At 40.3% G+C, this 71,306-nt stretch overlaps 5 protein-coding genes and 1 long non-coding RNA gene across 7 annotated transcripts in view; all 6 read right to left on the minus strand.

The window, feature by feature from the left end:
• Window positions 1-3,894: 3,894 nt before the first annotated feature.
• On the minus strand, window positions 3,895-9,245 carry LOC120716066 (low affinity immunoglobulin gamma Fc region receptor II-like; the record flags this gene model as incomplete). Its single annotated transcript, XM_040003407.1, has 10 exons — window positions 3,895-4,033; window positions 4,465-4,497; window positions 4,782-4,844; window positions 4,959-5,012; window positions 5,099-5,149; window positions 5,276-5,367; window positions 5,459-5,474; window positions 5,573-5,660; window positions 5,840-6,111; window positions 8,975-9,245. Coding segments are annotated over 9 exons (915 nt in total), but the record flags the coding sequence as incomplete, so codon positions are not given.
• Window positions 9,246-9,345: 100 nt separating this feature from the next.
• On the minus strand, window positions 9,346-14,987 carry LOC120716070 (Fc receptor-like protein 4). Of its 2 annotated transcripts, none has more exons than XM_040003412.1 (3): window positions 14,271-14,987; window positions 12,518-12,784; window positions 9,346-9,642 (listed from the first exon to the last, which is right to left on the minus strand). In XM_040003412.1, exons 1-3 carry the CDS (start codon window positions 14,689-14,691, stop codon window positions 9,353-9,355), a joined length of 978 nt encoding a protein of 325 aa, XP_039859346.1. In that variant the 5' UTR covers window positions 14,692-14,987; the 3' UTR covers window positions 9,346-9,352. The 2 variants fall into 2 exon arrangements, with proteins under 2 accessions (XP_039859346.1, XP_039859347.1); XM_040003413.1 differs by having other exon boundaries at window positions 9,346-9,639; window positions 14,271-14,986.
• A 228-nt stretch (window positions 14,988-15,215) lies between these two features.
• LOC120716071 lies at window positions 15,216-17,038 on the minus strand. The gene is made up of 3 exons (XR_005691795.1): window positions 16,669-17,038; window positions 16,355-16,387; window positions 15,216-15,431 (listed from the first exon to the last, which is right to left on the minus strand). It is a non-coding gene; the product is annotated as an uncharacterized LOC120716071 (long non-coding RNA).
• A 4,553-nt stretch (window positions 17,039-21,591) lies between these two features.
• Window positions 21,592-27,833, minus strand: LOC120716068 (Fc receptor-like protein 5). Its single transcript, XM_040003409.1, has 14 exons — window positions 27,726-27,833; window positions 26,964-27,242; window positions 26,588-26,863; window positions 26,086-26,385; window positions 25,654-25,914; window positions 25,165-25,413; window positions 24,877-24,984; window positions 24,712-24,727; window positions 24,541-24,632; window positions 22,564-22,626; window positions 22,406-22,465; window positions 21,988-22,050; window positions 21,738-21,800; window positions 21,592-21,626 (listed from the first exon to the last, which is right to left on the minus strand). The coding sequence occupies exons 3-14, from the start codon at window positions 26,733-26,735 to the stop codon at window positions 21,619-21,621; spliced, it is 1,431 nt and encodes a 476-aa protein (XP_039859343.1). The 5' UTR covers window positions 26,736-26,863; window positions 26,964-27,242; window positions 27,726-27,833; the 3' UTR covers window positions 21,592-21,618.
• A 76-nt stretch (window positions 27,834-27,909) lies between these two features.
• Window positions 27,910-36,673, minus strand: LOC120716069 (leukocyte immunoglobulin-like receptor subfamily A member 3; the record flags this gene model as incomplete). Its single annotated transcript, XM_040003410.1, has 7 exons — window positions 36,533-36,673; window positions 36,210-36,242; window positions 35,522-35,788; window positions 34,549-34,821; window positions 30,910-31,176; window positions 30,327-30,599; window positions 27,910-27,992 (listed from the first exon to the last, which is right to left on the minus strand). Coding segments are annotated over exons 1-7 (1,233 nt in total), but the record flags the coding sequence as incomplete, so codon positions are not given.
• A 17,470-nt stretch (window positions 36,674-54,143) lies between these two features.
• LOC120716067 (obscurin-like) overlaps window positions 54,144-71,306 on the minus strand; it is a 23,281-nt gene continuing 6,118 nt past the window's right edge. The window contains exons 4-17 of the mRNA XM_040003408.1: window positions 63,710-63,886; window positions 60,283-60,555; window positions 59,887-60,147; window positions 58,539-58,817; window positions 58,148-58,429; window positions 57,646-57,945; window positions 57,217-57,474; window positions 56,718-56,966; window positions 56,435-56,554; window positions 55,060-55,122; window positions 54,893-54,952; window positions 54,501-54,563; window positions 54,290-54,352; window positions 54,144-54,178 (exon numbers count right to left, since the gene is read on the minus strand). Of these exons, the coding sequence (XP_039859342.1) occupies window positions 54,171-54,178; window positions 54,290-54,352; window positions 54,501-54,563; window positions 54,893-54,952; window positions 55,060-55,122; window positions 56,435-56,554; window positions 56,718-56,966; window positions 57,217-57,474; window positions 57,646-57,945; window positions 58,148-58,429; window positions 58,539-58,817; window positions 59,887-60,147; window positions 60,283-60,555; window positions 63,710-63,886 (2,456 nt within the window). The 3' untranslated portion in view covers window positions 54,144-54,170. The remainder of the gene's footprint in view (window positions 54,179-54,289; window positions 54,353-54,500; window positions 54,564-54,892; window positions 54,953-55,059; window positions 55,123-56,434; window positions 56,555-56,717; window positions 56,967-57,216; window positions 57,475-57,645; window positions 57,946-58,147; window positions 58,430-58,538; window positions 58,818-59,886; window positions 60,148-60,282; window positions 60,556-63,709; window positions 63,887-71,306) is intronic.

Consider the following 71,306-nt stretch of genomic DNA (forward strand, 5'->3'; position numbering starts at 1 on the left):
GTCGCCGAGCAACACGGACTTTCAATCCCGCCACAGATTTTAAGAGACTCTTAAAGACATGAGCGTGAGAAACAAGCTTTTCACCGTTTCTCTTGATGCCCACATGCTTTATTTATTCTTTAGTCCAGCATGTGTCATCACCACAATAAAGCTACTTTTAACCTGTTTTCACACATTGTCATACCTGCACATTTCCACTGTGCTGTGTTGAGATTAAAGAAGACAAACGTTAGACTTCAGGCTGAAACCACAGGCTGCATTTCCTCTTTTCTTGGAGGCCCAGACAGAAATTTTGTGGTATCAGATTTTCAGCAGATAAAAATAAACCTACAACAGTCTTTTACACACATGCAGTCATCACAGTCTGCTCAGAGAAACAAAGGGGGGTCAGAAAAGAATTAAAGGGTGACCTGAACCACTAGGTTCACATGTCATATGTACTCTTGTCTACACGCTGAGGCATCTGTCAATTAATATTAATCTGAAACATCATCACCCCTCCTTTTTCTTCTTTGTGTGTGTGTTTGTATTCAGATTTGTGAAGTTGTGCCCTTAATCTTCATAATATCAAAACCCCGGAAACACAAGGAAGGTGCATCATGATGAGACCCAGAACCAAAACATTACAGCAAAGCTGAATACACTAGTGTATATAACACCCAGCAGTGTGGTAAACTGTGCTGAGAGAGTATCTGCACCCCATAAGACCAAGAAGCCAAGAGCACCAGCATGCTGTGTGAGAAACATGCATGAAAGTCAGAACACCTCTGTCAGTGCGTTCACGTGGCTAGTGGGTCCTCTCTGTGGTCGACTGGCTGTTAACCCAGTGGGTGAGAGTTTCTCCCACTGCATCGGGCCGTATCCTTCTGCTGCACTAAAGGACAGTTTTGCAGCCATGTAGCTCTGCTCATGTCACGTGCAGCCTTCCCACATCACATAATTTCTGGGCATGACTGTGGAGTCCATCAGAGCCTCCATGTCCCTCACCCTGAATTGACAGCAGACCTTCGGGGTGTGCCTAGACCCATTTGGGCTTCACTCGTGGGGTCAGCTCCTGAGGCTGAGGGCTCTACAGTCTACAGCTCTTATATCAGTCATTGGGCGTCTCTGACATAAATATGCTGGAGCTGCAAGCTGTCATCCTGGCACTCAAGCAGTTTATGTCGTGACTGTTAGGGTACCATGTTATCATCAAGACAGAAAGCATGGTCACAGTAGCCTACATCAACAGGTAAGGGGGCCGAGGGTCTCCCCTCCTCTGCATGATAGCTACCAGACTGTGGCAGTGGGCTCACCCTGTTCTACTCACTGAAAGCAGTTTATGTGCCAGGACCATTGAACGTGACAGTGGACATTACAATATGTTGAGGGGGAGCCCAATCCAAGAGGAGTGGAGACTCCATCCAGAGGTGGTCCACCAGATCTGGAGTCGCTTCAGAGGGGCAGAAGTAGACCTTTTTTTCCCCCAGAGAATCGACACATTGCCATCTGTTCTTCTCCCTGCAGACAACTTGGTGCACTCCTCACCACAGGCTCTTCTCTGTGCCTTCTCCCATACCCCTCCTCCAGTTATTCCTTCACCAGGTCCAGACCGAGGAGTTGATCCTGGTGACCCCCTTTGGCCACACATGCTAGTTTTCAGCTATCATGCCACTCATGACCAGGACACCCCCGGAGCTCCCTGTTCTGAGGGACCTCCTGTCCAGGTGAGGGGGTCACTGTTCCATCTTTTCCCAGTAGGGCTCAGGGTGACAGCCTGTACCCTGAGAGGGAGAGGCTCCATGCCTGGCCTGATCTAAAAGTGAGAATGCTGCAGGAGTTTTGTGTGCTATCCACCAGGACTGCCTACTGCTTCCTTCGGGGGCTGTTTGCCTCCTGGTGTGCGGCCCACCAGCTGGACCCCCACCAGACCACAGTTAACATGATTCTTTGTGAGCTGCACACTCTGTCGGTCCAAAGGCAATGATGAAGGTGACACAGGGGTTATCCTCCGGCCTATCCCTGGGTTGCTGCTGACGACCCCATCTGAATTCACCTGTCCAAGTCAGTTGAGTTATGAATATTCCTCACAGGGGACCTGCACAAGGAGACAGCTGGGAGCCAGGTTGCCCTGTGCTATCTCCATGCTTTGGCACAGCATGTCTTGCTTACCCGGCCGTTTAGGAAGTCAGACCAGCCATTTTTCAGCTTCCACTCTGGATTTCTGGACAGACCCTTGTCTAAATCTCGATTGTCCCACAGGGTTGTGGAGGCCATTCAGCAGGCGTATGCCTCTTCGGATGTTCCCCTCCCTTCCAGAGTGCGGACCCACTGTGTCACAACATTAAAAAATTTAATCACTTTCAGCCAATAGTCAATACATATATTTTTAATTAAAATTATTAACCTATCACAGAGAGAGCTATGTGTGCATGCAGCTAAATTTGTCCACCACTACAAACAGTCACGTGTTAGAGAGCACAGCTCATGCAGTGAAAACCTTGTGTGCTGTCCATGGTGCTGAAATAATATCAGTTTAATGAATTTAATATCACTTCTTAGTCATGTGCAACTGCAAGATTTGGTATCAATCTGAATACCAAGTAAATACCAGGCCTATATCGCTGATACTGATACCAGTACCAATACTTTTTAATAATTACCATCATCAGTGTTGCTAATTCTGAATGAATTTTCATCACCTTTAAGACAGCCAGGTTGCTTCTTAGATGAAACTGCAGCAGTGCGTACAGGAAAGAAACAGAAAGTAAAGTATCGAGTTCATTACACTCGTAAGGAAAAAGAACGTGTTGGTTGACCAGGAGGACTGGGAGACCATGACAGATAATAAATTATAAATGGATTATGTCTCCCTCTATTGGCCACCAGCTGTAAACACAGTCCAGTGATTGTACTTGGAAGCTGTGTTCAGAGTCTGACATGAGAAATATGGGAGAGGAACTATATCGGTATGTCCACACTTGAAAGCTGAGGATTTTCTGGGGGAAAAAAGGGCAAAAGCTGTCACTTACAGTATGATTTCTGACACTTTTACAGCCAAGATATGATACCTGGTAAAGGGTCTTTTAAAGGACCTTTGAACAATGATATCTGCTGTTTTCTGTCTGTACCGTTCGGCACTGTATTTTTGTCTGATATTTTTCTAAAGGAGAGTTTCCATCAGTTGTCACAGTGTGGTATTTTTCCCAGTACAGGTAGATCATATAAAATGTGCAGTCCACACAGAGAACAAGTGCAGTGCTACAGGGGCACACCTGACACTTTTGTATCCCTTCAACTAAGGAAATACTTTATATTTATATCTGACAATATCAGCATGTAGCTGTCAAGAGAACACCACTGTGCTGTTATTGTCTGCATTTCTTGTTGCCTCTTTGCTAAAACAAGTCATTTACTTTTTCTCTTCAACCACAGGCTGCTTTTCCTCTTTTCTGGGGGCTCAGGCAGAAATCATGAGTCATTTTCAGCTGATTAATAAATAGGATATAGCAGACAGTTAGAAAAGACATTTTTATCCACATATAAGCATCACGGGTCACTCAGAAGAACAAAGACGTTTTGTCGTGATATTATTTGATTATTTTAAAAGCACCACAAATATTTTACACACAAAACTGTAAACAGCATAAAAGACACAAACATCACCTACAGAAAACATTTGATCACACACAAAATGTTCTCTGTCATGGCCTCAGTGATGACATGAATAACATTGTAAAATCTGAACTTTGACAATAAGTTTTTGTTTTCTTATAAATCAGCAGTATAATGCATCATAAGACAGTGTAATATTTCATCCCTGTTTTTTCTCAGAACAAATAATCAACTAATTTTATTACATGTACACGGGGATTTTCACAGTTCAGCATCAATCATCAAAATCTGCTGGGCAGTCCCAACAGCACACAGAGGTCAACAACCTTTGTCTTCTCAAAACTAGGCGCCTGCTAATGTCTCTCTATCTGCTGTCTCCCTTTCTCGTGTCCTTGCTGCCCATTTCTTCGCACACTGTGTTCTCCTTTCTGTCGCCTCTGCTTCTCACCTCTGACTTATTCTCCCAATTCTGTGTGTCTGCTCTATGTGTGAGTGTTTAGCAGCTTGACCTATGGCCTACTTAAATGAATAACGAATATAATGCTTTACTATCGTTAATACAACTAAATCCCTAATACTAAAATAATCTATTCTTACACTTTAAAGATAACATGTAAAATTCAGCAGGAAGTGAGTGAACATCTTATAGAAATAAAACAAAGAGACTGAAACAAACTCACAGAACCAAATCATGAAATTGTGTCTTGATGGAAACAATGTCCCACACCATCCACCCTCCACTTATTACAACAGAAATAAACACAATAGGATTTTAATACAAAGATGAACCTTAATCAGTCTTCCAGTGTTGATATTAAACCAAGAGCATGTCATTGTTTACACTGACGTTGCTGACTGTTGTTCGTGAGTCTTGAGTTTTGTTGAAATAATCTTTTTATGGACCTGAAACAAAATCAGAACAAATACGAGTTCAAAAGTGAAAAACAAAGAAATAATGGTGCCAAAGATGTGATGATGCTTTCTGACACGTCATGCTTTAATCACACAGAACTGATCTCATCTGTTTATTCAGACATCACAACAGCAGCAGAACACAACTAAAGCCAATCGTATAAAAAGTGATTCAGCTCATCAGCTCCACAAACTTTAGCAATGATGTCACACATTTAACTGCACATGTAATCTGATTACTAATGATTCAGTGTGTGTAGAGTTCACATTTGTACCTGAGGCTGATTCAGGATTCACATTATTGTAGTCAGAGCTCTCCTCTGTGCCATCATGTCTGCCTGATTTGATGATGGATTATTGTGTTTAATAACATGGAGACTGTCTTCCTCTAAAATTACACAAGTTACAAAAACAATCGACCAATTATTACATTTCATGTTTCTTGTACTCACTCCTCTTATCAAGACCTTCAAGCTGAAATCCAGATGTGACGTTGTTGTATTCATCTGCTGAAATAATGAAGTTTGATCAGTCAGAATAAATATTTTACATTTCTACAGCTCTGCTATTATCAAGTTTATACTGTTTGTACCACTTCCAGTGTTTCCAGAGCCTCTGATTGATTCATAGACTGAAAGATCACCTACAAGTCATTGAAAATAAGAAAGAAGGAAGAAAAATATTATTTATTTTTGTTTTGTCACTGTTTGCTGGAAAACTGAGTGTTGAAAACTGTATTAAAGAGAAAAGTAATAATTTCTGGTCTCACCATGAAGAAGAGAGGAGTAAACCTGAGCTTCATTCTGGTTGGATCTTTGTTGTGAAGCAGAGCTTTGATTGGTGCTCTGAGACTGAGTGAGACTGAAACAAATTAATGAAAATTTAATGAGGAATAATTCAAAGTTAGCTTCATTTGAAGTTAATATAAATGAAACTTAACTGCTGCACCAACCTGTTACAACAGGGTTCTGTAAAAAGCACAAAGATTATTACATCAGTTTGTTTAAAAGTGTCACAGCATCAAAATAATTATTTTTCCTTAAAAGTCAAACAGAAAGTCTCTCACCCTTTATCTGTTTATAGCAACACATCAGCAGCAGCACGGCAATAATTCCACTAACAAGTCCGACGATGAACGAACGATAAATGAAATTCTTTCACATCCAAAACCTGAAACTAGAAAATGTCAGATTTTGGATCTGAAATCTTAATATAAAGAAACAAAAACTGATGTTTCCATTGAGATTTTACCATGAGATATAATGCTGTTTGACCTTCATAGTAATCCTCAATCATCAATCTATTCAACATTGTTGCTGAATACAAAACTCACCAGTTGTGTTAATCTGAACTTCTTGGCTGTCCTCTGTGTAGTAACTGGGTTTCCTCTTCCTCCTCTGCACCTGTAGAGTCCTTCCTGTGAGACACTGATTTGTCCATTTGAGTGGAAAACTGCATCTTGTGTGGTCAGGGCTTCAGAGGATTTCTCATCTCTGTACCAGTAGTATTTCCATCCAGATGATGATGATGGGTTCACAGAGCAGGTCAGGGTCACACTGCCCCCTACTGGAACAGCTGTGTTATCAGCTCTCAGTTTGGCCTTTGGTTATCTGCAGTTCAGTTTAGAAAAAGAACAAACAAATAAATGACTGAATCTAAATAATTTAAAAATCTAGATGGAAATGGTGAACATGACCAAATCTTGATGACAAGATAAAATAAACTATAAACTCATTTTTATCAACACTGTGAAAGTTTTTATACTTTCTTTGCAGTGTTAAAAAGTAATTTGTCATGGTCTGGTGACTCCGTGTTTATGAATGAACAAATGAATGAAGCCCATATTTGTCACTTCCAGTTGCCTGCAGTGAAAATGGACCCTTCCCACCTTACATATATTATACAAACATCACATTACAGGTCAGAATAGGTAGCATTTAAGAAAGGCAATGAAAATACACAACATCGGGGACAGAAGGAGAAAAAAAGGACTAGACTCAGACTGCGTTCCACTAGGAGAGCAGTTTGTGTGTGTCTGTGTCAGTTACACGCATATGTCAACAATCAAGAATCAAGAAAGCCTTTATTTGTCACATGCAGGTTGCCCTGCAGTGAAATGGACAGCATTATGGAAAAACACTGAAATGTACAACACAATGGGCAAGTCGAGGAGGGGAAAAAAGAGACCTCTACTCATGCTGGGCTCCTATGGGAGGACAGAAAACAAAAAAACCTCCTCTGCACAAAGAGCACATAAATGTCCACATCACGACATCATGAAGCACGTGACAAGCAACAGGGGTGGGTAAGGAGTGAGAAGTAAGCCGATGCAGACACAGCCATCCTGCAGCTATCATCCAGCGCTGGGCCCAGACCCGCCATCCGACTCGGCCTTGGAGATAAGCGTATGAGGGCGTTTGGAACAAAGAGTCTAAACACAGTTTGTCATCAGGGGAGAAATTGTTTGTTATGTTCAGCTCCAGCCTTGAGACCACAACTGGGACCGATGTGGTAGCAGCATGAAATAATGGTGGTGTTCTTGCTTTAGTATGAACCACTGCATGTCAATTTTAACAGTCAATCTAATGTCCATCACTGGTTCCTCACCATTCTCGTTGGAGAGCCGTGAGCCTCTCCACGATGTTATCAAGCTACACCGAGATGTTATCCAGTTTGCTCATAGAGCATAAGTGTTCACCGACAGCTGTGAGCCTCTCCAAGATGTTGTCATATGTTGTCAGAGTCTCAGCACTCACAGCAGCTGCAAGCTTCTCCAAGATGTCATCCGTGCTGCGTCTAATGAGCCCATTCTCGCTCCATCATTCCAATCAACATAGCGGGAAGCCTTGTGGGGATTTGAAACAGCTGTTCCCGCTTTCTTTATTCTTCGATAAGCCAGGGGCCAGGCCAGGGCCAGGCCAGGGCCAGGCCAGGGCCAGGCCAGGGCCAGGCCAGGGCCAGGCCAGGGCCAGGCCAGGGCCAGGCCAGGGCCAGGCCAGGGCCAGGCCAGGGCCAGGCCAGGGCCAGGCCAGGGCCAGGCCAGGGCCAGGCCAGGGCCAGGCCAGGCCAAGCCAGGGCCAGGCCAGGGCCAAGCCAGGGCCAGGCCAGGGCCAAGCCAGGGCCAGGCCAGGGCCAAGCCAGGGCCAGGCCAGGGCCAAGCCAGGGCCGATCAGCAAGAAGGCTGTTATCATGGTTCCAAAAAGATAGATGTCTTCAATGGGCTCTCTGGAACCCAGGCTTATCGTCGAGAAGAGGGTGTCAATTGCATTCAGGGACCAATTGATCAAATCCATAGTTTTAGGTTTTAGAGAACAGACTGTGAGACTCTTCCAGGGTAGAGGGAGAGAATAGACAGAGACATGAGAAAGCCAAGGAGGAAAGATAAGGGAGAAAGTGCGACCGCCTTCGTCAAGAGCCAGAGAACAAGAAAAAAAATGTATATGTGTGTGTGTGTGTGTGTGTGTGTGTGTGTGTGTGTGTGTGTGTGTGTGTGTGTGTGTGTGTGTGTATGCGTGTGTATCTCATGTTCAGCTGAGAGAAAGTGTCACCATGCCCGGTTAAGCTCAGCAGTCTCCAGTGGACCCAGGTGGCCTTGAAGGAGGGACAAAGAGTTCCAACAACAGTGTTGTTATCAGGGAAGAATTTTTGTTGTTCCAGTCAGCTGATGCCACGGGGAAAGCCGCATGAGTGAAGATGGTCAAGATCTTGCCCATATTACGTTCAATAAACACAGTCTGAGTACTCACAGGCCTGCCCATCGTCTATCATCTCGGCTCTCCCGGGCCAAGGCTTCTCATCGAGAATTTTGTCACGAACCGTTGATCAAATCCACAATTCTTTAGGTTGTAGAGAACAAGACTGAGAGACTCTCTGGGGGTGAGAGATAGACGAGACTAGATAAAAGATATGAGAAGCTAAGCAGGAAACATAAGGGAGGGAGAAAAATGTGATCGCCTCCGTCAGAGCCAAACGAGAAATGTTTTTGATTCTTTAAGGTTCTGTTATTTATTGTTTTTTCATGGTTTCACCTTTTGTATTTCTAGTTCCTTTTGTTATTCGTTAGGACTTTTGTATTAAATCCAGTCATGTTTGTGTGTTTTATTTTAACAAATGGCAGTGTTTTAAAAGATGAGAGGCCACAATGACTTATTCTTTCTTATAAAATTGTAGATTTGCTGCTATTTATTATTATTGTTGTTGTTGTTGTTGTTGTTGTTGTTGTTAATAACTCTGATTATTTGTGTCATTATTGTCCTCAGGTGATGGAGCAGCAGGTCAGCATTGGCGTCTCTATACCAGCTGAAGGTTCATGACACAAAGTGGTGACAAACTGTCTACAATGAGGCTACTATCAGCTGCAGCTCTTTGTCTGACTAACAATGTAACATGCTTTGTAGACCATTGAATTCATCCTGTGCTGACCATTATGACATTTGTCAAATGGAGATCACACAACAACATGACTTACTTGATGCTGACAATGTGAAGGCTTCACTCCACTCTGTTGAAGAATATGAGTCATCTCTGCGTCGACTCTTACACATGTAGTCTCCACTGCTGGACTCAGAAACTCTGAATGTCACATCATTATTGTGTGTCCACTGTGTGGCTGTCCTGGGTCCTCTCCATTCATACTCCCACTCAGTGGTTTCACCTCCTTCCTGCACCTCACATGTCAGAGTGATCGTCTCACCTCTGAATATCTGAGGCCAGTTGGGTTGTTGTTTTACAACAACTTTATTGAAAACTGTTTACACATATTAACAGTTGAGATACAAATAGAAACATGAAATCAACACAGAAAACTTCACATTGTATGTTTGATAATCATGAGTGAATGTATATTTCAAACTAAATGACTGAACTCACAGGTTTTCTCAATGGTGACATCATCACTTCTATAAGTGTAGTAAACTGGGTTTCCTCTTGTTCCTCTGCAGCGGTAGATTCCTCCTTCAGATACTCTGATATCTCTGTTTTGTTGATCTCTGATTTGACCTTCAGAGGTTGTTTGGGTTCGTCTGAACCACTCATATTTCCATCCATCAGAGCTCTGCACAGAGCAGGTCAGTGTCACACTGCCCCCTACTGGTATGATTGTTGTTCCTGCTGTCAGTGTGGCCCTGGGTTTATCTGCTGTTATAAAAAAGGAGGAAAATTATATAAATATGCAGATGATTCATTAAAAATGCATAAAAACAATCAATCATACCTAAACAGATCTGAAGATTTTCAGTCAGTGACTCTGGGTAAATGGATTTGCTCTACTTATATTATTGTATTTAGCCACTTAGAGCCTGTTTGTCTGAGGTATCAAACTGTGGCATTGTTTAGACACAACATTGAAGGATGAACCAAACACTGAAGACTGGAGAATGTGATTCATTAGACTCAACATAAAATATTTGTTTTCCGTCCGCCTGAGTGCTTCCTGAGAGGAAAACTTTGTAATGAGAAAGATTACTGTGGTAATGTGTCTGTAATGAACTGAGGCCATTTTCTGCTCTCTGGTTCGGCTTCTATGACCTGCATCCACATGTAAGACGTGCATTAGAAGACATTTATTTATATTTCACAGAGAATCCATCCTCTGTTATTTGGTTTTGTCATTATTTTTATACCCAAGTCATACATATGTATCTAGTTATTTTGTGTATTTATTTATTTTATATTTGAAAGCTTTCATTTTCTTTGTGACCTTCCCACACGTGTCACTTCCTGTAGTTTTGAAGGAGGCCCTGCTGGGGAGAGATGAGATTATGCTACAGGGAGTGCAGAATTATTAGGCAAGTTGTATTTTTGAGGAATAATTTTATTATTGAACAACAACCATGTTCTCAATGAACCCAAAAAACTCATTAATATCAAAGCTGAATGTTTTTGGAAGTAGTTTTTAGTTTGTTTTTAGTTTCAGCTATTTTAGGGGGATATCTGTGTGTGCAGGTGACTATTACTGTGCATAATTATTAGGCAACTTAACAAAAAACAAATATATACCCATTTCAATTATTTATTTTTACCAGTGAAACCAATATAACATCTCCACATTCACAAATATACATTTCTGACATTCAAAAACAAAACAAAAACAAATCAGCGACCAATATAGCCACCTTTCTTTGCAAGGACACTCAAAAGCCTGCCATCCATGGATTCTGTCAGTGTTTTGATCTGTTCACCATCAACATTGCGTGCAGCAGCAACCACAGCCTCCCAGACACTGTTCAGAGAGGTGTACTGTTTTCCCTCCTTGTAAATCTCACATTTGATGATGGACCACAGGTTCTCAATGGGGTTCAGATCAGGTGAACAAGGTGGCCATGTCATTAGTTTTTCTTCTTTTATACCCTTTCTTGCCAGCCACGCTGTGGAGTACTTGGACGCGTGTGATGGAGCATTGTCCTGCATGGAAATCATGTTTTTCTTGAAGGATGCAGACTTCTTCCTGTACCACTGCTTGAAGAAGGTGTCTTCCAGAAACTGGCAGTAGGACTGGGAGTTGAGCTTGACTCCATCCTCAACCCGAAAAGGCCCCACAAGCTCATCTTTGATGATACCAGCCCAAACCAGTACTCCACCTCCACCTTGCTGGCGTCTGAGTCGGACTGGAGCTCTCTGCCCTTTACCAATCCAGCCACGGGCCCATCCATCTGGCCCATCAAGACTCACTCTCATTTCATCAGTCCATAAAACCTTAGAAAAACCAGTCTTGAGATATTTCTTGGCCCAGTCTTGACGTTTCAGCTTGTGTGTCTTGTTCAGTGGTGGTCGTCTTTCAGCCTTTCTTACCTTGGCCATGTCTCTGAGTATTGCACACCTTGTGCTTTTGGGCACTCCAGTGATGTTGCAGCTCTGAAATATGGCCAAACTGGTGGCAAGTGGCATCTTGGCAGCTGCACGCTTGACTTTTCTCAGTTCATGGGCAGTTATTTTGCGCCTTGGTTTTTCCACACGCTTCTTGCGACCCTGTTGACTATTTTGAATGAAACGCTTGATTGTTCGATGATCATGCTTCAGAAGCTTTGCGATTTTGAGACTGCTGCATCCCTCTGCAAGATATCTCACTATTTTTGACTTTTCTGAGCCTGTCAAGTCCTTCTTTTGACCCATTTTGCCAAAGGAAAGGATGTTGCCTAATAATTATGCACACCTGATATAGGGTGTTGATGTCATTAGACCACACCCCTTCTCATTACAGAGATGCACATCACCTAATATGCTTAATTGGTAGTAGGCTTTCGAGCCTATACAGCTTGGAGTAAGACAACATGCATGAAGAGGATGATGTGGACAAAATACTCATTTGCCTAATAATTCTGCACTCCCTGTAATGATCCTGTTACAGAGGTTAAGCACAGTAAAAGTGCTAAAATGGTTCAAATCTTGGTTGCTGTATTCAAAGACACTGCTTCTTTTAAAGCTGTGCGTGTAGAAGCCCAATCACATGAAGTTGCTGAACTGAATTGATTTTTATTTAAACAGTGTTGGAGAATAAACTCAGCAGGCAAAGCAACAGCTGACTCATCTCCTCGTTGACACAACACAGTTTGCAGCAACAGTGTGAGGCCAGACCAGCTACACACAGTGAAATGAAATGGCTTCTTTCTTTGGCTTTGATCCCCCAAATTTCATAAACTGTGTCCTGGTGGTTTTAATGTGACCTCACTGAAAGACAAACAGACTGAAGAACTGCTGGTGTCACTGCTGTGATTGTGCTTTCTGCTCTCAGTGTGGCTCTGACTCTGACTGGCACCAAACACAAGGTTATAATCTCACACAGGCGATCTGTCTTAGCTCAAAACTACACAACAGACGCACCTGATTTGTTATTTTTTCCTTAAAACTATCATCTCTGTACATTCCCCTTTAAATGAATCATTGTGGAGTCACAGTGCACTCAGCTGTGTGTCTGTTTTGCACAGTGAGTTTCTTGGAGGGTCTGAATTGTTTCTTGATGTTGAGTTTAAAACACAAAACAGGAAACTTCAGTTTGAATCGTAAACCAACTCACATGAAACTGTCAGTCTGAAGGCATCACTCCATCCTGTGAAGAGATAGTCACTGCTACCCCGACATCTGTAGTCTCCACTGTGGGACACTGAAACTCTGCTGATCCTGTATTCACTGGATGTTGGAGGGCTGTTTGTGTTGGGTGCTGTCCATTCATATTTCCACACCTTTCCTTCACCTCCCTGAATCTCACATCTGAGAGTGATTGTCTCACCAGTGAATATCTGAGACCAGCTGTGCTGCAGTTTCACATCAGTCCTGTTGGAAACTTTCCACAGCAACATTTCTCAGTTAGGACACAAAAGGAATGAATAAACATTTTATAATCCCTGTGGCTGAAACTCCTCCTGCTGGCTGATCTAAGAAAAGGTTGATTAACCAGAGTGAGAAGTTTGCAGTTCGAAATCCTAACAGAATAAAATCAGATGCAGAAATCTGGAACAAATGTTTTATGTTCACTTTTCTGTTCAGATCAACAATTTTAAAACAGCTGAAGTCATTTCAAACATTTATCCTCTGATTCATATATATATAAAAGGATGGAGTGGTTTCCAGTAACAAGGAAAAAGTGAGCAAGCACTGCATCATCAAAAACATCATTCACTGTTATTTCCATCTACATATAAAATAATGTTGAGCTATGTGTGCACGTGTGGTTTGTGGATCAGCTGGGAGAGAGGAGTCTGGAGGACTGAGGACATTACAAATTGAATGCTTGGGTCAATTATGAAAACTTTTTTTAATGTGTGTGTGTGTGTGTGTGTGTGTGTGTGTGTGTGTGTGTGTGTGTGTGTGTGTGTGTGTGTGTGTGTGTGTGTGTGTGTGTGTGTGTGCATGTTCATATTTAGTATGTTAATCAGAATTTAACACCAAAGGGCCGTAGTCCGTGAGAAACATAACAAAACTCTGTTTGTATTTTTATTCCAGAACCATTATATCATTAAAAATTCAAAAACATTGGTACCAGTTCAGCTCAGTGGGTGAGCAGTCTGGCCAGATTCGAGTCCCAGCACGCACCTCTTTCTTCATTTCTATTCTCTCACTCGGCTTTCCTGTCTACCTACATTGTCTCTATCCAATAAAAGCTAAAAGGCCTGAAAAGATCATCTTTAAAAAGTTAGGAGCATTCATGGTTCACACATTTCATGTGTAATTATTGCTTCACAGGTCATGATGATGTCGATGACTGTAGCCGTGCTTCTAGGTCACACGTATGTCTACAGAGTCACAATGGGAGGTGTTTGGACGCTGCATACATGCATCATCCGTTATTATAGCTTTGATTTGCACAGAGGAGGAGCTCCAGGTCACTGAAAGTCGAGCAGGTGAGAATTTCTGTTCACTCGCTCTGGGCGGTCAGACTCCCACAGAGAAGAATGTCTAAGTCTCAGTTTTTACCATTTAAACATGTATGAATAAAATTAAATGCAGACTTCTGGTGAAGCCTGCATCTCCCAGCCGTCATTGTTACCTTTCTGTTGTAAGGACAAGTCACAAAGTCTGTCCCACTCAGTGTTCAGTTATGATTTTCAAATACAAATAAATATAATATTAAATGGTTTTTTTAGTGACACAAAAACATGCTTAGGAATGACTGAGCCATACATTTATTTTCTAACTGGTTATATACTATTATTATTATTATTATTATTATTATTATTATTATTACATCATAAAATTATAACAGTTTTATTAGCCCTTATCAAATGCTTGACAGGTCCATAATTACTTTCAGATTAAATGTTTAAACTCACCAGTTTCCTGAATGATGACTGGATCACTTTGTGCTATGAGTGAAGTTTTGTCTGTTCTCCATCCTCTGCATTGGTATTTTCCTCCTTTAGAGATCCTGATCACTTTATCTGATCCAACAGCTTCTGTGGACTTCACTGCAGGTGAGGTTTCTCTGACCCACTCATATTTTAAGTCAGCAGAGTGTTTCACATCACAGGTCAGTGTCACACTGCCCCCTGCTGGTATAGTTAATCTGTCTGCTGTCAGAGTGGCCTTCACTCCATGTCCTGTAATTAAGAAATAAAAAGAAATGAAAAAAAAAAAGTGAAAGTATTTCATGTAAATGAAGTAAAAAAAAATATCACAACAAAACTGAAAGTTATTGGAGCTACATATTAGTGAGCTTGTAAATTCAATTTGTTCCATCAAAACATCAAACATGGATGTAGAAATCTGGAGTGTGTCATGATCCCGGGTCTGACTTTGTGTTTCTGAGTTTTTAGAGGTGTAATTCTTTGTTTCTTTGTGTTTGTTCTTTTGTTTATTGATCTAATTTATTCTTGAGTATTTTATGGCACCTTTAGTTCTTCTTATAATTTAGTCTTTAAGTTTAATTTTTTCCTTCAGTGTTGCCAGTCTCACCCTCCTGTGCATTTAGGTCCTCATCTTTCATCACATGACAGGATGAAGAAGTTTGATGTTTTCTTTTCTGCAGTTCAGGTCAATAACTTTAATCAGCTGTATCAGGTTCAATGATTTATCCACTAATTAAATATAAAACACAGAACTAAATTTTTAAAGACAATCAAAGGTCACAAACTCTGCATTAAGAGGTTCCACATATTTAGAAATGGAGAAACTTTGGATAATTCAAGCTGTTTTATTCCAGATTAAAATTTTAAACTCACCAGTTTCCCGAATGGTGACAGAGTCACTTTCTTGTGGGCCTGAATTTGTCCCTTTTATACGTCCTCTGCAGCTGTAGATGCCAGCTTTAGAGGTCACCAGTTCTCTCTTTGATTCACCAGCTACTGCGGTCTTCTGATTAGAGTTAAAACTGGGTTCTCTGAACCAGTCGTATTGAAAGTCAGCAGAGTTCTTCACATCACAGGTCAGTGTCACACTGCCCCCTGCTGGTATAGTTAATCTGTCTGCTGTCAGAGTGGCCTTCACTCCAAGTTCTGTAATTTAGAAAAATATCAAAAGAATAAAATTGTTGCTCTGAATGTTTGATGCAAACTTAAATAATGTGAATCATCTTTTGCAGCCATACAATTCAACACACTGAACATCTACAGAGACTTTGGAGTGACGTGTTAGACAGCTTCTAATCAAAACACCAAATGAGGGATGAAGGAAACAAACTCTATGCTGAGCTCAGAGCAGCATTTGGTTACCATGTTCATGTTGGTTTTTCCTTTAATGTGTCATCTGTGTGGAGCTTTTGATAATTAGCATTTTTATAGCTCCAAGAGGTAATACAATACAATACAATACAGTTTTATTTATATTGTACATTTAAAAACCCGAAGGCACACCAAAGTGCTTCACAGTAATATGGAGAATCAACATAAGTCAATAACAGGGTACAGATTGGGCACCAGCACAGACAGAATAGAGGCACTAACAGACCAGAGGAGTTAGATAAATACAAAATCCACTAAGAAGACAAAAACAGCAACAAAATTAATAATAAATAAATAAAATAAATAAATAATAAATTTAATAAAATTTAATAAAAAATTTATAATCCAAAAATTAATCCAAAAAATCCCACTGTATGAAACAACATACAATCCAACAGCAAAACTCAGTGAGATAAACTGCACTACACACACTGTTGATATATTCTGATCAGATAAACATGAAAATAAAATCCACATGTATGAAACCACAGCTCTTCAGTAAATATACAGTTTGTATCGTGGGTGTGTGTTTGAGTGCTCACACACTTAACATGGTTATATTAACATTTCACCAATAATCTCAATGAAATGTTTGGTTTATGATACAAAATATAACACAGACGAGCAAAACAGGAGAAGCTAAATACTAGTTAAGATCAACACGTATGATATAAATGGAAGAAAAAACAGTTTCTCACCTTCAGTGTTTCCATGTCTGACTGTACTGAGCACTAAAGTAATGAATGAAACATCATCAGACATTATACAACTGACAAAATCACAATAAATATATAAACTGAGGCTTTTTAAATCTTCACATGGCACAGTTATCATCAAATTTATGTTTCTATTAGCTGTGAAACAGGCTGGAAACATGAAAAAAAATCTACTCTGCTGTGTTGAAGCTGTCAGGTAAACAGGTTAAAGCAGTCATACACTGTAACTGTCACCAGTGAGAAACATTTTCCTTCATCACTGCCATTCAAACAGTAAAGGTGTGTATTGTACTCACAGAATAACCCCAGCAAACAGAGCAAAGAGTGCCCCATCCTCACGTCCAGCCCTGCACGCTGATCTGCATCTAATCTCAACGTGTTCGACTTTGCATTGATAATAAATGCAGAACAAAGAGAAGCTGCACTTAATGTAGATAAGATCAGAGTTTATATTCAGCTCCTCCTTCTATCACCTCTCTGTGCTTCCTTCCTTTTACACAAACCTCAAACAGCTCCTGTAGCTTTGACTGCAGCAGTTGTGTGATGTGTTCATGTTCAAACTTTTTCTTGTTTTGTGATACACAAGTGTCTTTCAACCCTATTTAACAAAGTTTTTGCTTTTTTTTCTCAGTTAGTTTCTGTTTAAATTTATTTTATTTACTTTGCTTTACATATCCAAGAAACTCTGTTTTTGGAAAAAAAAAATATGAAAAAAAAGTTTTTAAAAAAGTACTGAAGTACCTTTCTTGTACTTAAAGTGCAAAAACTGAACAAAAACATACAGAAATGTAAGCTTGTTGTTAAAACTTCTTAATTTTTTGTTTTCAGTTATTAGTTTTGAATAATTTAACTTTGGTTTGATTTACAGATCTATTACATTGTTTAATGAAGAGTGATAATATTGATTTTACTGAAAGGCTCAGCTTCTGCATCACAGACCAAACTCATCCTGGATGGAGCAGCTTAATGTAACTGCAGAGTCCAGCAGACAGATAAATATGAGTGAAGTATTAATGTTTGTTTACAAACCCATCATATGTTACAAGTTAAGATTTTGTGGGTAGAAAGAGAGATTATTTTTATTTAATTCACAGATAGATGAACTTTTACAGCACGTCCATACAGAGACTTAAAGGCAGCTGCTTTTCAGCGTGAGCAACAAACTTTTCACATTTTCCCATAAAAATTTTTTTTTCTTTTACTGTCTTATCACCACAAGGATGCTATTTTTGTCTGTTTTCACACACTGCCATGCATACTTTAATGAAGCAGTGGAAATTATTGCTATTATTTCAGTACAGGTAGGTCATATAAACATGTGTCGTCCACACAAAGGTAAAAGGGAAATTTCCACTGTGCTCTTCGTCTGAATTGCTTGTTAACTCTCTGCTGTGAGCTGATAACATAAAACAAGACACCTGCTAAGCTGAAGACTTTAGGCTGAAACCACAGGCTGCATTTCCTCCTTTCATGGTGATAAGGCCACACACCACAAGGTCTGCCAGTAGATAAATATAAGCATGTAGCAGAATAGACGAGGACCAAGGATCACACACACACACACACACACACACACACACACATACAGATGCATCGTAGCTGCACAGGAGGAATAAAATGTTGATCTGTATTGTCACATTTGCAGTTTGATGTGTTATTATTGTTTGGTATTGCTGCTTGAATGAAACAGTCACTTTACTGGTGTGCATTTATTGGAGTTTTATTTCAATGTTTTAAAAGTTTTACATAAATTAAAAACATAAAACATTCCCAATGTGGAAAACCTTTCAAAAGATGAATTCAGAGACACAAACATGGATCAAAAACAACTTGCACTGGTGCTCAACAGCTCAAAATGTTTTCACGTCTTTAACTGAGGGTGTTGATTTTGACTGTACACTGTGTGTCCAGACACATGATGTCTGTGCTGCGAAGTAAAACAGAACGAGGGCTGTAACAGCAGCACAATAATCGCACACTCAGGGTAAACACATAAAAACACTTTCAGCATTAAAAAATCTTTAATGACCTGAATCATTGCTGAGAAAAATTACATAAAAATACACAATAACATTAAGCTGTGAAGAGCTGCATGCCAAAACAATATTGGGCCGTTCACCTCTTCTGCTTCTCCTTCATTAGTGCCTGAAAACCAATATGAAGGTGTTTTATTATCACCTACGCAGCTGAAATGGTAAATAAGACTCCTACACTTTCCTATAAACGTCACAGTTAATGAGACCTTTTCTTAATCTATAAATAAGGTTTCTTTCTTGTTTCCCTGTTGTCTTCACTTGATCCACTTTGCTTCTGTCTGCCTCTGTGTCCCACCTTTACTGACATTTATTTAATAATTTTAGTGCTTTTACTTCAAGTTTATAGTGTCATCTCCACGCCCACCGTGTCTTGTTTAAGTGTCTATTTTGCCAAAGTGTCTGACATTTTATTTCCCTTAATATCCACATGTGCTGGAACACAAATGAGTCTGATTTGATGCCGTGCATGTTTCTCTGTTTTCACACAGGTGAACTCAGCTGAAATGAAAGAAGTGTTGGAAGGTCTTTTCCTTCAGCACAGCTCAGAGCAGGTATAAATAAATACTAATCTATAGGAGGAGTGTTGGTGACCACACTGGCACCCAGTGGGGCATCACTAGTGTTTAGATGCTGTTTTGTTTCTCCTCATCACTTGCTAGAAAGTAGGAGGTGTCTCTGCGCTAGTAGAGCAGTAATGTGCCTGTTGTACAGTGTAAGTACAATGATAAGCTTAAATGAATGTTTTAGGTCTGATGTTTCTGAAATTCTTGAGATCAGTTAATGATCAAAATGGAGTGGAGTGCAAAATTATAATACTGCGACTTCTCTGAGTCGTGCTGACCATGATTGATGCAGAGCTTTAGTACTCTGTGATGTTCTGTCTCCATCTTTCATATGAGATTCATCACATGTACAAGTTATCTTTTCCTTTAACTGCATCCTGTGACAGCAGCACACAGAGAGCTTCTCTCTGTAAATGTTCTACTTCAGTCCTCTGTGTCAGATACATGCAGACTGCTGTCATGCTCTGAACTGTTAGTGACCGCAAATAATACTCACATCTGCTTATTTCAGGTTTGCATGATAACGCAGTTACAACCTGCTTGTGTTGTTAGTCTGTCAATAATCTCATACAGGAAACAAAAATCCAACATAAAATGTTCAAATGTAAAAAGATTTTATTTCTATCTTCTAACTACAGATGCAAAAAAATGATCAGAAACACAACAATATACATGAAATACATTCAAATGTATTCACTGCCTATGATATAATTCTTATTTATATAATGTACGAGATCTTTAGACAAACACAGTTAAAGTATTTGTTGGAGCCCATATCAGTATTTACTTGTGAAACACTGCAAACACTGACTTTAAGTTGTGCTGTCAGATACTAAAGATCACATATTTCACACTTTGTTCTCAGTGGTGTTTAGGGATGGGTATTGATAAGATTTTCACGATTCCGATTCCATTTTCGATTCTGTTTAACGATTTGATTCTTTATCAATTCCTTTTTAAAAAGGAGAACACTAAGGTCGATTAGCTTAGAACTTTGTTTTATATCTTCTCTTTGAACAAGAAAGAAATTTAGGACTAACATGGCCTTGCAAACCCAGCAGTGAGATCTTAAGAGATCCAGCCTACGGCTCATCAATGGGGTGTCACAGGGTCCCCAGGAAAAAAAATGTATATGTAAAATAATAAAATAAATATTCTTCTGTAGCAATAACAAAGTATAACATAAATTATTCTGTAGCAATTACACAAGAATATCCAGTAATGTCCCTGCCTACAATTAAACACATTCACTTACCAAAGTGAAATCGGGGGCATCTGCTGTGGTAAATGGGTGCAAACCTTTGACCACAAACTTAGTCACTGCTCGGTGACATTCGTCTATCCTGACCTGAAAGGAGACGCTAACGGTAGACTGCAGCGAGAACTGCCAGCATCTGAGCCAGCCAGACTCTGTCTCTCTCATCATGGTCGCCTAAATGCACAGTAATGGCAGGTTTTGTAATAAGGCAGATCACGCTAACATATGCACTGTTAGTTGATCATTTACCTGCCGCATTAACAGGTATCACCGCGCAAGCACTAGCTGGTAGTCGGGCCGTACGCGTGTCTTAGTGCAGTTGAACATAATCCACAAAGTCCGCTTGTAGTCGAAAAACAAACAGGCAAACATTTATTTCCACAGTTTTGAAATACAGTGATCCATTTGAATGTTCCAGTACTCTGCAAACACGGTAAGAAACTGTTTTTTTCCACAGCTAGATAAAGCCCCCGTAGCTCCACACTGCCTGTCGCGGACCCTCCCCCCCGTGCACAGTTACCGTGTGTTAAAGGAACAGTACGTACAATTAAATAAGGCAAGAAAAAATACAATTTAACTGTAAATCTTATGCTAAACAAATTATAAAGTAAAAACTGAAATTCCCCATTATCTTACACTTATCCTTAATCCAAAAATGATTCAACTTATTAACAAATACACACTCTGTGCAATCTGAGTAAACTAAGAGATGATTAGACCTTATCCTATACAACAGGAGAGGACGTGCAAACGTTACCGCTGCTGCTGGGTTGAGATTCACGAGTCCGGAGCGGAATTAAAAACACGACATTCATTTAAGGTCATCGTGTGTTTTGTGAGCAAATGCTTTTGCATATTCGTAGTGTTTCCTCCCTTAAATGAAATATCTACTTTGCAAGTACTGCAAGTTGCCCTGTTGTCATCCGTTCTCGTAAAGTATAACCAAACTTTTGAGCGTTTAAGCCGCTTAGGCGCCGTGTTTCCTGCCAGGTAAATGACGCTCCGCAACGTGGTGATGTCATTCGGGGCGACTGGAATCGATAAGGGAATCGTTTGCAAAAATGGCAAACAATTCCAAGGAATTGAAACAGTGGGAACCGGTTTTCAACAAGAACCGGTTTTCAATACCCATCCCTACTGCTGTTGGAACATGTTAGATACATTCAAGGTTTATTACAAAATCTTTAATAAAAAACTGAATATAAAAAGCATGAATATTAAATAGAAATACACCTGCATTTATTTATGCTATAAGAGAGCAATATGTCTGATATTATTACTTAATATTGTAACTGTACATAAAGCTGAGCATGTCTGATATTTGGGCAGCAGAGGAGCAAGAGTGGCTTCATAAAAAGCTTCTTCTTGGCTTTGCTGCTACAGCTCTCCTCACTGACCTGTAAGACAAGCACAAAAAGACAAAGTGATTTCCAACATGTAAAGATATTATGAGCTGAAGACATTTAATAATGTGAAGAATAAATCAGCCTGCATGGCAGCAGAATTACTGAGAGAGCTTCCTGATGTGACTTCAGAATAAACTGCTGCATCAGCTGCAGGACTTGATGTTCCTGTGAATGAAGAGAAGATCATTGAGAACAATAATATCATTAACCAGGAGGAAACTGGATGTCTGCAATAATGCAAAGATAAAAGAGAAGATTTTTAAAAGCTAATGAAGTGTGAATACATAAATATAACCTGTAAAATAAACATGTTGAACAATATTCAGTGGAGATGATGGCAGACTTTGCTCACCTTTGTTTTTCTTGGCTTTTTCTTTTTTGGGCTGTTTGACCTCAGCATACATCAGACTGTCCTCTAAAAGAGACGTCAGAGCTCAGCACACATTTGTTCAGCACAGATATGATGACAAGAACATTACTACAGAGTAAAAACATGAGAGAAACTGTTTAGTTTGGGGACATATAGATGGACAATACCATACTGTACAATAACAATATCATTCTGTATATGAAGCAGACAAACTTACACTAAACTCTGAACGGCCCTCGATGTGTATAAGATTCAGTCTGCTGATGTGTAGTGGTCGTATGTAGTAGCTAAGCTTGGTCAGTGAATAACTAAACTCCATGTTGACCTATAATTACCTGCAATATAATGATGTGATGACACATTCAAGCACAAACACTGAATGAGACTGTTGTGACTGTACCTGCAGCTCCCGTCTTCACCTCAGAGTAAACAGCACTCTGCTCTGGTTTATGATGCTTCTCTGTGAAGATGATCAGATACATGAAAATAATTAAAACATTTTAAACACTTTAAAAACTTCCCAGGCTTTTTTCTGCACTGAGTGTTTTGTGTACTCACTCTTCTTTCTAAGGTTTTGGAGTTTAATAAGAGAGTATGTGACGTCTCGGGGTTCATCTGCACCTGAAATGTAAAAATGTTTGTAAACACATCACATTCAATTTCATTATTTGTTTAAGTCAAATCCAGGACTGTCAGATATTTTCAGAGCATGAACCCATCATGGTGTTACTGTTTGTGTTGTTCTGATATGAAACAACAACATTTGTGGATTCTTTCAGTCGAGTTAAAGATACACAGCAAATTCAAAAGTGTTAAATGTTTTGGTGTTAATAGTCTTCTTGCAAAAGTAGAGTTAATTTTACTCTAAGCAGAGTCACATTCTTTTAATGTAACTCTGAGGTGTAAAATGATAGTAGTTAAAATCGAGTGTTAAAAATGAGTGTTTCTCTGTCAAATCTGGAGGTGTTACAATGGAAACATTAACTCTTGACCTCTTAACTCTGAACTCCTACAGGGGCTATGACACCAACAGAGTAAATTCACAGACTCCGCCCCCAGCACGGCTCCAATCGAAGCTGAAGTGAAGCCGTTTCAGAACATTTTGCTCTACATATTTGAGTTGTTTGCCATGCTTGGTAAGTCATTTTTTCAAAGATTGTTTCAATTATTATTATGAGCTTTTACTTCTGTGGCTCTTTGGAGTTGAGACAAAGCTGTGTGAAAGGCATTAGCCATGTTGCTCGCTGATAGCATAATATTCTGTTTTAGCTAGCTGAAAGGTATTGTTTGCGGGCAAATACCACAGCCTTGAAAAAAAGCTTGCATGTGAATTTTCAGTCAAACTTTTGGTCAAATACACCTAAAACAATGTCTAGAATGTGAAATGTTGGTATAATGGTGCTACTTGAAGCCTGAAAACGATCGCCTATAAAAAAAACAAAACAAAAACGAGCAAACAGCAGTAGCAGGCGTCCTGACTGGGTTCGACATTAGCATAGATCCCTCCAGAGTTTTGTGCACACGGTTTAGGTAACAATTAAAAAGGTTGAGGTTTTACATTTAGTTCAGTATTACCTGTTGCCTGTGTCTTTGTCTTTTGGGAAAATACTTTACACAAGTAATGGCTCAAAGAGGATTCCTTTTTTTTTTTTTTACTGTGCTGCAATTGTTTACTGGATTATTTGTGCCATTAATTAGTGTCAACTAATTTTTATTCAATCTCCGCACAGGATATGCTTGTGAAGATGGAATATGGGGGAGAGCAGAAGTGCGTTGAAGTTCCACAAAGGGATGAATGAAGGACATGCATATTGTATTGAAGAAATAAGTGATGAGAATGCTGTTATTTGCATTTACCATGTCAGACCTTTTGATAAACAAAATTCTAATGAAAGTGAGAACATGTACACTGTTACATCTTTCAGAAAATGTTTTGAAATTGTGGTGCACAGTTCAGAATAAATGTTTTTCAAAAACCATTTCATCTTTTTAGTAAATATTTATTTCCAAAAGAAATTTCTAGAAGTTCAGAACAGTAAAATTCCCGCTTTTTAGAATGAATTAGACTCTTGTGAATGGTTTAGTTTAGTTTAACTCTTACGTAGTTAAACTAAAATACTCTTTGAGAGTTAATATATAAACTCTTAACACCAAGTGTTAAATTATCAACTCCAGACAGATTTGGTGTTTAACACTAAATCAGAGTTAACGTACCAACTCTCCAAAAAGAGTTAAATTAACACTCTCTGGTGTGGACCCATATAGACACTTTAATAGTGTTGAAATCAAATCCGACAGTGTTAATTTGGACATGCTGGATTTGCTGTGTACAATCAGGTTGTAAAATCCTGTTTGTTTCTGATCTTTTGTGCATGTAGTCAGTTGGTTATTTGGATGTTTGTCCAGCTGGATTTTGATAAATGTTCTTTGAAAAGCTGCTGAGCACAAACTGAACCTAAGAAATGTTCCTGTTAATGGAGACTGAATGAAAAGTCAATATTAATAATGATAATAAAGATCGGTTTAAGTGCTGACCAGGATGAAGAGAGTTGTGTTCATGAGTTTCATTCTGGTTGACTCCATGATTTGTGGAGGAGCCCGGACTGTGACTCTCAGACTGGATCGACCTGAAACAGGAAATAAACACAATAAACTCAAAAGTAACTGATGTTTGTTTAAAATTATAATAAAAAGTATTTTACCAACCTGGTGAAGCAGGAATCTGTGAAAGAGACAAATGTTATTACACATGTTTGTGATGTGAATTATTATTTTGTGTCATGAGATCAGAATACATGTATATGTGTGAATAATTAAAGTGTATGTAGTAAATAAACTCTCTAATAGAGCATGACAAGAAGAGGCTCTTACACTTGGACTGTCTGCAGCGATACAACAAGAGCAGGAGAATAATAATGAGAGAGACGCCACAAACCAGTCCAACCATCAACCACACAGGAGATGAAGAGCTGTCAGCTCCTGACATGGTTACAAGAAACAATAATTATTCATTAATGAATTATATGTATTTATATATATATATATAATTTTACAAAATTGAGCCAGGCGAGTTTGAGACTTAAATCAGAAAATCTAATGTTCCTTCTTAGTCATCAAACTCATTTATAAAACTCCATCAGATGTTTTGATCCTGCTCACCTTTAACTGACATCCAGCTCTGTGCTGACTCTCTTCCTGAGTACTGACACTTGTAGAAACCTTCATCAGACTTTGACACTGCAGAGATCTTCAGCTCCCCTCGGGTATCATTTTGAAGAAGTTTGTCATTGTGATAGAAAAACACATTGGAAAGTATTTTTTGTGTTCTCAAACTGCAGCTCAGACTAACAGAAGCTCCCTCAGTCACAGGATGAACAGGACTCACCAGGATAGGACCATTACCATCATCTGTGACACAATCACACACAATTGTTTCAGTCACATCAGCTGGTGCACACTTTTAGAAAAAGCTGACAAACAATAATAAGAACAGATTGTACAAATGCTCATCATCAAGATCTGATCTTCTATGTTTAAAAACTGCTATTTTCCCCACATGAAATGACTTCACATACAGCAAAGCTGGGACAAATGTTCATGTGATGTTTAAATCATACAAATCCAAGTAGTAAATGTATAATAACATACTCTGTACAGTGATGTTGACTGCACTGCTGAACTCTCCTGATCCAGACTCACACCAGTACACTGCAGTATCTGACTTTGATGTGTTGATGTCACATGTGGATCCAGTCATTCTCCTACAGTCAGAGTACAGTCGGCCGTCCTCAGAGAACTTCCTCACTCTCCACTCAGTGAAGTTTCCCTCACAGGTCAGTGAGACAGAGTCAGAGGTGAAGTGTTGCACTCTGTCAGGACTCACTGTGAGAGACGCTGCTGAATGAACATCTGGAAACAACATGCAGTGAAGAGACAAAGCTCACAGATGTTAGGATTCAAAATATCACAGTGAAAATATAAGTTTGACTTTTGTGTGGTTCACAGGAGCCTGATAGTCATGCAGCCAGATTTACAGACTTTCAAATCATCAACATGAAGATTAAAATTCCTCAAACTGACCTGCAGACCAGACAAACTTTGGTTGACTGTGATCAGTGTGATACTCTGGGTCTCCTCTTCCAGCTCTGCACACATATCCTGCTGTGTGTGTCTGTCCATGAATGATGTAGGAGTCCTGTGCAGTCCCACTGCCATCAGGTAGCAGCTCATAACTGGAGGATTTCTCTGATAGATCAGGAACAGCTTTATACCAGTAGAAGCTCCATCCTGCAGACGGATGTTCAACCTCACAGTTCAGAGTTACTGAGGCTCCAGGACTCAGCCATGATGGAGACACAGTGAGGACAGGACGGGGTTCATCTGTTCAACAAAGATTTTCTCTCAATGTTTCGTCTCTTAACTCTGAATTCAATGTCACTAAAATGTTGACTCACAAATATTTATGATGAACTTTAAGAGTGAGACTATCTAAACATGTCAAATATCTCAACATGTACTAATAAAAACACATTTTTACAAACTGTTTCTATTTCCAGGTTAAATGAACTATGACTCTACTTACTGTCAGAAACTGTCAGTGTGACTGAATCACTCCACTCTGTTGTTTCATGCTGTGAACTTTTCATTCTGCCCTTACAGCGATAGTTTCCACTGTTGGATGATGAAGCAGATCTAATCCTGTATTCATTTTGATTTGGAGCTTTTATCATGCTGTTTGTTTCCCACTCATAATCCCACTCAGTGTCTCCTCCATGGATCTCACATCTGACAGTGATCGTCTCTCCTCTGTATATCTCAGACCAGTTTGGATGCAGAGTCACAACAGGTCTGATTGGGACTGTATTCAGGAAATGAACAAATGAATGACAAAAGGGGTCAATTTCCATCAGATACTTTTCATCAGGTAGTGATTTGGGGTTCATTAACTTTGAACTCACCAGTTTTCCCAATCCTGACTGACTGGCTGTCCTCTGTGTAGTAAACTGGGTTTCCTCTTCCTCCTCTGCACCTGTAGAGTCCTTCCTGTGAGACACTGATTTGTCCATTTGAGTGGAAAACTGCATCTTGTGTGGTCAGGGCTTCAGAGGATTTCTCATCTCTGTACCAGTAGTATTTCCATCCAGATGATGATGATGGGTTCACAGAGCAGGTCAGGGTCACACTGCCCCCTACTGGAACAGCTGTGTTATCAGCTCTCAGTTTGGCCTTTGGTTTATCTGCAGTTCAGTTTAGAAAAAGAACAAAAGTCAATGACTGAATCAAACCAGTTGAAATAACTTGGTGGAAATATGGAAATAATAAATATAACATAACTTTAATGGTGAAGCTACAACAAACTGTACAACTATCACACAAACACAACACTAATCTTTCATATTTAATTTGCTGCATTTCTAAGTTAAAAACACACATGAGGAACAATCAGTGGATTTAATGTTTCTTAGTGGATGTGGTGGAGCAGCTGAGACAGATCCAGCATTTGTTCTGCATTTCATCTTTCATGTATTAGAGCTGCACAGCAGAGAAGTTACTCTCATATGTTTTGTTCTCTTCACTGTGAATAAAAAGCTGCTGTTCAGGTTTTTGTTGTTGGAATAAAAACTAAACATTTTACTGACCAACATGAAAGACAGTTATAAAGCTGTAAGAAAGAAGAAGTGCTTTTTCCTTATTTAGATACTCTGGATGAAAGATCTTACATGATACAGTCAGTGTGATGATATCACTCCACTCTGAGAAGAAATAGTCCCTTCTGCCCCGGCAGCTGTATCCTCCACTGTCAGACTCAGTAGCTCTGATGATTCTGTATTCATTGGATGTTGGAGGTGTGTTTAACTTGGCTGCTCTCCATTCATACGTCCACTGAGCTCCTTCACCTCCCTGAATCTCACATCTGACAGTGACTGTCTCACCGCTGTATATCTGAGTCCAGGATGGCTGCAGGGTCACAGTGGGCTTACTGGGAACTGTTCACAGAAAAATATCCAGTTAGACACAAATACAAACATGAAGTCATTTTGAAGCCTGATTTTCTTTTTGCTGTTGTTCAGAGGAGAAAGATTTACTGCATCCTGGTGACATTTTGACTTTAAATGAAGTTGGATTTAAAAATCAGTGTTTACATTTATTTACCGTGTGGTACACGTGTGTGGTGGCCCACCAGTGTATCTGACTCACACAGCCTGTTCTCCACACACTCCACATTTATAAAGTGATCTACAAATCCTAACATTACAGCTAACAGCTGCATTTTCCCTTTGAAGAACCACTTACAGCTACAGAGACAGGGAGTGAAGGTGGACAGTATATCCTTGTTTTTATGGCAACAAATTTACCTCGAAAGTGGTACAACTGTGTATAATATGATTCACAAGCATTAAGTAAGATTTACAGATGTGTGCAGTAATTTGTGTGCAACTTTTCAGGTCTCCAGTTCACACAAACTATTGTACAAATGTGTCGACACAAACCTGAGTAACTGCTGATCATTGAGGCACAAATTTTAACGTCTGGATTGTTTTTCAGATTTCTTTCTTTAAAATTCATCGTCCATAATTCAGAGATGATAATAAATATACTTAATACAATACAAGATGTCTTAATAAGAAGAAGAGCTTTTTTACCTTTTAAGAACTTTTTAACAAAAACTTTAAAGAGGAGAAAAACAGCACAGGCCTGTGCAGGCCTACTTTAAATAAAGCATCACTCTGCAGGTCTGTTTGAGTTCAGAATAAGTAAATAAAATGTAGCTGTGGTCCAATAATTGTAAAATAAGAAGAATAATCATGAAAACTATTTGTATATAATTATGTCTTCAGTCCATTTCAATGAGCGATCATCTTCTGTTGTTTTCATGCAGCCACGGGCAGCCCTGAGTATAAAATCAGCCCGTTCTCACTCCCGAGGCGTAACATGTCGACGTTTTGTCACGTCCCGCGGCGTTCCTGAGGAACGCGAAAGGAGACCTTCGGCGTTCTTATGGTACGCGGCGGGTTATGGCTGGAATCCAGTGCAAATGACGCTCCCGCGGTAGTAGACGTTCCAGCCCTAAACCTAACCTTATTCCTGACCTTAACCAGGACTTTAATGATGTTAAATAGTGTGTTTCTAAGCGATTTGAAGAAAAAGAGCAAACATGTGTAGATTCAGTCCACACGGTTCTCATATTTCCTCTTTTTTCCGAGGTCGTCATTTAGGAACGTGGTTGGGTAGCCGAAAACGTAATATGGTGACGATTTGTCACCTAGCGTAAAATGTTACGCTTTGGGAGTGAGAACGAAAACACATCAGCCCAGGGTCGAAAACATAAAGATATTTATTGCACAATAACAGCATATCTGGTGATAATACACAGATCACAACACCTTAAATACACGTGGAAGAATCACCTCGTGCCCACGTGGGGGTTTTGAGGGGTCTAATTTTTTTTGAGTCTAATTTAACTGCCAGCTTCACACAGATCCACAAATGTGAGCTGCTTTCAAGTCCCAGTGTGATGCTCAGTGTTCTGAGTTTGGCTCGTAGCTGCTAACTAGCTTTCTGCTCTGGGTCAACTTATGGCAAAGTGCAGAGATGGAGAGAGGCGTGGGAAGGTTACAGCAGCACACTTTCTTCCTCTGGAGGCGGTGAACACAGTGAACAGCTGGATACTAACATGTGGCTCACAGCTGGGCCTGTCAGACTCTCTCTGGCTGCAGTAGCTGCTGCTATAAACACACTTTTCTTTTTCTCACTCTGTAAACTTCCTCCTGCAGATGTTACTCTCACTCGCTGCTTCGCACATACGCAGAGAGAGGTGGTCCCTGTCTTCACCACAACATTCAACCTGTGGCACGGAATACACGGAATACATTACCCATCAGGCCACCTTCTTAAAGGAAGGTTGGGACTTTTATTTTTAATTGTTTCACCCAAAGCTTGCGGGAGCCACAGCTGAGGGGCGGAAGAGCCGCAGGTTACCGACCCTGATCTGACCTGATGTTAGCTGAGCTGTTGATGACCTCGGATGACAACATGTTCAAGATTAACCTTTATTTTTGTTTGTTTGTTTGTTTGTTTTTAGGGCTCTGTGGCTTAATACACAGTCTTTCATGTCCACTTAAAGTCAGTTTAATGTGAAGAAGCATTTAGAAAGAGAGGCCAAAAATATTTAATAAAACACAATTTAAAGACTAACAGCAGATAATGAGCTAAAAATATGCAGTTTTTCTAGTCTTTTCTGCAGTTGATACCACAATGTTTATTTCTACATTTGTATGAAACACATGAAAAACTTAAATAACAGAAAGTTTAAAACTCACAAGTCTCCACAACTGTGACGTCACTGCTGTCCTCTGTGTAGTAAACTGGATCTCCTCTCCCTCCTCTGCAGTGGTACAGACCTCCTTGTGAGACACTAATAACTCTGTTTGCTTCATTTCCTCTCATGAGCTGAGCTTTAGAAGAGACTGAATCACGTCGGAACCAGTCAAACTTCCAGCCAGCAGAGCCCTCCACAGAGCAGCTCAGTGTCACACTGCCCCCTGCTGGTATGACTGAACTTTGTGCTGTCAGTGTGGCTCTGGGTTTACTTGCTGTTGAAGAAACAAAACCACAAAATTAAATCATCATCAAGAATACATTTCTTACAGCACTAATCACACTTTAAAGATTCACAGAGTAATTTATCTACAAACACAAAGATTAATTAGTTTCCCTGCATGTGACACATTAGACTGTTTAACAAACTAAAGATTTCACTGATTTATCATTCTCTTATCAAACTGAGAAAAACTGTTGTCGTGAGCTGCCTGCAGACAGCTGGATCATTGTTGGAGTTTTCCTGTTTAGACAGATGTAAACATGAAAACATGAAATGTCAGCATGAATCATGGTCCAACTCACATGAAACTGTCAGTGTGAAGGCATCACTCCATCCTGTTAAGAGATAGTCACTGCTACCCCGACATCTGTAGTCTCCACTGTGGGACACTGAAACTCTGCTGATCCTGTATTCACTGGATGTTGGAGGGCTGTTTGTGTTGGGTGCTGTCCATTCATATTTCCACACCTTTCCTTCACCTCCCTGAATCTCACATCTGAGAGTGATTGTCTCACCAGTGAATATCTGAGACCAGCTGTGCTGCAGCGTCACTGTGATCCTGTTGGAAACTTTCCACAGTAAAATTCCTCAGTTAGCACACAAAAGGAATGAGTGAACATTTTTATAATTTCTGTAGCTGAAACTCCTCCTGCTGGCTGATGGAAAAAATATATATTTTCTATGAAAAGGTTCATTAACAAGAGAGAGAAGTTTTCATCTTGAGATCCTAACAGAATAAAACAGATGCAGAAATCTGAAACAAATGTTTTATGTTCTCCTTTCTGTTCAGATCAATAATTTTAAACAGCTGAAGTCATTTCAAACATTTATCCACTGATTCAAATATATAATTCAATTCAATTCAATTCAATTTTATTTATATAGCGCCAAATCACAACAAAAGTCGCCTCAAGGCGCTTCATAGATACAGAGAAAAACCCAACAATCATATGACCCCCTATGAGCAAGCACTTTGGCGACAGTGGGAAGGAAAAACTCCCTTTTAACAGGAAGAAACCTCCGGCAGAACCAGGCTCAGGGAGGGGCGGCCATCTGCTGCGACCGGTTGGGGTGAGAGAAGGAAGACAGGATAAAAGACATGCTGTGGAAGAGAGACAGAGGTTAATAACAGATATGATTCAATGCAGAGAGGTCTATTAACACATAGTGAGTGAGAAAGGTGACTGGAAAGGAAAAACTCAATGCATCATGGGAATCCCCCGGCAGCCTATGTCTATTGCAGCATAACTAAGGGAAGATTCAGGGTCACCTGGTCCAGCCCTAACTATATGCTTCAGCTAAAAGGAAAGTTTTAAGCCTAATCTTAAAAGTAGAGATAGTGTCTGTCTCCTGAATCCAAACTGGAAGCTGGTTCCACAGAAGAGGGGCCTGAAAACTGAAGGCTCTCCCTCCCATTCTACTTTTAAATACTCTAGGAACAACAAGTAGGCCTGCAGAGCGAGAGCGAAGTGCTCTAATAGGGTGATATGGTACTACAAGGTCATTAAGATAAGATGGGGCCTGATTATTTAAGACCTTGTATGTGAGGAGCAGGATTTTGAATTCAATTCTGGATTTAACAGGAAGCCAATGAAGGGAAGCCAAAACAGGAGAAATATGCTCTCTCTTTCTAGTCCCTGTCAGGACTCTTGCTGCAGCATTTTGGATTAGCTGAAGGCTTTTCAGTGAGTTTTTTGGACATCCTGATAATAATGAATTACAGTAGTCCAGCCTGGAAGTAATAAATGCATGAACTCGTTTTTCAGCGTCACTCTGAGACAGGATATTTCTAATTTTAGAGATGTTGCGCAAATGGAAGAAAGCAGTCTTACATATTTGTTTAATATGTGCTTTGAAGGACATGTCCTGGTCAAAAATGACTCCAAGGTTCCTCACAGCGTTACTGGAGGCCAAGGTAATGCCATCCAGAGTAAGAATCTGGTTAGATACCATATTTCTAAGATTTTCAGGGCCGAGTACAATAACCTCAGTTTTATCTGAATTAAGAAGCAGAAAGTTAGCGGCCATCCAGGTCTTTATGTCTTTAAGACATTCCTGCAGTTTAACTAATTGGTGTGTGAGGATGGAGTGGTTTCCAGTCACAAGGAAACGTGAGCAAACACTGCATCATCAAAAACATCATTCACTGTTTTTTCCATCTACATATAAGATAATATTGAGCTATTTAATTGAATATTTGTGTCAATTATTAACACTTTTTGTATTTAGTATCAGAATTTAACACCAAAGGGCCGTAGTCTGTGACAAACATTAAAAAAACTCTGTTTGTATTTTAATTCCAGAACCATTATATCATTAAAAATTCAAAACCATTGGCGGCGGTTCAGCTCAGTGGGTGAGCAGTATGACCAGGTTCGAGTCCCAGCCTGCGACCCTTTGCTGCATGTCTTCCTTTTTCTCTCTCTCTCACTCGGCTTTCCTGTCTATCTAAATTGTCTCTATCCAATAAAAGCTAAAAGGCCTAAATATCATCTTTAAAAAATTAGGAGCATTCATGGTTCACGCATTTCATCTTTAATTATTGCTTCACAGCTCATGATGATATCAATGACTGTAGCTGTGCTTCTAGGTCACGTGTCTGTCTACAGAGCCACAAACAACCAGTACAGAGGTCTGATCGCCCAGTCAGTGACTGGACAGAAAATGTTCTGCTCACATCTGCAGCTCATACCTCAGCATAGCAAACCATTTTGTTTCAGTCATTAAATATTAAACTATTATTATTGTTATAATTGTCTCATTGTTTGTCTCTCACAGAAAAAGATGTTTGATGGTCCCAGAACATGAAGTTCTTTACACCCTTCGCTGTGTTTCACCCTCTTCACTGATCCTCAGTCAGTCCTGTTCATAATCACGTGAGAATCACAGGCTCAGAGAAATCTTTATTAAACTATCTCTCATCTCTGAGCTGACTCTTCAGAGTGTCTTCAGAATAATTCAAAAATGTTTCTATGACAACTCCACAGCCATTGGTCAAGATGGCCTCTGAAATGAGCCAATCACATAGAGCGACGTCACTCTGTCCTAAAACTGTAACTGATAAAAGCAACTGGTGTCATGGTCTGTGTGCAAAATGCAGACTCAACACAAGCAAAGCTTGAACTCAAAATAGCAGCTTTATCGCTGCACACAAAAAAAGAACTAAACTGGAAAACAAAAATAAACTTGACAGGCTTGTAGGCAGAACACACAGACATGGATGAGGGAGATCAAACACTGAAAAAGAGAAACACAGGGCTTAAATACACTGAGGGATAATGAAGGGAATGAGACACAGTAGGAGAGCACAGCTGGGAGTAATTAGGCAGAACGAGACAAGGGAAACAAAACTAGAAACACTGACGCAGACCTTCAAAGTAAAACAGGAAACACACCGACTGACCTCTAGACACGTAAACTTAACAGAGACTGTGAGACAGAACATAGAAACATGGGACAGAAATGCACAAAGTAGACACAACATGAACACATAAAACAAAACCTAAGAACTAAAACCGTAACAGCCATAACTGAGCCTGGGGTAATAATAATAATAACTGCAATAATCAAAACAGCAAAGGACTCAGAACATAAAACATATTATAAAATACCAAAACACACGAGACTCAAAATGCTGAACCGTGACAACTGGAGCATCAGGGGCCAAATCACAAGACACGTTTATGAATGACTGAGCCACACATTTAATTTCTGACTGATTAACATATTAACATTAAAAATAAAAACAGTATTATCAAATATTATAACCCCAGTATTGTTTATTATAACTTTGCAACAGTTTTATTATCATAAATAACTTGGCAGGTTGGGGCCATAAATCATTTTGTAACATAAGTTTATGTCATAATTTTGTCCCTCTCTGATCTCCAAACTTTGGAGAATCCATGTTGTTTTATTTCATATGACATTTTTAAACTCACCAGTTTCCTGAATGATGACTGGATCACTTTCTTCTGTGAGTAAATTTGTCCCTTTTATACGTCCTCTGCAGCTGTAGATGCCGCCTTTAGAGATCACAAGTTCTCTCTTTGATTCACCAGCTACTGTGGTCTTCTGGTTAGAGTTTAAACTGGGTTCACTGAACCACACATATCCAAAGTCAGCAGAGTTCTTCACATCACAGGTCAGTGTCACACTGCCCCCTGCTGGTATGGTTGTGCTGTTTGCTGTTACAGTGATCTTCACTCCATGTCCTGTAATTAAGAAATACAAAACAAAAACAAAAAAAAAACCCCACTGAACGAATTTGATGCAAATGAAGTCAAAAAAATATCACAACATAACTGAAAGCTAGTGGGGTTACATATTAGAGAGCTTCTAATTTAAATCTTAATCAAATCATCAAACATGGGAATATTTGATGAAACTAAAGAGGATGTAGAAATCTGGAGTGTGTCATGATCCCGGGTCTGACTTTGTATTTCTGAGGAGTTTTTAGGTTAAATTCTTTGTTGTCTTCCTGCTTTATTTTGGTATTCATTTGTTTCTTGTGTCTTATGTTGAGTTTTACTTCCCTCTTAGTGTGTTTGTTTGTGTGTGTGTGTGTGTGTGTGTGTGTGTGTGTGTGTGTGTGTGTGTGTGTGTGTGTGTGTGTGTGTGTGAGATAAGTTTCACTTTTTCTTATTCAGTCTGTCTCAGAGTGCATTTGGCTCCTCATCTTTTATCACATGATAGGATGAAGAAGTTTGATGTTTTCTTTTCTGCAGTTCAGGTCAATAACTTTAAACAGCTGTATTAGGTTCAATGATTTATCCACTAATTAAATATAAAACACAGAACTAAATTTTCAGAGACAATCAAAGGTCACAAACTGCATTAAGAGGTTCAACATATTTAGAAATGAAGAAACTTTGGAGAATACAAGATGTTTCCAGATTAAAATTTTAAACTCACCAGTTTCCTGAATGGTGACAGAGTTACTTTCTTCTGTCACTGAATTTGTCCCTTTATGTCCTCTGCAGCTGTAGATGCCAGCGTCAGAGGTCACCAGTTCTCTCTTTGATTCACCTGCTACTGCGGTCTTCTCAGAGTTAAAATGGGGTTCTCTGAACCACACATATTGAAAGTCAGCAGAGTTCTTCACATCACAGGTCAGTGTCACACTGCCCCCTGCTGGTATAGTTAATCTGTCTGCTGTCAGAGTGGCCTTCACTCCAAGGTCTGTAATTTAGAAAAAGATCAAAAGAATAAAATTGTTGCTCTGAATGTTTGATGCAAACTTAAATAATGTGAATCATCTTTTGCAGCCACACAATTCGACACACTGAACATCTACAGAGACTTTGGAGTGACGTGTTAGACAGCTTCTAATCAAAACACCAAATGAGGGATGAAGGAAACAAACTCTATGCTGAGCTCAGAGCAGCATTTGGTTACCATGTTCATGTTGGTTTTTCCTTTAATTTGTCATCAGTGTGGAGCTTTTGATAATTAGCATATTTACAGCTCCAAGAGGTAATAAAAAAAAAGATATATAATCCAGCAAACAGTCCAGCAGCATAACTCAGTGTAGTCTGCACTACACGCACTGTTGATATTTTTGTCATTTAGAGCAACACAAGAAGAAAAAACGATTTCTCACCTTCAGTGTTTCCATGTCTGACTGTACTGAGCACTAAAATAATAAATAAAACATCATCAGACATTATACAACTGACAAAATCACAATAAATATATAAACTGAGGCTTTTTAAATCTTCACATGGTACAGTTATTGCTCATCACCAAATTTATGTGTTTCCATTTGCTGTCAAACAGGCTGGAAACATGAAAAAAAATCTACTCTGCTGTGTTGAAGCTGTCAGGTAAACAGGTTAAAGCAGTCATACACTGTAACTGTCACCAGTGAGAAACATTTACCTTCATCACTGTCATTCAAACAGTAAAGGTGTGTATTGTACTCACAGAATAACCCCAGCAAACAGAGCAAAGAGTGCCCCATCCTCACGTCCAGCCCTGCACGCTGATCTGCATCTAATCTCAAAGGTTTCGACTTTGCATTGATAATAAATGCAGAACAAAGAGAAGCTGCACTTAATGTAGATAAGACCAGAGTTTATATTCAGCTCCTCCTTCTATCACCTCTCTGTGCTTCCTTCCTTTTACACAAACCTCAAACAGCTCCTGTAGCTTTGACCACAGTAGTTGTGTGACGTGTTCACATTTCCTGTCCACTGCAAACATTTAAGCTTCTTTCCTGTTTTGTGTTCCTACCTTTCTCTGTGATATACAAAGGTGCTCTGTTGCTTAGTTACTGACACACTTTGCAGGTCATAGTTTTGTCTTTGTTGTCGTGTCCTGTGGATCCTGTTGGAGTTTTCTTCTTCTGCAGACTGAGAGTCATTGTTTCACCAAGTGTTTTGGTCTATGACACCATTATTATTCATGGTGTCATAGATTGACCAGATTGGAGCAGAGTTCTGACTCGTGGTTGTAAAAGTTGCTCTGTACCTCCAGACCTCCTTTTTTATTCTTATTTGACCACAGATCTTCTCCATCGTTATGAATCTGTTGTATTCCTTATATTGTTTATTGGAGGAACTTTGTTGAAGTTCATCCTCCACACTCTTAGCTCAAAAACCATCAGGCAGTACTACAGTCACAGTGTTTCTTTAAGCTCAGCACAGATCTGTGAATGTTCTCACAATGTGCTGAAATTCTACTTTTAAGTTTGGTTGTGACCCCAAACACAGGAAGTGACTCACTGTGTAGTTCTGCTAAAGACGTGTGTGACTCAAAAATTAAAGTAAAATGAGAACATTTGAATTCATAGTAAAGTTTATTATTTGATGGCATATCAAAGAAAAACACTAACACTCATCTGAAGACAGCTTGATAATCTCACTCAATATTTAAAACCATGCAAAAAACAAACAGATTGCAAATAAATGTGAAATAAATGTGAAACACTGAGATAATAACATTCAAATTCAAATTCAAATTTTATTTGTCACGTACACAGTCATACACAGTACGATATGCAGTGAAATGCTTGGACAACTGCTCGTGACCTAAAGAAAACAAAAAAGGAAGATAAAATATATAAATTAAAGTTGAAAATAAAATAACTGTACAACAAAATACACAATATAGAACTATATAAGAATGTATGAAGAAATATAAATAAATATATACACAATAACAGCAGCTGTACAAGTATTAACTGGAAATGAAGAATATAATGTCCAGTGTTGTGCAATCCACATTATGTCTTGTGCAGTGCAAATATGCTTAAAGTGATTTAAGTGATGAAGTGAAAACAATGTCCAGAATGTCCAGTGTGTGTGTAAGAACTATATGTGTGGGTCAGTACTGTGTGGTGGTGTGATTGAGCAACCGTATCGCCTGCGGGAAGAAGCTCCTCCTCAGTCTCTCTGTGTTGGTCTTCAGGGAGCGGAATCGCTTTCCTGACCTCAACAGAGAGAACAGTCTGTTGTTGGGATGGCTGAGGTCCTTCACGATCTTCCTGGCCTTGGTCCAGCACCGCCTGCTGTAGATTGAGTGCAGGTCAGGGAGCTCGGAGCGGATGGTGCGCTCAGCTGACCGCACAACCCTCTGTAGAGCTCGTCTGTCCTGCATGGTGCTGTTTCCGAACCAGGTTAAGATGTTTCCCGTCAGGATGCTCTCTATGGTGCACGAGTAAAAGTTCCTGAGCACCTTGGAGGGCAGTTGGAAGTCTCTCAAGCGTCTGAGGTGGTAGAGACGCTGACGGGCCTTTTTCACCACGGTGTTGATGTGACAGGACCATGACAGGTCCTGCGTGATGTGAACTCCGAGGTATTTGAAGCTGTCCACTCTCTCCACTGGGCACTCGTTGATGACGGGGGTCTGGTAGTTCCTCTCCTGCTTAGTGCTGAAGTCCACTATCAACTCCTTTGTCTTACTGACGTTTAGCAGGAGGTTGTTCCTCTGGCACCAGTTCTCCAGATTCCTAATCTCCTTCAGGTAGGCCGTCTCGTTGTTATCAGAGATCAGGCCCACCACGACGGTGTCGTCAGCAAACTTGATGATGGTGGTGGAGCTGGTAGTGGCCACACAGTCATATGTGTACAAAGAGTACAGCAGGGGGCTCAGAACACACCCCTGGGGGGCTCCAGTGCTGAGAGTGGTGGAGGCTGAGACATGTCCGCCCATCCTTACTGCCTGTGGTCTGCCAGTTAGGAAGTTGGAGATCCACTGACACATAGATGAGCTGAGTCCCAGATGCTCCAGCTTGGTGGTGAGTGTGGAGGGAATTATGGTGTTAAATGCAGAGCTGTAGTCTATGAAGAGCATTTTAACATAATTCCCCCTTCTAGTGTCCAAGTGAGTGAGTGATGTGTGGAGGAGATGAGAGATGGCATCGTCTGTGGAACGATTTGGACGGTAAGCGAACTGTAGTGGGTCCAGTGTGTCTGGTAGTGAAGAAATGATGAAGTCTCTGACCAGGCGTTCAAAGCACTTCATCACTACTGAGGTGAGGGCTACAGGGCGATAGTCATTGAGAGAAGCAGGGTGGGGTTTCTTCGGGACCGGAACAATGATGGACTCTTTGAAGCATTTGGGGATCACCGACTGAGATAAAGAGATGTTGAATATCTCAGTGAACACAGGAGCTAGCTGGTATGCGCAGTCTCTTAGGATACGACCTGGGATGCCGTCTGGGCCTGCTGCTTTCCTGGTGTTCACTCTTTTGAAGGCTCTCCTTACTTCATGCTCGGAGATGACGAGCACGTTTCCGGTGCTGGCAGTATCTCCCTGTCTGCAGCCGTTAGCACCGCTAACACTAGCATTGTTGGAATGTGAAACTCTGTGTGTGTGTGTGTGTGTGTGTGTGTGTGTGTGTGTGTGTGTGTGTGTGTGTGTGTGTGTGTGTGCGTGCGTGCGTGTGTGTGTGGTATTTACAAAGATTTTGACCAATGAAACACGCCACTAGTTAGCAGATTATATCTGGTCCTGAAAAATCAGGGAAATTATGAGATGGAGGACAAATAGTGCGATTTCCTCTCTTTCTGAGTTTCCTCGTCTTTATTTATTCACATCATTTGTTTTCCATGCAGCCATATTTAATGTTATTTGTGCACAAATTCATTAAATATAACACTGTCACCAACCATATTCAGTTACGCAGAGATAACAATTACACTCTTGTTTCCCACTGTTGTGGAAGTTTTCCAGTTAATAAAGCCTGCAGAAAAACGGTGAGTGGTAGCTGACATCCTTTAATCAAATAATGTGAATAATACAAAAATAAAAGAAATTCTTCCACAATACCACATAGTTCAACAAGACAAACATTCCTGGCAAACTAAGGCCGTATCTCTGTTGTGGAAAACTCCACACAAACACAGCAGAGCTAACGGGATTAATATGACAATCACTGCAGAGGCACTCAAAATAGTCTCTGTAAACTTAAATGTGCAGGCAGTGTGTTGTATAATTGTTCCAAAAAAGAGATTTAAGCTTGGGAAACACACACACACACGGCTGCTACAGGCAGGGCAGGCTTGTGTGGTGAGCTAAGTTAGCTCCTGCTGTCTCAGCACGGCACCACCATGTTACTTTTCAAAGTGCAAAATAAACAACAACAACAACAAAAAACAATAAATACAAATCCCAACAAAACAAAGTTCTGGTCAGGTTTTAGCTTTACTTGGGATGTCACTCATGTGGACCACATGTGTGATTTTTATAATTTCTAAACTAAAAAAGACCAAAAATTTGGTAAATGATGAGATAAAGTCAGGTGTTTTACTCTTTGGATTCTTCCAATCTAAAGATGCAACTGTAATTCTCACTTGAAAGAAGGTGCTCCCTTGTGGTGTAACTTACACTGAACAAAAATATAAAAGCAACACGTTAGTTTTTGCTCCAATTTTTCATGAGCTGAACTTAAAGATCTGAAACATTTTCTACATACACAAAAGACCCATTACTATCAAATGCACGATCTGATATCCTCGTGTTGGTGTTGTTTCCACATCATGATAATAAATGTTGTTGCAGGATCGACATTGAAAGTGACCAATCACATTGTTGTGACGTCATACTTTTGCGACTTCAGAAAAAAATGCCTTAAAAAAAATTGGCTCAACTTGCGAGAAACTGCCTCTGTCCGCCGGTCCAGCAATTTGAATTCTTTGCATTTCAGGATACTGTTCTTTAATAAACGGTAAGCATTATACATATTGTCCTTGCAACATTGGAATTTCATAAATGAATGAATTGCGTGGCTTGATGAATGAATCACAACAATGTCACTGGTCACTTGCAATGTTGAACCTGGAACAACATTTATTATGATGATGTGGGAACAACACCGACACGACAATATCAGATCATCCACTATGAAATATTGTTCACAAATCTGTCTAAATCTGTGTTAGAGAGAACTTCTCCTTTGCCCACATAATCCATCCCACCTGACAGGTGTGGCATGTCAAGGTGCTGATTAGACAGCATGAATTGCACAGGTGTGCCTTAGACTGCTCACAATAAAAGGCCACTCTGAAATATGCAATATGCTGTTTGATCACACAGCACAATGCTACAGTCAGTATCTGGTGTGACCACCATTTGCCTCACACAGTCCAACACATCTAATCGATGTGTTGGACTGTGTGAGGCAAATAGTGTGCAGTGGGCATAGAGTTGATCAGGTTGTTGCTTGTGGGCTGTGGAATGTTGGTCAACTCCTCTTCAATATTTGTGCAAAGTTGCTGAATATTGGCAGGAAGTAGAACACGCTGTCATATACGCCAAGCCACCACAGGCCTAAACTCTGCAGGTCTGACAGCAGGAGGTGCATCAGTCCAGTTTTCCATGTGGGAACAGTGTTTACACTGGAATCTGCCTTTGACGGCTTTTTTAGAGCAAATATGAAATTCAGCAGTCTAACTGACACACAATACAAGACAATAACTACACAACACACTAACTACAGCCTCCAAACACGCTAAACGTCACTAATGTCTCACATATGAAAACTCGCTCTCTCTCTGTCTTTCGCTCGCCCGCTTTCCGTCGCGGGTGTAACTCCTAAAAACTTCCCCTTCTCCCTAAACAACCAAATGTCACATGTTGCCTTATCATTTTTTTGATTGGCTGACATGGTAAACTCTAACACCAATAGGGAAGGGGTGTTTTTTCTTTTTCTTTTTTCACTCGCAAGCAGAGAGTGTTTGCTAGCGATGTCTGTAGAAAACGCCGTTTTTACCGTTCTTCCCGCTGTAAACACCACTGTTTTGTTCAGAAAAAACATCACGTGTATTTTTTATCATAACTCTGGTTTTACGTGGCCCATCGACACAATTCAAAAACTGGTATATAGTTTGAAGTCCGCACTTTCGACCCAAGTTAAAATGGAGACTCTGACTTTCTGCATCTTGTAGCTGTGTCGTCTTAAATTGGTCATGTGATTTTGACGCGCCGGGGCGTCCAGCGACCCCAGAGGGTTAAACTGCAGCCAGATGCTGCTTCGTTTACGGGTGTCAGGCATATTTATGTGTTTTTGCTTTCGCACAGCCCTCCTCACCACTGTCTACTGTCTCACTCACTTACTGAGAGGTGTATAGGAATTTCTTTTATTTATGTATTAATCACACTATTTTATTGTATAATGCCTTGGTGCCACTGGATTTTAACATGTCTCACACTCATACAGTAAGACAAATGGTGAGGGTCTAGTAAGGAAGTTGGGGGAAGCAGACACTCCACAGGAAGAATCTGTTGTCTCTTTGAGGACTCTGGGAGGTAGCAAGGGAGTGTGAACCTTAGGGTGTGAAACAGCTGTGTACTGGCTTTTGTTCCTGGAGAAGGTATTTAACTGAGAGCCATGTTACACTCAGGTGAGACTCTGCTGACAAAATCAGGGCTGTATCAAGACACAGGGACTAAACCCCAATTCAACCAGACCCAGAACTGATCTGGAATTAAAACAGGACTACAAGAGTTCAAAATCAGGACTACTGAGGACTTAACCAAGACAGAATCAGAATCAAAACTAGATGATAGTAGCACTAAAAATCATCATAGACCTGCACTACACTTATTTTTTAATTCTACCAAAGTCCACTATTTAGATTCCGAAGTTTAAGTGCTAAAGTGCTAGTTCAAAAGTTTATATAACTATTTAGTCTTGTTGTGCAAACAAGCCTGCATAACTTAATAAATATAGAATTTGAAAAGTAACAAATGGTATCTAAAAAGTAACACTAGGTACTAGATACATGTTCTGATGAGTTTTGGTAAACAACCATTTGACTCACATGTGTGTCTCACCTGCTCTTGTTCCATCTCTGTTCTGTCCTCATTCTCCTCTCTCTCTCCTTCTGTTCCTCTCTCTCCCTCTCTGTTCCTCTCTCTTTTCAAGATGGCGGCGCGCACGGGTGCAGCGGCTCTTAGCTCTCCAGTTTGGTGCTCGTTTTTACTTTTAATGTGGATATTTTTGAATGTTTGCAACGCCGCCATCTCTTACAGTCGCCAGAACCTAATTGACCTAGGTTTTAAATATACTTTGTCTGTTTCTGGCGACTATCAGCGAACACACAACATCCTGGAGGAGATAAGATAAGATAAGATAAGATAGAACTTTATTAATCCCTCGGGTGGGTTCCTCTGGGAAATTCGATAGCGAGACCGCCAGGGTCACCGTGGATGGTCTGCCCGCCCAGCAAGCGTAGAAGGCGACGGAGGGATAGAAAGCAGAAGAGGGGATGCCGGTCGGGCTCAGACGCTAGGCTACGCAAACATCCACACCGGCCAGCACTTCCGAGCCTTTTCCTATCGAACGCCAGATCCATCACCCACAAATTGGACGAATTGGAGCTACAGATAGCCACCACGAGCTTTGCACGTAACTGCAGCATTATTCTTATTACGGAGACGTGGCTTCGCCCGCTGATTCCCGACGCTGCAGTCGAGTTAGCAGGCCGCACGCTACACCGGCATGACAGAAACAGCAACTCAGGTAAAAGCAGAGGAGGGGGGCTATGTGTTTACGTGCATAACGAGTGGTGTTGTAACACCAGGATCATTCACACGCACTGTTCTCCTGATTTGGAGGTTCTGGCAGTCTCGTGCAGACCTTTTTACATCCCGAGGGAGTTTACAGTAGTTATTGTGATAGCTGTTTATATACCGCCGGATGCTAACGTTGGCACGGCTCTCAGCCTCTTGTTCAACACCATAAACAAACAACAGCTTGCCCACCCCGATGGGGTTTTTATTGTCGCCGGCGACTTTAACAAAGCGTGCCTAAAGACTGTGCTTCCTAAATTTGTCCAGTTTGTGGACTTTGCTACGAGAGGAGAACACACTTTGGACCATGTCTATTCAAACATCAGGCATGCTTTCAGAGAGACACCCCTCCCCCACCTGGCTGGATCTGACCACCTCTGCATGTCCCTCACCCCCACCTACACCCCCCTGCTGAGAAAAACAAAGCCCCAGACAAAGACAATAAAAACCTGGCCTGAAGGAGCCCTCTCTCAACTGCAGGACTGCTTCTCAACAACTGTATGGGATTTATTCTCCAGCCACAACCTCCAGGAGTACACGGACACTGTATTCTCGTACATCAGGAACTGTGTTGACAATGTCACCATCAACAAAAGGGTCAGGGTGTTTCCAAATCAAAAACCCTGGATGAATAGCGAAGTGCAATCCCTCCTAAAAAGCCGCAACACTGCCTTCAAGTCAGGGGACAGGGCTGTGTATAGGGCGGCCAGGGCAGACCTGAGTAGAGGCATCAGGAAAGCTAAGGCTGCCTATAGGAGGAGGATTGAAGATCACTTTGCTGACAATGACCCCAGAAAAATGTGGCAGGGGATCAATCACATTACCAACTACAGAAGCAATAACCAGGTGACATCTAGGACTGATGCCTCGCTGGCTGAGGATCTAAACCGTTTCTTCGCCCGCTTTGAGACGACCAGGCCCTCAGCTGTCACACCACTTCCACCCGCCCCCAGCACTGGCACACTAACACTCAGGGAGCACCAAGTGAGGTGTGTTCTAAGGTCAGTGAATCCCAGGAAGGCGGCAGGTCCTGATGGAATACATGGAAAGGTTCTCAGAGCGTGTGCTGACGAACTGACCGGAGTCATCACTAAAATCTTCAACCTTTCCTTGTCATCAAACACTGTCCCGCCCTTCCTCAAAACCTCCACCATCATCCCCATCGCCAAGAAGACAGCTGTGGTCAGCCCAAATGACTACAGGCCTGTTGCACTTACGCCTGTAGTGATGAAGTGCTTTGAGAGACTGGTCTGTCAGCACATCAGGGCCGGTCTGCCTCCCACTCTGGACCCCCACCAATTTGCCTACAGGACAAATCGATCCACCGAGGACGCCATCACCATAGCGCTCCACACTGCGCTGAGTCACCTGGAGCACCGAGGAAGCTATGTGAGAATGCTCTTTCTGGACTTCAGCTCAGCATTCAATCATATCATCCCGGAGATCCTGGTCCAGAAACTGTCTCACCTGGGACTCTCCACCCCCATCTGCCTCTGGATCAAGGACTTCCTGACAAATAGACCACAGTCTGTCAGACTCGGCCCCCACCTGTCCAGCACCATCACACTCAGCACCGGGTCTCCACAAGGATGTGTTTTGAGTCCCCTCCTGTTTACGCTCTACACATCCGACTGCTCCCCTACCCATCTCTCAAACACCATCATAAAGTTCGCAGATGACACCACAGTGGTTGGACTCATCTCAAGGGGGGATGAGTCGGACTACAGAGATGAGGTCAACAGACTGACTGAGTGGTGTTCAGTTAACAACCTCCAACTGAACACCACGAAAACTAAAGAACTTATCTTAGACTTCAGGAGGGGCAGAGCAGACCCGGCCCCACTTTACATTCACGGGAACTGTGTGGAGAGGGTACACTCCATGAGGTTTCTGGGCGTGCAGATCTCTGATGACCTCTCCTGGACTGCAAATACCACGGCGGTGGTAAAAAAGGCCCAGCAGCGTCTCCACTTTCTGAGAGTGCTCAGGAGGAACAACCTGGAGGAGAGGCTGCTGGTGACATTTTACAGAGCCACCATAGAGAGCATCCTAACGTACGGCATAACAACATGGTATGCAGGGTGCTCAGCTGCGGACAGGAAAGTACTGCAGAGGGTCATCAACACAGCCCAGAAGATCACTGGCTGCTCTCTGCCCAGCCTGGAGGTCACTGCAAACTCTCGGTACCTCAGTAGAGCTGGCAATATCATCAAGGACCACTCTCACCCCAGCAATCAACTGTTTGAACTATTACCGTCAGGCCGACGGTACAGGTCACATAAAACCAGGACAAACAGATTCAGGGATAGCTTCTTTCCCAGAGCTATCACCGTAGTAAATAAGCACAAAAACAATTGAACCTGCTTAGCTATACCATACCGTCACTGCCATTATATTATGCTGCTATTCATACTGTCATTATATTAATGCTGCTATCCTGTATATATCGTACTTACTATTGTTTGAGTACTTGCGATTATTTTATTGTACTTTTTATATTTTACATTTATATTTATTATTTATCTTGCACCAAGGGAGTGGCACTCCAATTTCGTTGTACTCTGTACAATGACAATAAAGGCTATTCTATTCTATTCTATTCTATTCTATTCTATTCTATTCTTCTCTCCCTCTCTGCTCCTCTCTCTCCCTCTTTGTGCTGACAATCATCAAATATACAGTTGAAACCAGATATTTACAAACTCTTCAGATAAAAACACTTTTTTAATTGTAACATCAAATCAGACTAAATGTTTATTTTTTAGATTGATAAATATAAAAAACATATTAACTTTAAGAGTAAAGAGAGAAACTATCTGTATTTCTTAATTGCAAATGGACCCAAATTGTATTCAAACTTGAGCCACACTTATGGAGCTCCACAATTCTTTTCCTGGTGTTTTGGTTGACATCTCTTGATTTTCCCATGTCACAGAAACAGGCTCTGTGTTTTGCCTTATATGCATCCACAGGTGTGCCACCAGTTTACTCACATGGACTCTACTAACCTATCAGAAGCTTCTTCAGCTCAGAATGGAATCGTCTGGAGTTTTCTTATTAATTAAAGACATAATACACTTAGTGTATATGTACTAGAGATGGACCGATCCGATATTACGTATCGGTATCGGTCCGATACTGACCTAAATTACTGGATCGGATATCGGAGAAAAATAAAAAATGTAATCCGATCCATTAAATATCACGAAAGCACCTCACAAAACTTGCAACACGCCGTAACTCACCTCAGAACGTTAGCACGTCGGAGCAGTATGCATCACGTGATAGAGCGGCTGTGGCATGCGGGACCTGTTGGTGGTCTGGATAGCATTTGGAGCTTCGCTAGCAACCCGGCATTTCATCTCCGACAAAGTTATCCCCGAGAGAAGTAAAGCAAGTGTGTAAGTCCATCTCTGAATGTTTGTAAAGCATTCCTGCGTTAAGCTTAACAAGCGATATATGGAGCGACTGCCTCTTCTTGCTGCTACTTCAATCATGAAACTGCTTAATGATCAGCTGATCGGCTTTTCTGTCGGGAGCCCATCTCTCTTGTTTGCTTTTGGCCCACTTTGCACCAGAAAGAGGAAACCAGTGGCTGAACAACAGCAGCACGTTTAAGCTTGATCAGCTGTTGTTAGAATTTATTTAATATTACTTTCTACACCAGGATCTTTTTCTACGTAGCTGACAGCTGGTAACTGTGCAGGGGCGGATCTAGCAAAGTTTAGCCAGGGGGGCCGATAGGGCATGAACAGGGAAAGAGGGCACAAAGACATACTTTTCTTTCTTATTCTCATTTAAAATGTCTAGCTTTTAATAAATAATTATCTGACACCCAAAGTTTTAATTTGATGTAAAATGAATAGAAGTCAATTACTGTATATAGTAACTATTAAGTCTAATATACCCTAGTAAGCTATAGTACTTTTTCCTTTGGGAAGGTACCATCTGTGCAGTCTGCAATTTTGTTGAAGAAAGATGTTGAATCTATTTAATATTTCTTGAAAAATAATTGATTTCTGTGCATTTTTTTTCACACTGCATCAAATTAAGGTTGATTACGTCGATTAAGCATCATGAGGTGGAGCGTGAGGGGTGGTTCCCTATTTTTTATTTATTTATTTTTGTTGTTGCTGGGAGTTGGAACCCTATTAGTTAGGTTGCTTAATATTTATGCTAAGTACTCTTTAAAATACCAGAATAGGGAGGATGGTGTAGGTTTAAGTTTATTAGATTGATCAGTATTGCTGAACTATGAAATTTTTTTGTTTGCATACAGGTATAACAGAATAGCTTTAGTGTAGTTGTTGTTTTAAACTTGAGTATGAACTTATACAAAATGCAGCAAGATATTTAAAAAACAGTTTTGTTGATTAAAAAACACTATATCGGATTCATATCGGTATCGGCAGATATCCAAATTTATGATATCGGTATCGGTATCGGACATAAAAAAGTGGTATCGTGCCATCTCTAATATGTACATCACAAATATGGTCAAAGGAGCTTGCAAAGAAAAGCGTCTGGACTTATTTAAGCTGCTTGAAGACGTTTCACATCTCATCCGAGAAGCTTCTTCAGTTCTGAGGTCAAATGGTGGAGAGTCCCAGATATAAACCTAGTGGGAGTATCCCCCCACAGAGGGACAAAAGACCATTTGACCTTAGAACTGAAGAAGCTTCTCGGATGAGAGGTGAAACGTCTTCAAGTAACTTAAAGAAGTCCAGACGCTTTTCTTTGCAAGCTCCTTTGACTACGATGACCTGGATGAGTGAGAACTTTCAGACATCACAAATATGCTTTGTTCAAACTCTCAGATAAACACTTCAAACCAGTGATACACTCTAATTCTCACACATGAGAAACACTTTCATTAATCAGTGCCATTCAAACAATGTCACAAATGTACTTACACAATAACCCCGTCATGCAGAGCAAAGAGTGCCCCATCCTCACATCCAGCCCTGCTGCACTCTGATCCTCAGCTGATCTCAAACACTTTGACTTTACATCAATAATAAAAAGAGAAGCTGCATTTAATATAGATAAGAGCAGAGTGTTTCTTCTGACTGTGGCCTCTCTGTGCTTCCTTTCCTTTTATACAAACCTCAAACAGCTCCTGTAGCTTTGACCACAGCAGTTGTGTGACGTGTTCACATTTCCTGTCCACTGCAAACATGCAGGCTTGCTTCTTGTGTTTTCTTCTTACCTTCTGTTGTTTCAGGTCAGGTGACATATTTTACCAGCTCATAATTATGTTTTATTCTCAGAGACTTTTATGTGATTTTTGTCCTGTCATGACATATGCAGCGAGGTGTTGGACCTCTACACTTCATAATTGCACTAAATAACACAGAAGATCTCTGTGTCCCTCGCTCTGCATCCTGTTATGTCATTTTTCCCAAACTCCCGTTTCTGCTTCCATGTCTGTTTCTTCCCTGGTCTGAGTCTCAGGTCTGTGTTTCTTAGTCTGCACATTTCCTGTTTTATTTTGACAGTATCACGTTCTGTGTTTAGTTTTGCTTCCAGCTGTGTTTCCACTTCCCTCGTCACCCTTGTGTGATGTGAGTTTTCATTTGTTCACTGGCAGGTCATCTTTTCACCATGGGCCACATTTCTGTTCATCACGTCTCAGGTATTCATGTCATTCATGGTGGTCACATTCAAGTTTTAAGTTCACTGTGTTTAGTGTTAGTTAGTTAGTTTAGTGTTAGTTCTCTCCAGTTTAGGTTACTGTTAACATCGTCCTAGTTTCCTTGCGTTCTTCATTTATATCGTTGGTCCAACCTAAAGTAAACGTCTCAGTTTTTGTTCATTCCTGTCTCGAACATCTGCTCTTACTCTTACACCACGCACCGGCCACCCGGCCGTGACAAAAAACTTTACACTGTTGTGTATTTTAAACTCCTTGAATGAGCCATGATTATGTTTGAACACTGATTAGTCACAACAACAAGCATCATACTGCACTACTATCATACCTGCATTGCTCTAACTTGCCAAGAACCAACACAAATCCTGTGTTTCCTGTCTTTTTCTGCAACTCGGGAGTGACGCCACGCCCGATTTCCAACTTTCAAGTTCGGAGGTATCTGGAATGCAGCACAATGACCCACTTTTCACACCTTGTCTCATGTCATGACACACATAATTAATAGTGGATTCATGACCCTCATAAGGGACAACTCCCACTATGGTTGTCTGTCTGGGTTCTCTCCGGGTACTCTGGCTTCCTCCCACAGTCCAAAGTCATATATTATTATGTTATCTGGTGATTCAGGTTGTTGCCTGCAGGTGTGAATGTGAACATGAATGGTTGTCTGTCTCTCTATAACCTGTCTAGGTTATCTTTCACACTATGACAGCTACTATAGGCTCCACCCACATTGAGTCCAAAAGGACAGAACAGTGAATACTTTAAAGTGCGGTTACGTTGTGATTGCCTAGTCCCTCCACATGAGCATGTATTGTGTCTCAGTTTGTCACTCAGGCTGTTGTATTAATCATAGTAAAAGCATGAAAACTCAGCCACCATCCTTCATTCTGTCAAACACTTTCTTACAAAGGTTATGATTAAGGTTTGTTGCAGTATCATCTACACACACTCACCAACATGTTCATATCCAAGTGTTTTAGATTGTTTAACAGCAGGTGTGTTTTTTTTCATCCCACCACTTTTCTTTTACAAAGATAAAATACATTAAAATGTAACTTCCTGTTTTTAGCTTATTTTCAGGTTATATGTAAAAGTTAAGTGCAAAAGTTTCAGTACTTATCAATATTTTAATATTGTAATGCTTCAACATATAAAAACTAAAAATATTTAAAAACTTGTGGACTCTGTGATACTGCAGAGTCCAGCAGACAGTTTGGAGTCAAACACTGACGTCATCATCACAGGTGTAGGAACCATTTCTGTAACAGCAGCCAAACAGACACATTAGTATCAGTAGGTATAGATGATTTACTGGCTCCTCTGTTGGTTACAAAGCTGTGATTATACTTTGGAGTTTTGTGTTATACTGTGAGGAACTGGTCTGTTTGGAAGTTGCAGTAAGAAGAAAAACATGTCTGTATATGATGTTGTGGACAGAGAGAGTGATGGATGATTTTATTTATTTCAGAGATAAATGAACATTAACAGCACGTCCATGCAGAGACTCTTAAAGACATGAGCGTGAGAAACAAGCTTTTCACCGTTTCTCTTGATGCCCACATGCTTTATTTATTCTTTAGTCCAGCATGTGTCATCACCACAATAAAGCTGCTTTTAACCTGTTTTCACACATTGTCATACCTGCACATTTCCACTCTGCTGTGTTGACTTTAAATAAAACAAACCGCAGGCTTCATTTCCTCTTATGAGGTATCTGACTTGCAGCAGATAAAAATAAACCTGTTGGAGAAAAGACTTAACCAACAACTATCTCTTACACACGTAGGCATCACAGTCTGTTCAGAGGAAGAAAGACGTTATTCTGTATTGTCTTATTTACAGTTTGATCTTGTAGTTTTACTGCTTATTGCTTCTTAAATAAAACAGATCACTATATTAATTTTCAGGTATGCTGAAAAGATTTGCATTTATCAAAATAATCTACAGTTTTCTCCACTCTGTACGAGTGCAATGTATGGTGTCCAAACAACCAAGTTAACCAGCAGAGTATGAGGAGGAAGCAGAGGGGCGGGGATCAGGAAGGTCAGGTGGTTATCAGGAGGATAGGAAAGAGCAAAAGGGTTGGGTATAGTTTCTGGATTTCCATCATAAAAAAAAAAAAAAAAAAAAAAAAGTGCACGAGAAAAAGTCTCAACATGATGCAAGATAATGTCACACCAACAGGGGGCACTATAATCTGAACTTTAAAGCCATGTCTGCTGATTAAGAGCTTGAAAACAAAGTTTAAATAAAGGAGATGAAAGAAAATAAAATTAGTAAAATACACAAAAGGTAAGATTGTGTTAAAGCTGCATGTTGGCCATGACTTGTTATGGACCTGAAACAAAGAACAGAACAAATACAACTGAAAAACTGACAAAGACTAAAAGGTGCTGAAGATGTGGGGCTGCTGTCTGATGAGATGTGTGTTGCAATAACCTGTCAAAACACGGATCAGTACAAATGATTAAACTTGTGATGGTGCTTTGTACAGTTTATTTAACATGTTGTGTCGCAATGTTAGAAATTATGCATCACTTTCAGCCAATAATCAATAAGAAACGTTTCACCCTTTCTGTAGCCACACAACAACAGAACGAGGATAATTAGCTTGAATCCATGTTGTTCATGTTGTTTCTGACTCATTCGATGTCACAGCTGCTCACTGATCCTGTTCTGTTGCTGCTGCTCTCCCTGATTCAGGTTTTACATGTTTGCATGTCATCAGCTGATCTCAGAACAGCAACATGACACTAAATATTAATGGTGTGTGAGTGCACTCCCATGTGTTTCATTTATAAATTTCCTCCAAATTAACTGTGGGAACAATAAATTATAAATGGATTAATGTCTCCCTCTATTGGCCACTGGTTGTAATTACAATCCAGTGATTGTACTTGGAAGCTGTGACAAGCTGAGATAAGGAGCTATATCTGTATATCCACACTGACACTTAAAGCCTGTCACAGGACCTACCTTGAACACTGATGACGCTCTGATGTGGAGAATAGATTACTTCAAATGTTCTGTTAGCAAGATAAGATAAGATAAGATAAGATAACCTTTATTAGTCCCACATGTGGGAATTTTGTTTTGTCACAGCAGAGAGTGGACAGTGCAAAGTTAATTAGCAAAAATTAGAGAACACTGGAAAACAATAAGAATAATATACTGTACACAACTGTACAGAATAGAATAGAATGAAATAATATAAAATATACAATAGGATAAAAATAGAATACAAATGCTATATACAACTGAGTAAAAATATAACTTTGTCAGAAAACAGTATTGCACTTAGTCTTAATGCACATGTGTGTGTTTGATCAGCTGCAAAAGTCTTTGTTGTGGAGTCTGACAGCAGTGGGGAGGAAAGACCTGCGAAATCTCTCCGTCCCACACCGTGGGTGCTGCAGCCTGCCACTGAAGGAGCTGCTCAGTGCTGTCAGAGTCTCCTGCATGGGGTGTCGGGTAGCAATGAATTGAAAATAGAATAACTAGGCTTTCTGATGTGGAGAATAGAATAGATAATGTAGAGCATATTCAGGTAATGCCACCAGGCGGCACCCTGGTAACTGTTATTGATACATTTACATACACATGTATAATAACTTGCATCTTGACAGTTACAGGATAGAAATACAGATACTCAGAGTTGCACTGATGACCTCTTTGTTTTCTCTTTCAGACAAAAAGAAAATAGAAGAAATAAAAACAGTCACCAGTGTAGTTATAGTTGTTCACCTACTTTATAGGACAAGGTCATGATTGCTAGTGAAGAGAGAAAACTATCTACAGCACATACTGAGGTGTTAGAGCATATGACCAGCAGTGTTTATCACCATCATGCTGACTTCAGGGGAAAACACTGAGCTAGCTCAACCCAGCTGGTTTAGTTTCCCTGACTGAGCAGGAGCCTGACCTGTACCTCCACCTTACTGTGACTAAATGTTTGTATTTGTGTCATATTTTTAAATTCTTGTGCGATCAGTTAATGATCAAAAGGGAGCGTAATGGAAAGGTTTAATCCTTCTACTTCTTTCAGTCATGCTGACCATGCTTGATGCAGAGCTTTAGTTCTCTGTGATGTTCTGTCTCCATCTTTCATATGAGATTCATCACATGTACAAGTTATCTTTTCCTTTAACTGCATCCTGTGACAGCAGCACACAGAGAGCTTCTCTCTGTAAATGTTCTACTTCAGTCCTCTGTGTCAGATACATGCAGACTGCTGTCATGCTCTGAACTGTTAGTGACCGCTTTGCAGATAATATTCACATCTGTTTATTTCAGGTTTCCATGACAACACCATTACAAACTGTTTAAGTGGTTGTTTTGTTACTTTGTGAATAATCTCATACAGGAAACAAAAATTAAAGATAAAATGTTCAAATGTGAAAAGATTTTATTTCTCCTTCAAACTACAAAAGCACAGAATGATCAGAAACAAAAATATACATATATGCACGTTTAATAAGAAATAATTCTTATTTATATAATGTACGAGAGCTTTAGACAAACACAGTTAAAGTATTTGTTGGAGCCCATATCAGTATTTACTTGTGAAACACTGCAAACACTGACTTTAAGTTGTGCTGTCAGATACTAAAGATCACATATTTCACACTTTGTTCTCACTGCTGTTGGAACATGTTAGATACATTCAAAGTTTATTACAAAATCTTTATACAAATAACTGAATATAAAAAGCATGAATATTAAATAGAAATACACCTGCATTTATTTATGCTATAAGAGAGCAATATGTCTGATATTATGATGTAATATTGTAACTGCACATAAAGCTGAGCATGTCTGATATTTGGGCAGCAGAGGAGCAAGAGTGGCTTCATAAAAAGCTTCTTCTTGGCTTTGCTGCTACAGCTCTCCTCACTGACCTGTAAGACAAGCACAAAAAGACAAAGTGATTTCCAACATGTAAAGATATTATGAGCTGAAGACATTTAATAATGTGAAGAATAAATCAGCCTGCATGGCAGCAGAATTACTGAGAGAGCTTCCTGATGTGACTTCAGAATAAACTGCTGCATCAGCTGCAGGACTTGATGTTCCTGTGAATGAAGAGAAGATCATTGAAAACAATAATATCATTAACCAGGAGGAAACTGGATGTCTGCACTAATGAAAAGACAATTGAGTATGATAGATTTTAATCAGCTGATGAATTGTCCCTTGGAGATGATGGCAGACTTTGCTCACCTTTGTTTTTCTTGGCTTTTTCTTTTTTGGGCTGTTTGACCTCAGCATACATCAGACTGTCCTCTAAAAGAGACGTCAGAGCTCAGGACACATTTGTTCAGCACAGATATGATACAAACATGTTGGATACATATGAACTTTAAACTTTTTACAACTAAAGTGAAAGAAATCTAAGTAAAAATCATTTGTTGCCTGTGACACTTCAGCTTTGCATGTGTGTGTTTTGTGATTGAGGTCTGGGTCAGAATCTGTGGATGCTGTGATTCAGTAAAGCTGAAACACTGATTAGTAAGTGAATAACTAAACTCCATGTTGACCTATAATTACCTGCAATATAATGATGTGATGACACATTCAAGTACAAACACTGAATGAGACTGTTGTGACTGTACCTGCAGCTGCTGTCTTCACATCAGAGTAAACAGCACTCTGCTCTGGTTTATGATGCTTCCCTGTGAAGATGATCGAATCCACAAAAGAAAAACATTTAATACATTTTTAAACATTTCAAAAACTTTCCAGGCTTTTCTTCTACATTCTATATGTTTTGTGTACTCACACTTATTTCCAAAGTTTTCCAGTTCAATATTAGAGTAAATGACATCTGGGGGTTTATCTGCACCTGAAATGTTCATATTTTAGTTACACAATTGTAAACCAATGACATGGTGCCAGTTTCCTTAAATTAAAAGGCTGTTTCATCTCTAGCTGCTCTGTGCTTTTCACATGATGTACTGCACCAGTGTTTCAGTGACTCACATATGAAAATGAACATGACACAATTTTCAAAGATAAATGAAAAAACAGAAAAACCTTTTAGAGAGTTTCATTAGTTGTGTTTAAATCAACAACAGGACTATCAGATATTTTCAGAGCATGAACCCATCATGGTGTTACTGTTTGTGTTGTTCTGATATGAAACAATAACATTTGTGGATTCTTTCAGTTGAGTTAAAGATACAATCAGGTTGTAAAATCCTGTTTGTTTCTGATCTTTTGTGCATGCAGTCAGTTGGTTATTTGGATGAAACTGAACCTAAGAAATGTTCCTGTCAATGGAGATGAATGAAGAGTCAATATTAATAATGATAATAAAGATCGGTTTAAGTGCTGACCACTTACTCGAGGTCTCAGTGTCAGTCATTTCCTGTTTTATTCTCCCCTGTATCTTGTGTCATTCTGTTAACCTCTTTTCCATTAGTAACTAAAACACAGTTTTCAGTGTTTTCCATCAGATAGTTCTGATTCCATCAGATCCAGTAGTACCATTTTAGTACTTACTCAGCCGGAGTTCCGAGTGATCCGAGGTGATCCCAAAATGTGACGTCAATAGAGTACATGCCACCGATTGACTGGTCAGTGGCATCACTCGATGAGTTATGAGAGCGTCTTGTTGATAAAAAACAAAAAAGCCATTTTTGAAACCCGGCAACCCAGAAATGGCTACACAAGCAACACCGTGGCCCCGAGTCTATAGAAAGCCACAGACCGAGCAGCAGGTATATCATCGCCGTGATGTTCACCTTTGTTGAATCATTTGTGACAAATACTAATTAAGTCATGGGGTGCTCGACTACGTCACTATGACGATGACCACACACATTAGGTGGTACTTGAGCGTGATGGAAAACCAGTCGATCTGAGTAATTACTAATGGAAAAGAGGTTTTAGTTATCACCAGCTGAGTTCACACCTGTTACTCATCATCTCATTATCATGTGTTTTATAAACTGCCTCAGTTTTCCTTTGCTTTGTCACATCTTTCCTCATAGTTTGTTTTCCTAAGAATTGTAGAAATGTGGTTTCCAACTTTAATTTAAATTTGGATTTGTACTGAGTTTAATTTCTACAATAAAGTCGTCATTTAGTTTAGTAACCCTGAAAGATTCCTAATGTAATATGAATAATAATAAAAACAGGAAAGAGGCTCTTACACTTGGACTGTCTGCAGCGATACAACAAGAGCAGGAGAATAATAATGAGAGAGACGCCACAAACCAGTCCAACCATCAACCACACAGGAGATGAAGAGCTGTCAGCTCCTGACACAGTTACTGTGACACAAAACAGAAATTAATTATTAATAAATTATAATCTTATGAATAAATACATTTATAAAATAGAGCCAAGTGACTTTGAGACTTAAATCAGACAATCTAATGTTCATTCTCAGTCATTGGTTTATAAAACTCCATCAAATGTTTTGATCCTGCTCACCTTTAACTGACATCCAGCTCTGTGCTGACTCTCTTCCTGAGTACTGACACTTGTAGAAACCTTCATCAGACTTTGACACTGCAGAGATCTTCAGCTCCCCTCGGGGATCATTTTGAAGAAGTTTGTCATTGTGATAGAAAAACACATTGGAAAGTATTTTTTGTGTTCTCAAACTGCAGCTCAGACTAACAGAAGCTCCCTCAGTCACAGGATGAACAGGACTCACCAGGATAGGACCATTACCATCATCTGTGACACAATCACACACAATTGTTTCAGTCACATCAGCTGCTGCACACTTTGAGAAAAAGCTGACAAACAATAACAAGAACAGATTGTACAGATGCTCATCATGAAGATCTGATCTTGTGAATTTAAAAACTGTGTGTATGTGTTTTTTATTCCCACATAAATGACTTCACATACAGCAAAGCTGGGACAAATGTTCATGTGACGTTTAAATCATACAAATCCAAGTAGTAAATGTATAATAACATACTCTGTACAGTGATGTTGACTGCACTGCTGAACTCTCCTGATCCAGACTCACACCAGTACACTGCAGTATCTGACTTTGATGTGTTGATGTCACATGTGGATCCAGTCATTCTCCAACAGTCAGAGAGTCGGCCGTCCTCAGAGAACTTCCTCACTCTCCACTCAGTGAAGTTTCCCTCACAGGTCAGTGAGACAGAGTCAGAGGTGAAGTGTTGCACTCTGTCAGGACTCACTGTGAGAGACGCTGCTGAATGAACATCTGGAAACAACATGCAGTGAAGACACAAAACTCACACATGTTAGGATCAAAATATCACAGTGAAAATATACGTTTGACTTTTGTGTGGTTCACAGGAGTCCTGCTGGTTATGCAGCCAGATTTACAGACTTTCAAATCATCAATATGAAGATTAAAAATCCTCAAACTGACCTGCAGACCAGACAAACTTTGGTTGACTGTGATCAGTGTGATACTCTGGGTCTCCTCTTCCAGCTCTGCACACATATCCTGCTGTGTGTGTCTGTCCATGAATGATGTAGGAGTCCTGTGCAGTCCCACTGCCATCAGGTAGCAGCTCATAACTGGAGGATTTCTCTGATAGATCAGGAACAGCTTTATACCAGTAGAAGCTCCATCCTGCAGACGGATGTTCAACCTCACAGTTCAGAGTTACTGAGGCTCCAGGACTCAGCCATGATGGAGACACAGTGAGGACAGGACGGGGTTCATCTGTTCAACAAAGATTTGCTCTCAATCTTTCGTCTCTTAACTCTGAATTCAATGTCACTAAAATGTTGACTCACAAATATTTATGATGAACTTTAAGAGTGAGACCATCTAAACATGTCAAATATCTCAACATGTACTAATAAAAACACATTTTTACAAACTGTTTCTATTTCCAGGTTAAATGAACTATGACTCTACTTACTGTCAGAAACTGTCAGTGTGACTGAATCACTCCACTCTGTTGTTTCATGCTGTGAACTTTTCATTCTGCCCTTACAGCGATAGTTTCCACTGTTGGATGATGAAGCAGATCTAATCCTGTATTCATTTTGATTTGGAGCTTTTATCATGCTGTTTGTTTCCCACTCATAATCCCACTCAGTGTCTCCTCCATGGATCTCACATCTGACAGTGATCGTCTCTCCTCTGTATATCTCAGACCAGTTTGGATACAGAGTCACAACAGGCCTGTTTGAGACTGTTACTGTTCAAGAAAGTACAATAAAAACACATGAATGTCAAAAATGTTAATGCCTTTTGTTCTTCATCTTCCTCCTTAATCAGGAATTTATCTGACTTCATGTTAAACTGACCAGTTTTCCCAATCCTGACTGACTGGCTGTCCTCTGTGTAGTAAACTGGGTTTCCTCTTCCTCCTCTGCACCTGTAGAGTCCTTCCTGTGAGACACTGATTTGTCCATTTGAGTGGAAAACTGCATCTTGTGTGGTCAGGGCTTCAGAGGATTTCTCATCTCTGTACCAGTAGTATTTCCATCCAGATGATGATGATGGGCTCACAGAGCAGGTCAGGGTCACACTGCCCCCTACTGGAACAGCTGTGTTATCAGCTCTCAGTTTGGCCTTTGGTTTATCTGCAGTTCAGTTTAGAAAAAGAACAAAAGTCAATGACTGAATCAAACCAGTTGAAATAACTTGGTGGAAATATGGAAATAATCAAATTTTTATATTATTATAGAAATATTACCAAAAAATTATTTAATTAATAAAGTATTAAGAGTATAAGAGTAATATTACAACTAAGTAGCTGCAGCCATTGTTGGAAATATGTGTTGTTTTGATGTTTTGATGTATTTCCATAAAGTGAGTTTAGACTTTTCATCAAGAAAAATCACAGTTTGTGCCTGTAAGCAAATTGGTAAGACACAGTAATGTTTCAGTGTGAAGCTGCAGGACTGCATTTTGTTTTCTGCAGCCGCTGTAATTTTTTAGTTAGAGTGACGCTAACCCAGCTGCTAATAAGGACTACTGTAGACTGCTGTTTTCCTAACTTTGTTGCAAAAAGTTAGCAAGATGTTGCAGAGGATCGTTACCGGACTGGATAGTGACAGACGGACTCCAGATAGTCACTCCGAGTGCCTGAGTCGCTCAGAGTACCTCTGCCAACGTGGGAAAGGAAAACAAATACCTGTGGACCACGTGGAGATCACGCACCTTCATCATCTTTGTGCTTCTCAAGGAGCTGAAGACAACCTGTTAGCTGGACTAATCTGGTGAGTGTTGCACATTTTCACCATGTACTGAGGTTTAATTTATTTTTTGCTCTTTGACTGAAGAGACTGCGGTTTGGAGATCTTATTGCATTGCTACGTTCTCCAGCATCAGTACAGGCCTGCAACAAGGGTGTATTTGTGCTGGCTGTTCCTATAACTGAACTGATACTAAAACCTGCCATTTTATTATATTATTATTTTTTATAATTTTGGCTTACTAAGAGAGGGTTGCTATGGTGTATTTTACATTGTGTATGGTGTAATTTACTACACTGTGATACACTAGTGTTCATTTTAGCAGGTAATGCTACTTTTAGGGGTAAGTTTAAGTGATCCAAATCAGATCAGTTAATTTACAATAAGTGCTCCTGTTAAGACAGATGTAAACATGAAAACATGAAATGTCAGCATGAATCATGGTCCAACTCACATGAAACTGTCAGTCTGAAGGCATCACTCCATCCTGTTAAGAGATAGTCACTGCTACCCCGACATCTGTAGTCTCCACTGTGGGACACTGAAACTCTGCTGATCCTGTATTCACTGGATGTTGGAGGGCTGTTTGTGTTGGGTGCTGTCCATTCATATTTCCACACCTTTCCTTCACCTCCCTGAATCTCACATCTGAGAGTGATTGTCTCACCAGTGAATATCTGAGACCAGCTGTGCTGCAGTTTCACATCAGCCAAAACTGTTCAACAAACAAATAAACACAATTTTTTTTAAAAACTAATCAACAGCAAACAAAATACATTTAAAAAATATAGTTATAAAGTGTTATAAAATCTTGAATTTGTTTTATTTCACAAAAAAACTTAACACTCACCTTGTTTCTGAATTGTAACTGCAGCACTGTCCTCTGTGGAGAAAACTGGATCTCCTCTCCCTCCTCTGCAGTAATAGATGCCTCCTTCTGAAATACTGATCGTGTGCTCTGATGTTCCAGCTCCTATTTTCTGAGCTCCAGAAAACTCTGAATCACGTCTGAACCAGTCAAACTTCCAGCCAGCAGAGCCCCCCACAGAGCAGCTCAGTGTCACACTGCCCCCTGCTGGTATGACTGAACTTTGTGCTGTCAGTGTGGCTCTGGGTTTACTTGCTGTTGAAGTTACAGGAAAAGATGAACATCAGATTGTCACTTGCTTCAGGAAAAACTTTGTATAAGAAGAACAACAAAAATTAACAAGAAAAAATAAAACCTTTACAAATTTGTAATATTTGGATTTCAACAAGAGAGTCTTTCATTCATGGTTTTAAAGCAAAATTTCCCCTCAAATTTACTTCAGAAAAAAAAAAAACGTTTGGGCTTTTTGTTTGTTGGAAGGCCAACAGTACATATTGACTGATTAAAAGCTTGAGAGAATTTATCCAGATAAACTGGATAAAAATTCTTACATGATAGAGTCACTGGGATGATATCACTCCACCATATGAATGTCAAAAATGTTAATACATTTGTTCTTCATCTTCCTCCTTAATCAGGAATTTATCTGACTTCATGTTAAACTGACCAGTTTTCCCAATCCTGACTGACTGGCTGTCCTCTGTGTAGTAAACTGGGTTTCCTCTTCCTCCTCTGCACCTGTAGAGTCCTTCCTGTGAGACACTGATTTGTCCATTTGAGTGGAAAACTGCATCTTGTGTGGTCAGGGCTTCAGAGGATTTCTCATCTCTGTACCAGTAGTATTTCCATCCAGATGATGATGATGGGCTCACAGAGCAGGTCAGGGTCACACTGCCCCCTACTGGAACAGCTGTGTTATCAGCTCTCAGTTTAGCCTTTGGTTTATCTGCAGTTCAGTTTAGAGAAAGAACAAAAGTCAATGACTGAATCAAACCAGTTGAAATAACTTGGTGGAAATATGGAAATAATAAATATCACATAACTTCAATGGTGAAGCTGCAACAAACTGTACAACTATCACACAAACACAACACTAATCTTTCATATTTAATTTGCTGCATTTCTAAGTTAAAAACACACATGAGGAACAATCAGTGGATTTAATGTTTCTTAGTGGATGTGGTGGAGCAGCTGAGACAGATTCAGCATTTGTTCTGCATTTCATCTTTCATGTATTAGAGCTGCACAGCAGAGAAGTTACTCTCATATGTTTTGTTCTCTTCACTGTGAATAAAAAGCTGCTGTTCAGGTTTTTGTTGTTGAAATAAAAACTAAACATTTTACTGACCAACATGAAAGACAGTTATAAAGCTGTAAGAAATAGAGATGGACCGATCTGATATTAGGTATCGGTATCGATCCGATACTGACCTAAATTACTGGATCGGATATTGGAGAGAAATAAAAAATGTAATCCGATCCATTAAATATCACGAAAGCACCTCACAAAACTTGCGACATGGGGTAACTCAGCTCATAACCTTAGCACGGTGGAGCATGTATGCATCATATGGTGTGCAAGACCTGTCAGCAGTCTGATTGAACATTTGGAGCCTCGCTACCAAACCGGCATTTCATCTCCGAGGAAGTTACCCCAGAGAGAAGTAAAGCAAGTGTGTAAGTTCATCTCTGAATGTTTGTAAAGCGTTCCCGCGTTAAGCTTAACAACCGATATATGGAGCAACTGCCTCTTTTCTCCCCTTCCCTCTCCTGCTGCTACTTCAATCATGAAACTGCTTAATGATCAGCTGATCGGCTTTTCTGTGGCGAGTCCGTCTCTCTTGTTTGTTTTTGGCCCACTTTGCACCAGAAAGAGGAAACCGGCGGCTGAACAACAGCAGCACGTTTAAGCTTGATAAGCTGTTGTTAGAATTTATTTAATATAACTTTCTACACCAGGATCTTTTTCTATGTAGCTGACGACTGGTAACTGTGCAGGGGCGGATCTAGCAAAGTTTAGCCAGGGGGGCCGATAGGGCATTAACAGGGAAAAGGGGGCACAAAGACATATTCTCATTTAAAATGTCTAGCTTTTAATAAATAATGATCTGAATCTTACACCCAAAGTGTTAATCTGATGTAAAATGTATAGAAGTCCATTACTATATATAGTAACTATTAAGTCTAATATACCCTAGTAAGCTATACTACTTTTTCCGTCTGTGCAGTCTGCAATTCTGTTGAAGAAAGATGTTGAATCTATTTAATTATTGTGGAAAAATAATTGATTTCTGTGCATTTTTTTTTTTTAAACACGTGCATTAAATTAAAGTTGATTACGTCGATTAATCATCGGGAGGCGGAGGCTGGGGGGTGGTTCCCCATTTGTTGTTGCTGGGAGTTGGCAACCCTATTAGTTAGGTTGCTTAATATTTCCGCAAAGTACTCTTTAAAATACCAGAATAGGGAGGAATGTGTAGGTTTAAGTTTATTAGATTGATCAGTGTTGCTAAACTCTTAAATATTTTGGGTGCAGTGTATTTTTTCCATACAGGTATAACAGAATAGCTTTAGTATTTTGGGTTTTTTTAAACTTGAGTATGAACTTATACAAAATGCAGCAAGATATTAAAAAAAAAGTATTGATTAAAAAAAAAATACCGATAAGAATCCGATATAGTGTATCGGCAGATATCCAAATTTATGATATCGGTATCGCACATAAAAAAGTGGTATCGTTCCATCTCTAGTAAGAAAGGAGAAGTGTCATGATTCGCTGTGCGGCAGGCAGGAGTTGGACCCAAAAGGCAGGCACTCAGGCACGAAGTTTAAACACAAAGAACTCAGCTTTATTCGCTGGCAGGAGAAAGTCATACAACGCAAGCTAAACTCACAAAGAGACACAGGGCGATCCACACAACATGAGGGACAACACGACACTGACTCAGAGAAACACAGGGTTTAAATACACTGGGGAGTAACGAGGGGAATGAGACACAGAAGGAGGGCACAGCTGGGAGAAATCAGGACTGACGAGAGAAGCAAAGCAGGACACATTCACATAAGACACGGACCTTCAAAGTAAAACAGGAAGGATCACACAGAGACGCGAACTCGACACAGTGGAGACAGCAACTAAGAAACACAGAGACATAAACCATAAGGCAGAGGACTCTAAGAACCGAAAGACACAGAGGGGAACTCAAACATGCAGACACAGACTACACAGAACAGAGGGGACACAGAGAAACATGAAGGGCAAGGGATCGAAACTAGAAACCATAGAATAACTCACACAAGTACAATAATACAAACATCACAAAGAACTAAAAACGCTGGGTCAGGAGACCCAGGACCGTGACAAGAAGTGCTTTTTCCTTATTTAGATACTCTGGATGAAAGATCTTACATGATACAGTCAGTGTGATGATATCACTCCACTCTGATAAGAAATAGTCCCTTCTGCCCCGGCAGCTGTATCCTCCACTGTCAGACTCAGTAGCTCTGATGATTCTGTATTCATTGGATGTTGGAGGTGTGTTTAACTTGGCTGCTCTCCATTCATACGTCCACTGAGCTCCTTCACCTCCCTGAATCTCACATCTGACAGTGACTGTCTCACCGCTGTATATCTGAGTCCAGGATGGCTGAAGGGTCACAGTGGGCTTACTGGGAACTGTTCACAGAAAAATATCCAGTTAGGAGACAAATAGAAACATATGATGAACAGAAAAATATCATGATTTCTATTCTATTCTTTCATGAACCAAGAGGAGCGTCGGCTTTCATCAACATTTGTCTGGGAGGGAGACAAGTCGAGGACGAGCCCCTCAACTCCAGACCTGGGCCCGCTGAAGGTTGCGAGGGATTGGCAGATGCACGTGGACTTGGATCAGAGGCTAATTTTTCCCACAGAGATTGTAGCAGCTACTCTGCGACCAGACCTCGTCCTTTGGTCTAACTCCCAAAAACTTGTGTACGTCATTGAGCTGATGGTACCATGGGAGGAAGCAACTGAGGAAGGATTCAAGCGTAAGAAGCTGCAGTATGCCAACTTGGCAGCTGAGGCAGAGGACAGAGGCTGGAAGATCAAAGTGCACCCGGTGGAAGTGGGGTGCAGGGGCTTTGTTGCCAGAACAACAGCAAAGCTGTTTAGAGAGGTTGGTATCAGAGGACAGGCACAACAGCAGGCTATAAGAGAATTAGCTAACACTGCTGAGAGGACCAGTCACTTGTTATGGCTAAAAAGGGCTGACGTCACTTGGGCAGCTAAGGTAGTCACCTAGCCACGTGAGAAAAGAAAATATTCCGCTCTGAAGGAAACGGTTTCCAGGGCCTAATCCGTGGATCGACTTCCTCCGAGGCGTGGACGTCTATCAGCAGAGAATGTACCTTCACCTATCAGCAGAGAATGTCCCTTAGTCTGTAACACAGTCAAATATATTCTCAAGTAATATTCAAGCATGCCATTCAGCGTGTTAGTACGAGCTCGGGAGCAGCTTGGGAGAACAAGAAAACAGAGACTGCTTCAGGTTGTCTTCCCAAATTGACTCAACTTTATTCACAAGTCCAACAGTTTATATAGAGGGTAAAATTCATGAGACAGCAGATTATCAGTTTAAACCAGTACAGACCAAGATAAGGGAGCGTCTTCCTGCCCTTGGGTGAAGAAGCATCCTTTGTATAGTTTATTAGTTCAGATACAATTGTGATTATCTCAGCGACATATTTTCAAGGCACGAAATAAAGAGTTCTTTCATTAGTGAATTCTGAAACAAACCATCTGGCCTTCAACAGGCGTCTCCTAAGAGATTTAGAAACTAATGTAGCTGAGGGAGTGATCTCTGTGGTATTTCAACCTTGTACCAGCCTGTGATTCTCACACATCAATTCTTGGGTCAAAGAGAAAAATAACTAAAACAAAGGGGCCTTATTGAATGACAGAGTTTTCCTGCATAATGTCACTATAAAACAATATCCAGTAAATGCTCCCATGGTACTAAAATACCTAACAGTTCCCCTCTTTTATTATTTTTTTAAAATAATAACTCAATATAAAGGAAAAATCACAAATGTAATAATGTAATATAAAAAGCAAATCATAAAATGTAATAGTTCACAACCTAATGTTCAATATACACATCAGGAACATCATTGGTAACATCTGGCACATCCTCAGGGTCAATTTGTGCTAATTGCAAATACATTGAAGTAGCTGTACTGGTAGCTATATGGGTTATAACGTGAGGAGTGTACTAGGTGGGTGTCTTGCCAAGTGGAGCATGAGGTATTGTCAGCAAAATGTGGCTTGCAGAAATGTGAACAGGATTGTAGTTTACAATACGAAATAGTAAATAAAAATCCTAAGGTTAATGCAGTAGATATGATTAATAACCTAAATATATAAAAAACACAGTTCTTCAGTCATCTCCTGGCCTGGTCCCAGGTTCGAGAGACCCCGTATAAGCGTTGTGTGATGACAATGGGCATTTTATTTTTTCCATTATCAGGATGGAATGAGTCTATCTTTATCAGGTTAGACATTGTGTGGTACTCTAGGCTTTCTGTTCCTGCTGAATGTCCGAGTACCTTGTTGTTGTTCAGGCGGGGGATCAAAGGGCTTTCTGAGTCTTGGCTCTTTCAGGCGTTGTGTGTTAATCAGTGATTGTGTGTGTGTAGGTGTATTGAATCCGGGCGCTGGCTCGCCTGAGTCGTCATCTACTTGATCCGACGCCTTAGGTGGTTTGGTGGGGCTGGTCTTAACCCTGCTGGCATGAATCCACTGAGATTGTCCGTCTGTTAGGATGCTGGTTCTCGTCACTGCAAGTACAGTCTGGGGGCTGGAACACGCGGCCTCCCCGAGTGCCCTTGGTTTTAGCGACTTCACCAACACCGCGTCTCCTGGTTTCCACGGATGGGTTGGATCTGTGGAAGGGAGAGGCTGAGAGAGACAAACTTTCTGATAGTTATTATTCAGTGTTTCTACCAGGTTATGAACATAGTCAGACAATGCAGTGTCTATGTCCCCTTCCAATAGCGGTGCCCCTCTGGAGGCTGACCATGGTGTTGGAAACGGTCTTCCCATGATTATTTCAAATGGAGATAATTTGGTTGCTGCGGATGGAGTCATTCTAATCTCGCAGAGGATTTGAGGAAGTAGTTTGATCCAGGTCATTCCTGTTTCTATCATTGCTTTAGTCAGGCGATTTTTTATGGTCCTATTCATTCTTTCTACAACTCCTGAACTCTGAGGATGGTATGGCACATGATATTTCCAGTCTATTGCTAGAGTTTTAGCACACTTTTGAATTACTTCTGATGTGAATGAAGGTCCTCTATCACTGTTAATTTGGTGAGGTATTCCAAATCTGGGTATTATTTCATTGCACAACTTTTGACAGACTACTTCTGCAGTTTCTTTTGATGTTGGGTAAGCTTCTACCCATTTACTAAATTGATCCACTATTACCAGTAAGTACTTGATGCTTCCTTGTGCTGGCATGTGTGTAAAATCTATTTGTAATGTATGAAATGGGAAATCTGGTTGTGGTAAATGCTGATGTTTTGCTTTTGGTTTTCCTACATTAGTTCGTGCACATGTTAGACAGGTTGCTAATATGCGTTTTACTGCGTGTGATGTTTTCTCAATTACAAATCTTGATTTTATTGCTCCTATTAGCTGTTATCAGTATTTGCAAACATTTCACCCTTTGTGTTAAATGAAATACACAAGTTCATTTTTGCCATTAAATCTCTGCCTAATAGATTCACAGGCGAGTTTGGAATAATTATGAATGGATGATATGTAATTTCATCTGGTTTTGGGCCCCAGCGTGTCTTTAGAGAATGAGTTTTGGGGCATTGCACTAGAGTTCCGTTTATTCCCATGGTGTTGATGCACACAGAGGAAACAGGCCCACTATAGAATTTTCCAGACAGTGAACTTTTAGTGGCTCCACTGTCAACTAAAAAAGAATAAGTCTTTTCACCTATCTCTATATCTAACATGGGCAAGCTTTCTGTGTTACGGGACAATTGCAAATGCAGCATCGTGTGTAGTGCTTCACACTGTCCCTCATCCTCACCTGGGCCTCCCTATTGTTGGTCCAGTCTTTCGTTATCACATGGGTGGGGATTAAAATGTGGATTATAAGGTTGCTGCCTAAGTGCAAAGGGGCCATTATTTTGATGTGATTCCTGTCTGCGTTGCCAGTTACCTTGTCTGTAAGAGCTCTGCTGACGCCTAGTGGCAGGAGCTGGTCCTGTGTTTTGTGGTCGAGACCCACGTGCTGCTGATTTGCATTCCCTCCTCCAGTGTCCTATTTTTCCACAATAAAAACATACATCTCCATTCCTATCTCTCCTTCTGAAATCTCCCTGCTGCGCTTGTTGAGGGGGCGGGGCCCCTGCATACATCATTTTTTCACTTTCCTCTGAGCCTTCAACATCAAAATTCAACATCATCTTAACACTTTTAGCCTTCGTGCTGTTGGGAAAAAGATCTGCACCAGCTTTTGTTTTGACAAGTGTGATAAAGTTCTTTATTTTCATGTCATAGAGATTATCAGTGGCAGTCAGCTTCAACAGTTGTGAACATTCTGGATGAATATTGTTTAAGAATGTTGTTATGAAAATCTGGTCATTTCCTCCTTCAGGCATGCATGCCTCATTAGCCCAGCAGTGCGTGAAACGTTTCATAAAAACTAGAATGGATTCATCTGGCTCTTGCTTGCACATGGTTACTGCATTTAAATCAATTTTATCTCTAGACATTGTGAGCAGAAATTTCTTTAGATTTTGAAAAAAGGCTGTGATTTTGTCATCGTTTATCCACAAAAACGAGGTGGTGTTGGCTGCTTGGTCATTTTTAGGGTCTAGTTCCTCTACTTCTTCAATAAGCTGAGATTCAGTCACACCTGGAATTCGTTGACATAATATATATCTATAATCAGGCCCACCCAAGTGGTGGTATCTGGTACTTCTCTGTAATGCAGAAACAAAGGCTGTAGGATTTTTTATCGGACCCGTCTAAGGTCTTTGAATTATTCTGACCCATGGTCAGTGATTTCCAGAGGGGTTTAGACGCTTGAAGGATTTAAGTTAGTTTTTTTTTGCTGTGGCACACCTGAGGTTACTTGATTTTTTGCTAGCAATTTTATCTTTTTAGTGAGCAACTTCTCACTTTTTAACGAGCAACTTCTCGTTTTATGACCCCAGGCAACTTCCTGTGTCCTTTCTGCTGGTGAGCAACTTCTTAGTTTATGACAGCAGGCAACTTCCTGTGTCCTTTCTGCTTTAATTTACAAAACAACAGGCAACTTCCTGTGTTTCTATGTGGGCCACTAACAAAGGCTCCTCAGTGTATCCCACTTGTTACTATGTGGGCCACTGAAGAAGGCCTCGTCAGCGTATCCCGTTTTTATGTGGATCACTGAGAAAGGCATAACACAGTCTTATAAAATAAAAAGACACGTGCCTACCTTCGTCAGGATCCCACTTCTGACACCAAAATTGAAGGAAACGGTTTCCAGGGCCTAATCCGTGGATCGACTTCCTCCGAGGCGTGGACGTCTATCAGCAGAGAATGTACCTTCACCTATCAGCAGAGAATGTCCCTTAGTCTGTAACACAGTCAAATATATTCTCAAGTAATATTCAAGCATGCCATTCAGCGTGTTAGTACGAGCTCGGGAGCAGCTTGGGAGAACAAGAAAACAGAGACTGCTTCAGGTTGTCTTCCCAAATTGACTCAACTTTATTCACAAGTCCAACAGTTTATATAGAGGGTAAAATTCATGAGACAGCAGATTATCAGTTTAAACCAGTACAGACCAAGATAAGGGAGCGTCTTCCTGCCCTTGGGTGAAGAAGCATCCTTTGTATAGTTTATTAGTTCAGATACAATTGTGATTATCTCAGCGACATATTTTCAAGGCACGAAATAAAGAGTTCTTTCATTAGTGAATTCTGAAACAAACCATCTGGCCTTCAACAGGCGTCTCCTAAGAGATTTAGAAACTAATGTAGCTGAGGGAGTGATCTCTGTGGTATTTCAACCTTGTACCAGCCTGTGATTCTCACACATCAATTCTTGGGTCAAAGAGAAAAATAACTAAAACAAAGGGGCCTTATTGAATGACAGAGTTTTCCTGCATAATGTCACTATAAAACAATATCCAGTAAATGCTCCCATGGTACTAAAATACCTAACACGCTCTTCTTCCCTTTTCTGGGAGGCAGTGGGGAGGTCGAGCGTACAGCCCGATCCGGTAGGGAGGTGTGGGAAGCCAGATCGGGCGCCCCCCCTTCCAGTTCTCCTCTCTGCTCTCTCCTATCTTATCTTACTTGTCTTACTTCTCTCTATCACCTTTTCTGTCCCTTTGAAGAAATGAGGCTCCATAAATGCTAAAGAGGTAAGTATTTCTCAGTTGCAGTGAGTAGATAGAATAAAATAAACTGTAGAAAACTAAACAGCAGAAAGAAGAAGAGAAATTACAATTTTGACATAAACCACTAACACAATCCAGGGCCTGATCAACGCTGGAAGAGCCTCCTTGGATGAGGGTGTCTAGTGATAATGGCCGAAACACCCGATGAATCCAAGGTCCACTACTGACAATGTGTCCCAAATTTTAAAATCAGATCAGATCTCTAATCCCTAAACCTAATCAAGGAAAAATGTCAGGTTAGCCTGGGTAAAAGACCGAAGGTTGAGGCATACAACGATGTGTGCTACTGGTAAAGTTTCTGCGCTGCTTTTCCTCATAACAGCCATCCCCCAAGATTTTCTCCATTTAAAGAAATGCATTGTCAGGGATTGTAACATCTAGTGCTTTTACTGAATCATACAATAATAATAACAAATGTGCTGTTAGAATTCGATTTCACTTAGAGACAAATAGAAATATAAAGATCAAAAATAAGACTGAATAAATCTATTTTTCTATTTCCCACCTTCACAAATAATCTTAATGAACAGAAAACTCAGAGTTTGCCTCATCTCAAGGTTAAAAAACTCACAGGTGTGAGATGAAGCTGTTATCAAAGATCACATTATGATCTCTCAGCTTGGCAGAAATAAAAAAAAAAAAAGTAAACTCACGTGTTTCCTGAACTGTGACGTCACTGCTGTCCTCTGTGTAGTAAACTGGATCTCCTCTCCCTCCTCTGCAGTGGTACAGACCTCCTTGTGAGACACTAATAACTCTGTTTGCTTCATTTCCTCTCATGAGCTGAGCTTTAGAAGAGACTGAATCACGTCTGAACCAGTCAAACTTCCAGCCAGCAGAGCCCTCCACAGAGCAGCTCAGTGTCACACTGCCCCCTGCTGGTATGACTGAACTTTGTGCTCTCAGTGTGGCTCTGGGTTTACTTGCTGCTGAAGAAACAAAATAGGTAAAACATTAAATCGTCACCACGAATACGTTTCTTACAGTACAGATCACACTTTAAACATTCACAGAGTAATTTATCTACAAACACAAAAAGAAATTAGTTTCCCTGCATGTGACACATTGGACTGTTTAACAAACTAAATATTTCACTGATTTATGATTCTCTTATCAAACTGTCATCTCTGTACATTCCTCTTTAACCCTCATGTTGTGTTCATTTTCTGTTAAACAATTTGTTCTGTCAAAAATGGCAGTTCCATTGAGATCATCATAAAAATTATAAAAACATAAAACTATAATAATAGATTTATTATCACCACTTGTTGTGTTTGGTCTTTTTATCAACTTAAGTTCTTGTGAACATTACAGTTTTTGAACGTCTGTTATTTATGGTCTGTTTGTCTCTTAATCTGAGTTTATGCACCTTTGAGTTGTGAAAAACATCATTTTCAGGTTATTTTGACTATAATAAATAACCAGATAAAAGATAATATGCTGTTTATCACAGACTCATTTGGGTCAAAGTTACCAAGAACATTTGTTTTTTAAACCATTTAAAATGTATATACAGTCACAAAGTGACACCTGTGGTGTTGCTGGTCAAACTGATGA

This window comes from Simochromis diagramma, unplaced genomic scaffold (assembly GCF_900408965.1).
Source record: "Simochromis diagramma unplaced genomic scaffold, fSimDia1.1 OVJJ01000784.1, whole genome shotgun sequence".
In the NCBI taxonomy this organism is placed as follows: Eukaryota; Metazoa; Chordata; class Actinopteri; order Cichliformes; family Cichlidae; genus Simochromis; species Simochromis diagramma.

Excerpts from the sequence above, each read along its gene's own strand:
- LOC120716070 (XM_040003412.1), bottom strand. The coding sequence starts at position 14,691 with ATGTTTGATGTTTTGATGGAACAAATTGAATTTACAAGCTCACTAATA. Across the intron at positions 12,785-14,270 it reads AGTCATCATTCAGGAAACTG|TTTCCAACAGGACTGATGTG; the intron begins GTGAGTTTAAAC and ends TGCTGTGGAAAG. Across the intron at positions 9,643-12,517 it reads CTTCAGACTGACAGTTTCAT|CAGATAAACCCAGGGCCACA; the intron begins GTGAGTTGGTTT and ends TTTTTATAACAG.
- LOC120716068 (XM_040003409.1), bottom strand. The coding sequence starts at position 26,735 with ATGATAAAAGCTCCAAATCAAAATGAATACAGGATTAGATCTGCTTCA. Across the intron at positions 24,985-25,164 it reads GAGCTGGATGTCAGTTAAAG|GAGCTGACAGCTCTTCATCT; the intron begins GTGAGCAGGATC and ends TAACCATGTCAG. Across the intron at positions 22,051-22,405 it reads GGTGAAGACGGGAGCTGCAG|AGGACAGTCTGATGTATGCT; the intron begins GTACAGTCACAA and ends CGTCTCTTTTAG.